The sequence below is a fragment of the Sciurus vulgaris genome, assembly GCF_902686455.1.
Source record: "Sciurus vulgaris genome assembly, chromosome: 5".
Taxonomy (NCBI): Eukaryota; Metazoa; Chordata; class Mammalia; order Rodentia; family Sciuridae; genus Sciurus; species Sciurus vulgaris.
The window spans coordinates 42200793-42272881 of NC_136465.1; positions in this window are offsets into that span (position 1 = coordinate 42200793).

The following is a 72089-nucleotide window of genomic DNA, read 5'->3' on the forward strand; positions in this document are numbered from 1 at the left end:
TTTTTTAATGTGTGAACTCAGTACTATAAACGTTCCTCTTAGAACTGCTTTCATACTGTTCCAGAGTTTTTGAATCCAAGAATGTTTTATTTCTACCCTGATTTCTTCTGCTATCCATTCCTCATTCAAAAGTGTGTTATCTAGTCTCCTGTTGTTAGAGTGGTTTATTTTTTATCTTGTCATTGATTTCCTTTTTTTTTTTTTTTTTTTCAGGGCCAAAGACCAAATTTAGGGCCTTGGGCATGCTAAGTAAGCACTCTGTCACTAAGCTAAATCCCCAACACTGTCACTGATTTCTAATTTCACTCTATTATGATCTACTAGGATGCAAGAAATTATCTCTACGTTTTTTGTATTTGCTAAGATTTGTTTTGTGACCTAAAATCTGACCTGTTTTAGAAAATATTCCATGAGGTTCTGAGAAGAAGGTGAGTTCAGTCATTGATGGATAAAATATTTTATAGATGTCTAGTAGGTTCATTTGGTTAATAGTACTTTTTAGATCTGAAGAATTTTTACTTAGTTTATGTCTGGATGATCTATCCAGTGGTGAGAGAGATGTACTGAAGCCACCCAGTATTGTTATATTGTGTTCTGCTTTCTTCTTGGTATTGAGAAGAGTTTTTTTATATACATAGATACACCATTGTTTGGGGCATAAATATTTATAATCATTATATTGTTGGATGTTTCTTCTAATCAGTATGAAGTGGCCTTCTATGTCTCTTTTGATTAATTTTGGCTTGAAGTCTACATGGTCTAATATGAATATAACTGCCCCTGCTTGTTTATGAGTAAAATTTGCATGGTATATCATTTCCCATCCTTTGACCTTCAATCTGTAGATATCTTTGTTTGTAAAGTGTGTCTTTTGCAAACAACATTATTATTGGGTCTTGTTTTTTAAACCTATCTGCTACTCTGTCTTTTGATTTCCTGCCATTTTAATTTATTTCTTGATGTTTAGTTCAGATTTTTTTCACCTTTAGTTGACTATTCTTCTAGTGTCATGCATCCTTATACTGGTTTTCATTTTCATTTTTCTTTTATTCTTCATGAAATATTTCATTGAAACTTATTTTTTTAGTGCAGGATTTGTAGTTATTTCTGTTTTTCATGGAAGATTTTTATTTCATTTTTAATTCTGAAGGATAATTTTGCTGGGTATAGTATATCTTGGTATGGTATATCTTGGTTGGCAGCAATTCTCTTTCAGAGATTGGTATATATTATTCCGAGCCCTCCTAGCTTTTAGAGTCTAGGTTGAGAAATCAGTTGAAATCCTGATTGGTTTACCCCTAAAAATGATTATTTTTCTCTTGCAGACTTTAAAATTCTATCCTTGTGCTGCATATTAGGTATTTTCATTACAATGTGTCTTTGAATAGATCTATTGTGATTCTATGTATTTGGAGTTGTATATTCCCCTTGTATTTGAATTTCTATCTCCTTCATAAAAATTAGAATTTTTTCTAATATTATTTCATTGAAAAGAATTTGTATCCCTTTAGTTTGTATTTTGGATTCTTCATCTACCCCAATGATTCTTACATTTGTTCTTTCGATGTTATTCCAGATTTCTTAAATATTCTGGTTATGGTCTTTTAACATCTTTTCTTTATGGTCAGTTTATTTTCAAGATTATATACTCTGTCTTCAATGCCTGAAAATCTATCTTTAAACTTTTCTAACCTATTGGTGATGTTTTCTATTGAACTTTTAATTTGATTAACTGAGTCCTTCCTTTTGAGGATTTCTTCTTGGTTCTTTTTCAAATCTCTCTTTATTGAAGTGATCTTTCTCTTCCTGAATTTACACTCTAATGTCACTCCTTCTGTCTTCTTTAGCTCATTAAACGTCTTTACTATGAACTTTATAAATTCTTCCTCTGACATTTCCTCCAATGCAGTGTTGATGAACTCAGTTGTTAAAGTGTTATGGAATGTTCCCTTGTTTTTTCCTATTGTTTGTGTGTCTACCCATCAATTGGGATGATTATTGCTTCTTCTCTTAAGCAAGGGACAATTTTGTGAGCTTACTTCTCCTTAGGGCCCTGGGTTGGGCAAATATCCAGATATTGATACTTTAACTCAATGTGTGCCCTCTGATGATCCCAATATCGGCACCACTTTAAGGGAAGCCACTGAGCCCTGTTTACTGCAGTCACTTCAGAGCTAAACCATGTACTATTCAACCTTATTAAAAATGAAAAACTTGTTGATAATTGTTCTCTGCAGTCCCTCAAATCCAAATATAAACTTGTAATAAATAAATAGTAAAATAATAGTCATTAAATATAGCAAAATTATCACAACATTTTATGAGGGGTGAAAAGGAGAAGAGATTTGGAAAAAGAGAAAAAAAGAAAAGATAGAAAAGAATAATAACATATCCAAGATGAAAAGGTGGATGGGGGGGAGATAATAGAAAATGTGAGAAGGAGAATATGGTAAGAGGAACAAGTATAAACTAGGGCTAAGGAAACAAAGGGAGAATTATTCCAAGTAATACTTTAAATGAGTAAAAGGAATATATTCAAATGGGTTGAGTGTATAATGTTGACTATTAGGATAACAACTCATTTTCAAGGTAAAGAGTAATATATTTGGTCAAAGTTGATGTTAGAATTGCTTATAGTAAACCATGCCAAGGTGAAGAAATTTCTTGTTGAATCTTGGTTTGGATTTCATTAGGATCTGTGATGTTTAGAAGACGTCTGTCATTCTTCGATTTTAGATGTCCCAAAGATGCTCTGGACATGAGCTACTCCCCTAGTTGCCATGAACCTCCCACCAGCTGGTTCTGGTTTGACAGCTCAAGGGTTGGTGGTTGACTGCTCAGAGATGTGGTGTTGTGCCTGTTGGTTATTTCTGTGATGTACAGGAGTTCAGGATGCAGGACTGTGGACTGTCGCTGCGACTGCTGTGGGTCACCATGTACCCAATGCCTTCTTCAGGATCCTTATGGTGGTGTACAGTCTGGTGGCTATCTGTAAGCACAGGTCCTGTGGTTGTGGATTCTCCATGGTCATCTGTGGTGCAGAAACATTTCCCTTGGTCTACACAGCTTCCTAAGGTACTGTTCTTACTACTGAGTAAAGGGGCTCAGCTGGTTCACCTGGATACTAGTTTCCACTACCCCAGGTTGTGAATAGCATGTGCCAATTCCTCCTACTGAATGCAACTTAGGCATGGTCCAAACAGTGTCCAAATAGTACCCTATCAGTTGGCAGTTTGGGCCTACATTCATGTGGGGAGCCAAGTCAGGCGGGGGGCTTTTCTTTGTCTTAGGCCCACAAAAATTTACACCTTGAATGATATCCTACTGGCTATCTTAATGATCTGAGCACCTTCTCTTTTAGCTTCCTGGGAACTCAGGCACCTTCTCATTCCAACCTTCTGTCAGCTGCTGCCACTATCTGGAGAATCATTATTCTGTGCCACTGTATATTCAGGCAGCATCCTTCCAGATCAGCTCTCATGAAGACTATAGGCTGTTCTCAGGAGAACCCTCTAGGTTTCTTAGTACTCAGGCAACTTCCTGCCATGCCTCCCCACAGTGTCAGCATGTGGTAGCTGCAGCTCTAATAGCTCCCCTTTCCCTTTTCCTTTCCTCTGTGCCAAAACTGGTTTGCCACTCAGATCTGAGCTCTGACTTCCACCACCCTGAATTGTGGATATCTGCTCCATCTCTGTCCAGGCTTTCCCTACAGCTATGTGGAATTCTGAGTTGAGCAAGCACTTCCTGGTCAGGTTGATGCACCCCATTCCCCTCGTTCACTGTGAAGGGGAGGGGTTCCATTGACTTGGGACTAGTAGAAATCTTTCTACATCTTTTTTCCTAGCTGAATTCTTAGGAGATCCCATTGCAGGGGTGTTCCCTCTTATTTAATTTGCTGTGGTCTGGAAGTAGAAAGTGCCATAATGATTTAAGAAGGTGACTACTCAGTTATGAGCTCTGCAAAATGACCATAGAGCCCCATAGAGTTTTCTGTTCTTTATACATTTTTTATTTGTTCTTTTTAGCGACACATGACAGTATATTTTGACATATATACATACATGGAGTATAATTTATTCTAATTAGGATCCCATTCTTGTGGTTTTACATGATGTGGAATTTCACCGGACATGTATTCATAAATGAACATAGGTAAGTTATGTCCAACTAATTCTACTGTCTTCCCTAAACCCACTTCCCTCTCCCTTTCCTTCATTCCCCTTTGTCTAATCCAATGAACTTCTTGACTTCCCACCCACTCCCCTTATAATGTGTGTGCATCCACATATTAGAGAGAACATTCAGGCTTTGGATTTTGGGAACTAGCTTATTTCATTTGACATGATAGTCTCCAGTTCCATCCATTTACTGGCAAGTGTCATAATTTCATTCTTCTTTATGGATAGTAATATTCCATTGTGTATATAAACCACATTTTCTTTATCCATTTATCTGTTGAAGGGCACCTAGGTTGGTTGCATAGTTTTCTATTGTGAATTGAGCTTCTATAACTATTAATGTGACTGGGACACTGTAGTATGCTGACTTTAAGTTCTTTGGCTATATACCATGGAGTGAGATAACTGGGTCAAATGGTGATTCCATTCCAAGTTTTCTGAGTAAGCGCCATACTGCTTTTCAGAATGGTGGCATCAATTTGCAGTTCATCAACAATGTATGAGTGAACCTTTTACCCCATGTCCTAGCCAACATTTATTATTACTTGTTTTCTTGATAATTTCCATTCTGACCAGAGTGAAATGAAATCTCAACATAATTTTAATTTGCATTTCTCTAATTGCTACAAATGTTGGACACTTTTAATGTATTTGTTGACCATTTGTATTGCTTCTTCAGTGAAGTGCCTGTTCAGTTTCTTTGCCCATTTATTGATTGGGTAATTTGGATTTTTTGGCGTTAAGTGTTTTGAGTTTTTTATTTACACTGGAGGTTAATGCTCTCTCTGAAGTGCAGGTGGCAAAGATTTTCTCCCATTCCATAGGCTCCCTCTTCACATTATAGTTGCTATAAAGAACTTTTTAGTTTGATACCATCCCATTTATTCTTTTTACTTCTTGTGCTTTAGGAGTCTTGTTGAGGAAGTTGGTTCCTAAGCCAACATGATGAAGAGTTGGGCCTATTTTTTCTTCTAGTAGGCACAGAGCCCCTGGTCTTATGCCTAGGTCCTTGATCCACTTCGAGTTGAGTTTTGTGCGGTGTAAGAGATAGAGGTTCAGTTTTATTCTACTATATATAAGCATTTCCAGTTTTCCAGCATCATTTGTTGAAGAATCTATCATTTCTCCAATGTATGTTTATGGTGCCTTTGTCTAGTAAGAGATAACTGTATATATGTGAGTTTATTTCTGTCTTCTATTCTGTTCCATTGGTCTTCATGTCTGTTTTGGTCTCTCCTTTGTTAGATCAATTCCCAAGAATTTTATTTTAAAGAGGCTATTGTGAATGAGATGGTTTTCCTAATTTCTCTTTCCCCTGATTCATCATTAATGTATAGCAATGCAATTGATTTAAGTATGTTAATTTTATATCCTGCTACATTGCTCAATTAATTTATGAGTTCTAGAAGTTTTCTGGTGGAGTCTTTTTGGGGGCTCTTCTAAATATAGAATCATGTCATCAGCAAATAGGGAAAGTTTGAGCTCCTTTCCTATTTGTGTCCATTTAATTTCTTTCTTTTGTCTAATTGCTCTCACTAGGGTCTCAAGAACTATGTTAACTAGAAGTGGTGAAAAACCACATATTTTTCCTATTTTTAGCACATATTTTTCCATTTTTTCCATTTAAAATGATGTTGGCCTTAGGTTTAGCATATATATTTTTTTTTCTTTTTACGTCATTGAGGTATGTTACTACTATCTCTAGTTTTTCTAGTGTCTTGAGCATGAATAGATGCTGAATTTTGTCAAATGTTTTCTGCATCTATTGAGATGATCATGTGATTATTGTCTTTAAGTCTATTGATATGATGAATTATGTTTATTGTTTTCCATATGTTGAACCAACTTTGCACCCCTGAAATGAACCGCACTTGATCATGGTGTACTATCTTTTTAATGTGTTTTTGTATGTGATTTGCCAGAATTTTATTAAGAATTTTTCCATCTATGTTCATCAGGGATATTGGTCTGACGTTTTCTTTCTTTTCTTGATGTGCCTTTGTCTGGTTTGGGTAGCAGAACCATGGAATCATGAAAGGGTCCCCTCCTTTTCTATTTCATAGAATAATTTGAGAATTGGTGTTAATTCTTCATTGATGGTTTGGTGGAATTGACTGAGAATCCATCTGGTCCTGAACTTTTTTTGTTGGTAGACTTTTGATTGTATCTTCAATTTCAATGCTTGAAATTTATCTGTTTAAATTTTCTATATCCTCCTGATTCAATTTGCTTAAGTCATATGTCTCTAGAAAAGTGTCGATGTTTTTATGATTTTCTATTTTATTGGCATATAGATTTTCAAAAGTTTCTGATTATCCTCTGTATTTCAGTAGTGTCTGTTGTGATATTTTCTTTTTTACCTCAAATTTTAGTAATTTGAGTTTTCCCTCTTCATTAGCATGACTAAGTGTTTATAAATTTATTTATTAAGAACCAAATTTTTTCATTGATTTTTTGGAATTGTTATTTTTTGTTGTTTCAGTTTTACTAATTTCTGCTCTGATTTTAATTATTTTCTGTCTTTTACTACTTTTGGTGTTGATGTGTTCTTTTTCTAGGGATTTGAGATGTAACATTCGATTATTTATTTGGTGATTTTCTATTCTTTTAGTGAATGAGCTCAATTCAATGAACTTTCCTCTTAGAACTGCCTTCATAGTGTCCCAGAGACTTCAATATGTTGTATCACTATTCTTATTTAGTCACTATTCTTATTTACTTTTAAGTATTTTTGTTTGTTTTATCCCATATTTCTTCCACCATCCATCAGTCATTCTACAGAATATTATTTAGTGTCTATTTTTATTTTATCATTGATTTTAATTTCATTCCATTATGATCTGATAGAATGCAAGGTATTAGCTCTATTTTTTGTATTTGTCAGGAGTTTCTTTGTGGCCTAAGATATGATCTATTTTACAGTAGGAACCAAGTGCTTCTTGGGATACACTTTTCTTGGAAAATAAAAGTGTATTCAGTCATTGATGGATGAAATAGTTTTATATGTCTGTTAAGTCTAAATTATTAATTGTATTTTTTAGATCCATAGCTTCTTTATTTAGTTTTTGTTTGGAGAATCTATCCAGTGATGAGAGAGGTGAGTTAAATCACCCAGTATTGTTGTGTTGTAGTCCATAAGGGTCTGTTTTATGTATGTAGATGCTCCATTGTTTAAGGCATAAATATTTACAATTTTTAGGTCTTGCTGTCATATCATTCTCTTAAGCAGTAAGAAGTGACATCCTTTATCCCTTTTGAATAACTTTGGCTTAAAATCTGATATATGGATAGAAACCCCTACTTGTTTACAAGTTCCCTGTGAATGATTTGTTTTTGCCCATCCTTTTATCTTCAGTCTGTGGATGTCTTTGTCAATGAGGTGAACCTCTTGAAGACAGCATATTGTTGGGTCTTGTTTTTTAATCCAATCTGCTAGTCTGTCTTTTGACAAGCCATTTACATCCAATGTTATTATTTGGAAATGATTTTTATTCCCTATCATTTTGATTAATATCTGATTTTTAATTTGAATTAGTTTCTTCTTCAATTGTCTATTCTTCTAATATAGTTCCTCCCTTTGCTGGTTTTCACTTCTATTTTTTATGTCCTCTTCATGAAATATTTTATTGAGTATGTTTCTTTTTATTTGTTTATTTTTTTATTGTAAACAAATGGGATACATGTTGTTTCTCTGTTTGTACATGGCATAAAGGCATACCATTTGTGTAATCATAAATTTACATAGGGTAATGTTGTTTGATTCATTCTGTTTTTTTCCCCTTCCCCCCACCCCTCCCACCCCTCTTTTCCCTCTATACAGTACTTCCTTCCTTCATTCTTGCCGCCCTCCCTAACCCTAACTCTAACCCTAACACTTACCCCTCCCTCCCCGCATTATGTGTCGTCATCATCCGCTTATCAGCAAGATCATTCGTCCTTTGGTTTTTAGAGATTGGCTTATCTCATTTAGCATGATATTCTCCAATTTCATCCATTTGCCTGCAAAGGCCATAATTTTATCATTCTTCATGGTGGAGTAATATTCCATTGTATATATATGCCACAGTCTCTTTATCCATTCATCAACTGAAGGGCACCTAGGTTGGTTCCACAATCTGGCTATGGTGAATTGAGCAGCTATGAACATTGATGTGGCGGTATCTCTGTAGTATGCTGATTTTAAATCCTTTAGGTATAGGCCAAGGAGTGGGAGAGCTGGGTCAAATGGTTGTTCCATTCCAAGCTTTCTGAGGAATCTCCATACTGCTTTCCAGAGTGGCTGCACTAGTTTGCAACCCCACCAGCAATGTATGAGTGTACCTTTTTCCCCACATCCTCGCCAACACCTATTGTTGCTTGTGTTCTTGATAATCGCCATCCTAATTAGGGTAGATTTGATTTGCATTTCTCTTATTACTAGAGATGTTGAACATTTTTTCATATATCTGTTGATTGCTTGTACATCTTCTTCTGTGAAGTGTCTGTTCATTTCCTTAGCCCATTTGTTGATCGGATTATTTGTATTCTTGGTGTAGAGATTTTTAGTTCTTTATAGATTCTGAAAATTAGTGCTTTACCTGAAGTATGAGTGGCAAAAATATTCTCCCACTCTGTAGGCTCTCTCTTCACATTACTGATAGTTTCCTTTGCTGAGAGAAAGCTTTTTAGTTTGAATCTATCCCAGTTGTTGATTCTTGCTTTTATTTCTTGTGCTATGGGAGTCCTGTAAGGAAGTCTGATCCTAAGCCAACAAGTTGAAGGTTTGGACCTACTTTTTCTTCTATAAGATGCAGGGTCTCTGGTCTGATTCCAAGGTCCTTGATCCATTGTGAGTTGAGTTTTGTGCAGGGTGAGAGATAGGGGTTTAGTTTCATTCTGTTGCATATGGTTTTCCAGTTTTCCCAGTACCATTTGTTGAAGAGGCTATCTTTTCTCCATTGCATATTTTTGGCCCCTTTGTCTAATATGAGAAAATTGTATTTATTTGGGTTTGTATCCATGTCCTCTATTCTGTACCATTGATCTACCTGTCTATTTTGGTACCAATACCATGCCATTTATGTTACTATTGCTTTATAATAGAATTGAAGATCTGGTATTGCGATGCCCCCTGCTTCGCTCTTTCTACTGAGGATTGCTTTAGCTATTCTGGGTTTCTTATTCTTCCAGATGAATTTCATAATTGCTTGCTCTACTTCTTTAAGGTACATCATTGGGATTTTAATTGGAATTGCATTGAATCTGTATAGCACTTTTGGTAGTATGGCCATTTTGACAAAATTAATTCTGCCTATCCAAGAACATGGGAGATCTTTCCATCTTCTAAGGTTTTCTTCAATTTCTTTCTTTAGTGTTCTGTAGTTCTCATTGTAGAGGTCTTTCACCTCTTTTGTGACATTGATTCCCAAGTATTTTATTCTTTTCAATGATATTGAGAATGAGGTAGTTTTCCTAATTTCTCTTTCTGAAGATTCATCATTTAGGTATAAAAATCCATTGGATTTATGAGCATTGATCTTGTAACCTGCTACTTTACTGAATTCACTTATGAGTTCTAAGAGTTTTCTGGTGGAATTTCCAGGTTCCTCTAAATATATAATCATGTCATCAGCCAACAGGGATAGTTTGAGTTCTTCTTTTCCAATTCGTATCGCTTTAATTTCTTTGGTTTGTCTAATTGCTCTAGTTAGAGTCTCAAGAATGATGTTGAATAGAAGTGGTGAAAGAGGGCATCCCTGTCTTCTTCCAGTTTTTAGGGGGAATGCTTTCAGTTTTTCAACATTTAGAATGATATTGGCCATGGGCTTAGCATAGATGGCCTTTACAATGTTAAGGAATGTTCCCACTACCCCAATTTTCTCTAGTGTTTTGAGCATGAAGGGGTGCTGTATTTTATCAAATGCTTTTTCTGCATCTATTGAAATAATCATGTGATTCTTAACTTTTAGTCTGTTGATATGGTGAATGACATTTATTGATTTCTGGATGTTGAACCAACCTTGCATCCCTGGGATAAAACCCACTTGATCGTGGTGCACTATCTTTTTAATATATTTTTGTATGCGATTTGCTAAAATTTTGCTGAGAATTTTTGCATCAACTTTCATTAAGGATATAGGTTTGAAATTTTCTTTCCTTGATGTGTCTTGTCTGGTTTAGGTATCAGGGTGATATTAGCTTCATAGAATCAGTTTGGGAGGGTTCCCTCCTCTTCTATTTCATGGAATACTTTGAGAAGTATTGGAATGAGCTCTTCTTTAAAGGTTTTGTAGAACTCAGCTGAGAACCCATCTGGTCCTGGACTTTTCTTTGTTGGTAGGCTTTTGATGACCTCTTCTATTTCATTGCTTGAAATTGATTTATTTAAGTTGTGTATGTCCTCCCTGATCAGTTTAGGTAATTCATATGTCTCTAGAAACTTGTTGATGTCTTTGAGGTTTTCTGTTTTGTTGGAGTATAGATTTTCAAAATAGCTTCTAATTATATTTTGTATTTCACTTGTGTCTGTTGTGATATTTCCTTGTTCATTCCGAATTTTAGTAATTTGAGTTTTCTCCCTCTTTCTCTTTGTTAGTGTGGCTAAGGGTTTATCAATTTTGTTAATTTTATCAAAGAACCAACTATTTATTTTGTTAATTTTTCCAATTGTTTCTTTTGTTTCAATTTCATTGATTTCGGCTCTGATTTTAACTATTTCCTGTCTTCTACTATTTTGGTGTTGGTCGCCTCTTCTTTTCTAGGGATTTGAGCTGTAGTGTTAAGTCATTTATTTGTTGATTTCTACTTCTTTTGTTCAATGCGCCCCATGAAATAAATTTTCCTCTAAGTACTGCTTTCATAGTGTCCCAGTGATTTTGATATCATGTGTCTTTGTTCTCATTTACTTCTAAGAATTTTTTTTATTTCACTCCTGATGTCTTCTGTTATCCATTCATCATATAATAGTGTGTTAATTAATCGCCAAGTATTGGAGAAGTTTCTGTTTTTTATTCTGTCATTATTTCTAATTTCAATCCATTATGATATGATAGAGTACCAGGTAGTCTCTATCTTCTTGTATTTGCTAACAGTAGCTTTGTGGCATAAAACATGGTCTATTTTAGAGAAGGATCCATGTGCTGCTGAGAAGAAAGTGTATTCGTTCTTTGTTGGATGGTATATTCTATATAAAAGTCGGTTAAGTCTAAATTGTTGATTGTGTTATTGAGATCTATGGTTTCCTTATTCAATTTTTGTTTGGACGATCTATCCAGTGGTGAGAGAGGTGTGATATAATCGCCTAGTATTATTGTGTTGTGTTCTATTTGATTTCTGGAATTGAGAAGGATTTGTTTGACGTACATGGAATAGCCACTGTTTGGAGTATAGATATTTATCATTGTTATGTCTTGCTGATTGATGCTTCCCTTAAGCAGTATGTAATGTCCTTCTTTATCCCTTCTGACTAGTTTTGGCTTGAAGTCCACATTATCTGAAATGAGGATGGATACTCCAGCTTTTTGCTGTGTCCGTGTGCATGGTATGTTTTTTCCCCATCCTATCACCTTTAGTCTATGGGTATCTCTTTCTATGAGATGACTCTCTTCAGACAGCATATTGTTGGATTTTTCTTTTTAATCCAATCTGCCAGTCTATGTCTTTTGATTGATGAGTTCAGGCCATTATCATTCAGGGTTATTATTGTGATATGATTTGTATTCCCAGTCATTTGACTCATTTTTGTTTTTTGACATGATTTGGTTTCTCCTTTATTTGGCTATTCCTTTAGGCTAGTTCCTCCCATTGCTGATTTGCATCATTGTTTTTCATCTTTCCTCATGGAATATTTTGCGGAGAATGTTCTGTAATGCTGGCTTTCTTTTTGTAAATTCCTTTAGCTTTTGTTTATCATGGAAGGATCTCATCTCATCGTCAAATCTGAAAGTAAGTTTTGCTAGGTATAAGATTCTTGGTTGGCATCCATTTTCTTTCAGGGCTTGGTAAATGTTGTTCCAGGCCCTTCTAGCTTTTAGGGTATGGATTGAAAAATCTGCTGATATTCTTATTGGTTTCCCCCTGAATGTAATCTGATTCTTTTCTCTCGTGGCCTTTAAAATTCTGTCTTAATTTTGTATGTTAGGTATTTTCATAATAATATGCCTTGGTGTGGGTCTGTTGTAATTTTATATATTTGGAGTCTTATAAGCCTCTTGTACTTGGTTTTCCATTTCATTCTTCAGATTTGGGAAATTTTCTCATATTATTTCATTGAATAGATTGTTCATTCCTTTGGTTTGTTTCTCTGTGCCTTCCTCAATCTCAATAATTCTTAAATTTGGCCTTTTCATGATATCCCATAATTCCTGTAGATTCTGTTCATGATTTCTTACCATCTTTTCTGTTTGGTTAACTTTGTTTTCATGATTAAATATTTTGTCTTCAATATCTGAGGTTCTGTCTTCCAGGTGTTCTATCCTATTGGTTATGCTTTCTATGGAGGTTTAAACTTGGTTTAATGTTTCCTTCATTTCAAGCATTTATGTTTGTTTTTTTTTCAGTATGTCTAACTCTTTATTGAAATCATCTCTTGCTTCCCATTTTTGCTCTTTTAACTGTTGTTTGGTGCAATCATAATGCCTGCATTTGCTCTTTCATCTCCTCCTTCAATGCCTGCATTTGCTCTTTCATCTCCTCGTTTGCTTCCCTGATTATTTTAATTCTGAACTCCCTTTCTGACATTTCTTCTGCTGTGCTGTCATTGGGTGTTATTGATATAGTATCTAGGTTTGTTTGAGACATTTTCTTGCCTTGTTTTCTCATATTGGTCAGATGTCAGTGGGACTCTGTGATATTGCAGATTTCCTCTATTGGCTTATAGTGTTCCTGTAGATTTCCAGTGTATCACCTCCCAGCCTTCAGTAGCCTGAAGTCTTGGAGTAACTTGATAATGCAGTGCTTCCGAAGAAAGCTGCCCCTAGCCCGCTACTGGTTCCAGGGTTTGGAGCTGGCTCTGTGTGGAAAGGCTCTCACTGGGGGGTCTGCTCCGAGAAGCTGGCTGTGTGGGAGGTGCCCACCGTCAGAGTGCCCAGGACTGCCTGGAAGAGACTCTAGCTGCCCTGCCCTACCCTAAGCCACCCGAATCTGGGCCTGCCGCCTGGGCCGAGCTTCACCAAGTGGGGGAGCCTCACCCCATGGTTCTGTTTTAGTCCGAGTTTCTCAATGCCTCCCCTTCTTGAATCCTGGGTTCTGGGGCGACTAGAGATGCAGTCACCCTCTAGCCCGCCATCTTGGATTGCCCCATGGAAAAAGTCTGTGCCCGAAGGGGGCAGGGCTGCCTGGAGAGGTCTCTGGTGCCCTGCCCTGGTCCCAGAGGCTGCTTGTGGGTCTGAAGTCTCCGCTGGCTTGGGGACTTGTGGCTCGTTCTGTGTAGAAAGGCTCTCACTGGGCGGTTTGCTCTGAGAAGCTAGCTTAGAAAGGTGCTTCCCGCCAGAGGGAGCCGGGTTGCTTGGGGATGTCCCTGGCTGACTTGTCCTGGTCTCTGAAGCAACCTGCAGGCAGGCCAGAGCTCGCTGCATGCTGGCTCAGGGAGTTGAAGCTGATTCTGTGCAGAAAGGCTCTCACTGGGGGGCCTGCTCAGAGAAGCTGGAGAATCTGGCCCTGTGGGAGGAGCCCACCACCAGAGTGCTCAGGGATGCCTGGGGGAGATTCTAGCTGCCCTGCCCTACTCTAAGAAGCTGCCCGAATCCGGGCCTGCCACCCAGGCCGAGCTTCACCAGGTGGGGGAGACTCACCCCATGGTTCTATTTTAGTCCAAGTCTCTCAATGCCTCCCCTTCTTGAATCCTGGGTTCTGGAGCAATTGTAGATGCAGTCACCCACTAGACCACCATCTTGGATCACCTTGAGTATGTTTTATAGTTGAGATTTCTATTGTGAATTCTTTCATCCCTTGTTTATCATGAAAGGTTTTTATTTCATCATCAATTCTGAAACTTTATTTTGCTGGGTATAGTATTCTTCACTGACAAACTTTTCCTTTCAGAGCTTGGTACATATTAATCCAAGAACTTCTAGCTCTGACGGTCTGAGTTGAGAAATCAGCTGAGGTCTGGATTTACTTCCCTCTAAATGTAGCCTGTAATTTTTCTCTGGCAGCCTTTAAAATTCTAACCTTATATTAGATGTTAGCTATTTTTATTATAATGTGCCTTGGAGTGGATCTGTTGTAATTTTGTATATCTAAAATCCTGTATGCCTCTCATATTTGGTTTTAAATTTCATTCTTAAGGTTTTGAAATTTCAGATATTATTTCATTGAGATTTCATATTCCTTTGCTTTGTATCCCTGAGTCTTCATCCATCCTGACAAATCTTAAGTTTGGTCTTTTCATGCTATCTCATATTTCTTGGAAGTTCTGTTCATGGTCTCTTAAAATCTTTCTCTTCAGTAAACTTTATTTTCCAGATTGTTTTTTCATTTCCTGAAACTCTGTCTTCCAAGTGGTCTAGTCTGCTGGTAATGCTTCCCAATGAATTTTTAATTTGATTTATTGAGTCTTTTATTTTGAGGATTTCTGACTGATTCTTCTTCAGGGTCTCTATCCATATATTGAAGTGATCTTTCACTTCTTGTATTTTCTCTGATTTCATTTCGTATGTCAACTTTTACCTCACAGATCAGTTTAACCTTGAATTTTCTGAATTCTATCACTGACACTTCCTCCACTGTGGTGTCAATGAAGTCTATTGTTGACTGTGTTGTTTGGGATCATTTGTTACCTTGCTTTTTCATATTGTTTGTGTTTCTACCCATCTTTCTCGATGGATCTGAAGCTGTAGAGTTTCTATGTTAAGTATTTACAGTGTCCCTCTATATTACTAGTACCTCGCAAATTGGCAGAGTGGGGTGCTCAATGATAGCAATAATCTATGCAAACAATATATAGCAGTAGACTAGATACTTAGTTCTTTTTATATCTATAGAGTTAATTAGTACAATATGCCGAAATAGTAGGATCAGCAATCTCCCATCAGAAAAACAGTAAATAATCATGAATTATGTTTCCCTTAAAACCAAACAATAGGCATTATCTATGACTTCTGCCATATTAATTATTGCTGTGACATTAGTGGTAGAGGCAGACATTATATATGTCAATTAGTATTAAGAGGTGTTAAGGATAGAGTTGAGTATGAGGAAAGAAGAAGAGATAGGAACATAGATATGTGTCGGCAATTTCAAAGGGTGAACATGGCAGATGCAGTGGTAACTTAGGAAATGTTGTTAATGAGAAAGGGGAAGAAAAATAGAAGGCTACAAAGAAGAGAGAGCTGGAATTTTGCTGCCAGCAATAGAAAAGAGAGGGAAAGAAGGGAGATAAAGTAGTGGCAAAATCTATACAAAACAAAACAAAATCAAAATATTCTAATCAAAAGCCCTAACCCTCAAGATACAGAGCATGGGAAAATAATACCTTCAAAGAAAAAAAGGGGGGGGGCAAGAAATAAGGAGATGGAGATATATATATATATATATATATATATCAATACATATTCAAATGAAACAAAAACCCAATGTAGAAAACCAAAAACAAAAGGAAAACAACAGAAAAAAAGAAAAAAGAAAAATCTTGGTGAAATGTAAAAAAATTAAGGAATCTTTTCTACTATGATGGAAAAAATAGTTGGTGGGCATATGTGTTCTTGCCCAACTGATTATCTTTTCCTTTTTTCTTAAGGTATAAACTGAGCATGAGAGTACAACTTTGAAGGTTGAGGCTTAAGACTTCCCAGTTTCCCTTGTCAGGAAATTAGTGTGCATGAGCCAGGCCATGGGTCTGGTGGTCGGGGCAGCAAATTGGTATGTCAGGCAGGCTGGGCTGCAGTCAGGGTGAGGAAGTGGCTAGCTGGGCCAGGCAGTGCAGCAGCCTGTTGAGCAGGCCCAACTGGCGTAGGCAGGGTGGACCAGGTGGCAAACCAGCAAGTTGGGTCTCACCGGCCCAGCCACAAAATGTTGGACTAGTCAGGCTGTGTTGCAGCTGAGTGGCAAAGCAGCTGGCCACATCCAGTGGGCGTAGCTGGCCTGGACCAGGTGCATCAGGTTCAGATGAGGGTCCTGCTTTGTGGTAAAGCTGTGTTCTGGGCTGGACTGGCGTGTCAGTGAAGAGGCTACCAAGAAGACTGGGCTATGGGCCAGAAATGAAGCTGCAGGCTTAGTAGGTAGAGCAGTTCACTGGGTCAGGGGTCAAGTGCTGAACCTAGTTGGCCCTGGGGACCAAAGAACCAGGTGGATGCCAGACTGGGCAGAGAGTTAGGGCCAGAGCTGGTGCCAGGACCTGGCAAGTGCCAACCCAGGAGGGCCTGGTAACCTGGTGGGTGCTGGCTTGCTGTCCGGGCACAACATGAGTCAAGTGCCCTCACACCCACCTTTCCAAACTCCTGACCTACTGCAGATCTCACAGGGTGGAGAGAGCTGCAGTCTCCAGCCTCTCCAACCTGTGTTTCCTGGGGGCAAAATGCTCAGTTTCTGACTGACCCTGGGTTGGCTAGACCCAGTCAAGTCCTTGCTAGACAGATAGGCCCATGGGGACCTAGCCTCAAACTCACATATCTGGATTTCTCCAGTTCCCATTGGCTCCCCTGCCGATGAATCAGTCTCTGGTTCCACTAGGGCATACTGGCCCCTCCAGTCTCAGGATTTTTCACTCTAATCCTCAGAGAGAAGCAATATTCCCAGTGCTTGAGTTCTGGGTAGCTGAGCTAGGAGAAGCACTGCCTCACTCTAATCTGCCATCTAGCCCTCTCCCTGGTAGGGTTTTCTATTCACAATTCGGTTTTATACTGCTTGGTCTACTTCAAGGACTCCACTGTTCCTGTCATGTTTTAATTTTTTCTGGTTTTCTTTTTAAATGTTGTTAAGGGGAGTGAGCTTATGTGCTTTTTGCTCCCTCTTTCTCTCTCTCCATTGTCCTACCCTTCCCCCACCCAGGCTCAAGTTCAGGGTTAGGGAACTCTATACTTATTTCTATCCCTGTAACCAATCTTCGAGTCTCTCTGGATCTTGGACTTTGTAATATTGAGTCTTAGAACAGTTATTCTGTCACCTGCCTCTCAGATTGTTGCTTCCTCACTGCCTCCTTTGGAATCACCGCCTAGCTCCCTTCTGCCACCTTCAGTCCTCAGCCCAATGTATTCTTCAATCCCAACTACAACGTGTAAGTCTGTTGAAGTTTCCATCAATTGAGGAAATATTTAAGGCTGAACATTAATTACACTGAACCTAAAAAGACTAATATTAAAAAATAAAATAAAATTTAGGATACAATAGAAGTACTGATATGAATAAAATGTCTCAAAATACCTGCCTTTGGAGTATTCAAACCTAAGCTGGAAAATACATCAAGAGGTGTACAAGGAGGACTCTTTTGCATCTTCTAAGCATGTGAAACAAACACTATTCCCTCTGTACCCTTCCAAGAGGAACAAAATAAATCACCTTACAGGTGTTAGCTTTATGCTTTTCTTCCTGGTCTAGCCAGTGTTCATCCACAGAAGCAGAGCCAGAGATAAAGACCTGGATGCAGGTAGTTTCTTTTGTGATGAATCCCTGAGAAAAGGAGTGTGATTCTTAGACAAGTGAAATGGAGAAAATCAAGTTAAAGGTGCATAATCTAAGTGATGACTTGTACTGAAGTTGATCCCACTGAGATATCCTGAGGAGTTGTATAGACTCCATCTGGGAATTTTCCACCCAAGAGATGTATTTACCCAGCAGCTCCACCCACCATTAGTGAAGGGTTGCCCAGCTGTGTAATGATACTCAAACTTGGCTATTCATCAGAGTCAGTGGGGGAGTTTTAGAAAACCTAATTTAATTCAGGCAGCAAAATACACAAATTAAGTTGGAATATTTGCAGGTGGAAGCCAGGAATCTGTATTTTTCATCATCCCTCAGTGATGCCAACGTTTAGTCATTCTTGGGAGTCACTCCCCAGGAGGATAACACTCTTGCAGGAGGAAACTCTTGTTTCCTATGTGTGTATATGTGAGTGCCAGGAAGGTTCCCTCAGGTTCCCTCTGGTTCCACCAGAGCATTGGGAATTCTCAGGAAACACAGGGACAGAGTGCCAACCTATAAAATGTAGGCAGAGAGGCAGGGTACAAGAGACGTTTGACATGCTGCCCCATTGTGGCTACTGCCCACCTCTAACTCCAAATGTAACAGATGGTAGGCTGAGGTAGAAAGTAAGATACATTCATTGCTCCTGAGGAAGGCCAAGCTAACTGAGAGCCACAAGAATTCTCAGTTGTCCTTGATCACCTGAGACTCTATTAGTCATGTGCATTGCACATAGCTCATGCTACATAAACATTTGTCCAGCAGAGCTAAAGCACTTTCAAGGACACCTGTAATGTGACCTAAAGACAGAAGAGAACACACTGTGGGGGAGGAGGGTCTTGACATTCTTTCCACCTACCCAACACCAACATATCTGTAAGATTTATATCATACATAATATCCTATAAAAAATATCTTGTAATGCCAAACATATCCCAATATTTTAAATATGTCTTGGGTTAAATTAAAAGAAACTCCATGTCATAATAATATTTTGTGGGAAGACTTTAACTTAGCATCTGCAGGACTGGAATCTACAAAGATAGGAATTTTCCTTCTGCCTTAAAGAGGCACCTCCACTTCCAACTCTGTTTATTTCTAAAAATGTCACTGTTGTGTCTACGTATGAGGTATCCCCTAAAAGCTCATGTGTGAAACAATGCAAGAAAGTTTTAAGGTGAAATTATTGTATTATGAGAGCCTTAACCCAATCAGTTCATTAATCTGCTAGTTTGGATTAACTGGGTGGTCACTGTGGTAAGTAAGGTGTGGTTATAGGAGGGTCCCTGGGGGCCTGCTTTTGGGGTAAGTATTTTGTCCTTGTTGAGTAGAGTGCCATCTCTGCTTCCTTGGTGCCATGTTCCTAGCTTCTTTTCTCTGCTACACACTTCTGCCCTGATGTTCTGCCTCATCTTGGGTCCAGAGCAATGGAGTTGGCCACCTATGGACTGAGACCTCTGAAACTGTGAGCCCCAAAATCAATTTTTCCTCCTCTAATTGTTTCTTGTCAGCAGTGAAAACAAGCTGACTAAAACCAGACACAAAGCGGACACTGAAGAAATTTCCTGCAATACCTCTGATATGCTATATGACTTTGGGACCTTTATGAATCTTCTCTGTGTGTGATTTTTAATCTTCATATCAAAGTACTGGACTTGAATTTCAGTAGATTACTAACCTCTGAAGATTCTATCCAAGCTGATTTTATTATGAATTTCCTTGAAGCGTATCTATTAAGGAAAGAGTTATTATTGCTCTTATCACCTCAATTAATGAACTCTTCTCAAAATGCTGGCAGGGTGTCAGTTTGACAAATATGCACATATCATTGTCATGAATTTTAAATTTACTCCCCACTGAGATTCCATAGATTTTATGGATTTATGGTCTGTGCCAAGTCTAGTTCATGTTTTATATAAATTCTTTTTCACCAATTAGTCTGGAAGGTACTAGAGTATAGAGCTAAGTATGAACGTCTTTACAGTCCTCTCTAATGCATAGAAACTCCTCTCTACACTGGAGCAGCTTAATATTAATTATTAAATTGTATAGGATTTAAAGTTACTTTCCCAAAAGATATAGTAAGTTAACGGAAAATTAAAACAACAGTAAGAATAATAAGTTTGCCAAGTTTTTCCAAGTTTTCTTCTTTCCCCCACTCAATCCCACACTCTATTCAATATATTTATTAGATAATGTGGGATACTGGTCATCGATAAAATGTTTACTGTACTGGCAGAGTTTTCATGATAAAATATGTGAAAGAAACATAACAAGTGCAGTATTAAAACTGAAAGCCTCAATATTTTGAATATGTATTGAGGTAAAAGATTACACGTGGCAATGATGTGCGAGGAGAAGACTTAAAAGGAAATAATCATGTTAACCATAATTACTTTGAGACTTCCCCATGTTGTGAGAATTATAATTCTCAGCAAGATAAAAGAAAGAAGAGTGAGCCTATTTATATTCTGGTAATGGAAGACAACCAACTACTGAAGATCAACTAGAGCAGAATTCATTCAACTTTAAAACTGTACGTGCTCTATTTTTTTTATCTTAATTACAGTTCTCCTTATGTTTCTTTCATTTGAGAAGAAATGCGTTGCTTGCTTTGTTGTTGTTACTGTTGTTCTGTCCTTTTTTTGTTGTTTTTTATTTTCTTTTTTATTTTTGTTTCTGTTTTTGTTTTACTCTCCCGGGTAAGCAGGAAAGTAATGCAGAACCATGAGGCTCAGTCCCAAGTGATATACTCCATGATAACCACTGAGTTTAGAAAAGATGTTTGTCAAAGGAAACAGGATGTGTTCATCAGGCCATAGGATATGTGTTTAACAAGAAATGGAATTTTCTCCCTTAACCTATAAATCAATTTGTCAGTTTCATTATGACTTTCCCTTTGTAAACAAACTAACCAAGAACATTCATTTGAGTTCTAATTAATTCACCCAATCTTTATACATAAGAAACTTTTTTTTGGTCAAATTGTATCCCTACAGAGCCACTTGTCATAAAGGTTACTTTAGCAAATTATGATGCAAACAAAATAGAAAACTTTTTTTTATATATAAGATGGAGATACTTAAATTTTTGATGAGATCCATGTTTGAAAGTACAGTATTCTCATAAAGCAAATAAAAGTATCAGTCACCTACTTTAGGTGATTTTACTAATAACAATATTCTTATCTTGAATTCTTCAAGGTGCTGTCAAATTTGCCATCTCACTTGACTTTCATAATCATATTGTGAAATAATAATAATATTACAGTTTTACAGATGTGTAAACAGGGACAGAAAGAGGTTAGAAACACACTGAAGTCTATTCAACGTGCAACTGAGGGGTTAATAGTCAAACCTTCCTGTTCAAAAGCTCAGTCTGAAACTGACCCCAGAATTCAGAGTCAATGCTGCAAACTGAAAATCAATGCCATCAGTGCTGCCCACCCTACCATGTTAAATCCCCTGATTCCATCTCCAACCTTGGACTTTCCTTTCATCCTTTTACCTGATTACTCCCTCAGGCTACCAAGCAAAATGGAAGAAAATTATATAAATACGCACAATTATTCTCCATTTACTGACCCTCACATCCACTCAGCAAATACTTACTGACCATCTAGTATATCAGACCCATTTATCTAGGTGCTGCTGATATACCTGTTAACAACATAGAAAAAATTCTTCTAACACGGCCAGAGTAATATTTGATGCTTATTTCTCTACCATTTATAAGATTTTATTTTGTTTCTATCTTGCATCATGTTGTATTGTATTGCATTCCCCTTAAATCCTTCCTGAAGGACATAGAGTTGAAATAGAAGTTCAATTGAGACTATGATCATATATTGAATTTATTTTTCTTGCAAATTCATACTAATCATGGTGAATATGTGTCTTGTTTTTATTGTTCAGGAACTAAGAGATAGTTTTTGTTTTGCTACTTTTCTTTCTTCCTAAAAGTGGGCTGGTTTAAGTTCCCTTATTCACTGTGTGAGTTCCTTGGAGAGCAAATCAGAAAAGTGTTTCACACTAGAATCAAAAGCAGTTCTTCTTCCTGCTATGATGCAGCCCAAGAAAGTCATAAGACCTAACATTGGCAGTCAACTAACTTCTCTTCCTCAAGGAGTGGAATCTTCATCCTGGGATAAAATGATGCAGAGACGCAACCTGCTTATCACAGGAACAGGATGTGATCAGACTCTTCCTCTTCAGAAATAAATGCAAGGATCTCTGCCTCCTGAGTCCTTTTGATTTCTTTTTTTTTAATTTATCTTTTAATTTTTTACAGACTGCATTTTGATTCATTGTACACAAATGGGGTACATCATTTCCTTTCTATGGTTGTGCACAATGTAGATTCATACCATTCGTGTAATCATACATGTACATAGGGTAATGATGTCTGTCTCATTCCACCATTTTTCATACCCCCTCTCTCTCATTTCCTTCTACATAATCTAAAGTTCCTCCAGTCTTCTCTCACTCCCCACCCCCCAACCCCCATTGTATATCATTCTCCACTTATCAGGGAAAACATTCAGCCTTTGGTTTTTTTGGGATTGGCTTATTTCACTTAGCATGATATTCTCCAATTCCATCCATTTATTTTCAAATGCCATATTATTATTCTTCCTTATGGATGAATAATATTTCATTGTGTATATATACCACAGTTTCTTTATCCATTCATCTGTTGAAGGGCATCTGGGTTGGTTCCACAATCTAGCTATTGTGAACTGGGCTGCTATAAACATTGATGTGGCTGTGTTACTATAGTATGCTGAATTTAAGTCCTTTGGGAATAAACCAAGGAGTGGAATAACTGGGTCAAAGGTGGGTCCATTCCAAGTTTTCTTAGGATTCTTCATACTGCTTTCCAGAATGGCTGCACCAATTTGCAACTCCACCAGCAATGTAAAAATGTGCCTTTTTCCCCACATCCATGCCAACATCTATTATTGTTTGTGTTCTTGATAGTAGCCATTTCTAATTGGAGTAAGGTGAAATCTTAGATTTGTTTTAATTTGCATTTCTCTAATTACTAGAGATGTTGAACACTTTTTCATATATTTATTAATTGCCTACATGTCTTCTTCTATAAAGTGTCTGTCCAGTTCCTGGGCCCATTTATTGATTGGGTTCTTTGTATTTTTGGTGTAAAGTTTTGTAAGTTCTTTATAAATTTTGGAGATAAGTGCACTGTCTGAAGTGCATGTGGAAAAGATTTTCTCCCCCTCTGTAGGCTCTCTCTTCACATTATTGATTGCATCCTTTGCTGAGAAAAAGCTTTTTAGTTTGAGTTCATCCCATTTATTGATTCTTGCTTTGATTTTTGAGCTTTGGGAGTCTTGTTGAGGAAATATGATCCTAAGCCAACATGATGAAGATTCAGGCCTACTTTGTCTTCTTTTTGGTGCAGGGTCTCTGGTCTAATTTCTATGTCCTCCATTCATTTTGAGTTGAGTTTTGTGCAGGATGAGAGATAGAGGTTTAATTTCATTTTACTGCATATGGATTTCCAGTTTTGCCAGCACCATTTGTGAAACAGGCTATCTTTTCTCCATTGTATGTTTTTGGCTCCTTTGTCTAGTATGAGGTGACTATATTTATGGTTTTTGTCTCTTTGTCTTCTATTCTGTACCATTGGTCTGCCTGTCTATTTTGGTGCCAATACCATGCTGTTTTTGTTACTGTTGCTTTTGTAGTATAGTTTAATGTCTGCTATAGTGATACCTCCTGTTTCACTTTTTCTACCCAGGACTGTTTTGGCTCTTCGAGGTCTCTTGTCCTTCCAGATGAAGTTCATGATTGCTTTTTCTATTTCTTTGAGGAATATAATTGGGATTTTAATTGGAATTGCATTGAATCCGTATAGTACCTTTGGTAGAATGGCCATTTTGACAATGTTAATTCTGCCTATCCAAGAACATGGGAGATCTTCCCATCTTCGAAGGTTTTCATCAATTTCTTTCTTTAATGTTCTGTAGTTTTCATTGTAGAGGTCTTTCACCTCTTTTGTTAAATTAATTCCCAAGTTTTTTTTTTTTTTTTTCTTTTGAGGCTACTGTGAATGGAGTGGTTTTCCTAATTTCTCTTTCAGAGGATTCATCACTTATGAATAGAAATGCATTAGATTAACATGTATTGATTTTATATCCTGCTACTTTGCTGAATTCATTTATTAGTTCTGGAAGTTTTCTAGTGGAGTTTTTTGGATCTTCTAAATATAGGATCATGTCATCAGCAAATAGTGACAACTTGAGTTCTTCTTTTCCTATTTGTATCCCTTTAATTTCTTTGGTCTGTCTAATTGCTCTGGCAAGTGTTTCAAGGATGATGTTGAATAGAAGTGGTGAAAGAGGGCATCCCTGTCTTGTTCCAGTTTTTAAAGGGAATGCTTTCAGCTTTTCTCCATTAAAAATGATTTGGCCGCGGGTTTAGCATAGCCTTTACAATGTTACAATGTTAAGGTAGGTTCCTACTATTCCTATTTTTTCTAGTGTTTTAAACATAAAGGGGTGTTGTATTTATCAAACACTTTCTCAACATCTATTGAAATAATCATGTGATTCTCAACTTTAAGCCTATTGATGTGATGAATTACATTTATTGATTTCTAGATGTTGAACCAACCTTGCATCCCTGGGGTAAACCCCACTTGATCATGGTGCACTATCTTTTTAATATATTTTTGTAAGCTATTTGCCAGTATTTTGTTAAGGATTTTTTGCATCTATATTCATCAGGGATATTGGTTTTGATGTGTCTTTGTGTGGTTTTGGCATCAGAGTGATACTAGCCTCATAGAATGAATTTGGAAGGGTTCCCTCCTTTTCTATTTCCTGGAATACTTTGAGGAGCATTGGTATCAGTTTTTCTTTAAAGGTCTTGTAGAATTCAGCTGAGAATCCATCTGTTCCTGGGTTTTTCTTGGTTGGTAGGCTTTTGATGGCTTCTTCTATTTCGGTGCTTGAAATTGATCTGTTTAGTTTGTGTTTAGTTTGGGAGGATCACATGTCTCTAAAAATTTGTCAATGTCTTTGATATTTTCTATATTGTTAGAATATATATTTTCAAAGTAGCTTCTAATTATTTTATGTACTTCAGTGGTGTCTGTCGTGATCTTTCTTTTTTCATCACAAATTCTAGTAATTTGAGTTTTTGCTCTCCTTCTCTTCATTAGTGTGGCTAGGGGTTTATCAATTTTGTTTACTCTTTCAAAGAACCAACTTTTTGTTTTGTCAATATTTTGAACTGTTTTTCTTGTTTCAATTTCATTGATTTCAGCTCTAATTTTAATTATTTCCTGTCTTCTACTATTTTTGGTGTTGATCTGTTCTTTTTCTAGGGCTTTGAGATGTAATGTTAGGTCATTTAGTTGTTGACTTTTAATTTTTTTAATGTATGAGTTCAATGCAATGAACTTTCCTCTTAGTACTGGTTTTAGAGTGTCCCAGAGATTTTGATATGTTGTGTCATTGTTCTCTAAGAATTTTTTATTTCTTCCCTGATGTCTTCTGTTATCATTGCATCATTCAATAGCATATTATTTAGTCTCCAAGTGTATGAGTAGTTTTTGTTTGTTATTTTATCATTCATTTCTAATTGCATTCCATTATGGTCTGATAGGATAAAGGGTAGAATCTCTATTGTTTTGTATTTACTAATGACTTCTTTGTGGCATAGCATATGGTCTATTTTGGAGAAGGATCCATGAGCTGCTGAGAAGAAAGTATATTCACTCAATGATGGATGAAACACTCGATAAATATCCATTAAGTCTGTATCATTGATTGTATTATTTAGTTCTATCGTTTCTTTGTTCAGTTTTTGTTTGGAAGATCTATCCAGTGGTGATAGTGGTGTTAAAGTCCCCCACTATTAATGTGTTTTAGTCTATTTGATTCTTAAAATTGAGAAGGGTTTGTTTGATATACATAGATGCTCCATTGTTTGGGGCATAAATATTTTAAGTTGTTATATCTTGCTGTTTTATGCTTCCCTTAAGCTGTATGAAATGTCCTTCTTTATCCCTTCTGACTAACTTTGGTTTGAAGTCCACTTTATCTGATATGAGGATGGAGACCCCTGTTTTTTTACTGGGTCCACGTGCATGGTATGTTTTTCCCCATCCTTTCACCTTTAGTCTGTGGATGTCTTTTTCTATGAGATGAGTCTCTTGAAAGCAGCATATTGTTGGGTCCTTCTTTTTAATCCATTCTGCCAGTCTATGTCTTTTGATTATTGAATTTAGGCCACTGACATTCAGGGTTATTATTGTGATATGATTTGTATTCTTGGTCATTTTGACTTATTTTTGGTTTTTAACTTGACTTGGTTTCTCCTTTGATTGGCTTTTCCTTTAGGGTAGTTCCTCCCTTTGCTGACTTGTATTGTTGCTTTTCACTTTCTCCTCACAAAATATTTTGCTGAAACTGTTCTGTAGGGTAGGCTTTCTAGGTTCATTTTGCTGGGTATAGGATTCTTGGTTGGCATCCATGTTCTTTCAGAGCTTTAAATGTATTGTTCTAGGCCCTTCTTACTTTTAGAGTCTGGGATGAGAAATTTGCTGATATCTGTATTGTTTTCCCCTTATATGTAATCTGACGCTTTTCTCTCGCACCCTTTAAAATCCTATCTTTATTTTGTATGTGAGGTATTTTCATTATAATGTATCTTGGTGTGGATCTGTTGTAATTTTGTGCACCTGGTGTTCTGTAAGCCTCTTCTATTTGATTTTCCATTTCATTTTTCAGGTTTGGAAATGTTTCTGGTATTATTTAATTGAACAGGTTGTTCATGCCTTTGGTTTGCATCTCTGTGCCTTCCTCAATCCCAATAATTCTTAAATTCAGTCTTTTCATGATATCTCATAATTCTTGGAGGTTCCACTCATGACTTCTTAACATCTCAGTTTGTTCAACTTTATTTTCAAGATTAAATATTTTGTCTTCATTGTCTGAGATTCTTTCTTCCCCGAGATCTATTCTGTTGGTGTTGCTTTCTATTGAGGTTTTTAATTTGGTTTATCATTTCTTTCATTTCAAGTATTTCTGTTTGTTTGTTTGTTTGTTTTTTTCAGAATCTCTATCTCTTCATTGAACTGTTATTTTGCTTCCTGCATTTACCCTTTTAACTGTTTACTGGAATGGTCATGCATTGCCTGCATTTGCTCTCTTATCTCCTTTTTGCTTCACAGATATTTTAAGTATGCAGATTCTAAACTCTTTTTCTGTCATTTCTACTGCCATGCTGTCACTGGATTCTATTGCAATAGCATCTTGGTTTGTTAGGGACACTTTCTACCCCTGTTTTTTTATATCGTTTATATTCCCCTCTAGTTGTGAAGATCAGAGATACTGAAGTTCCCCCCTTGCAGGCTTATTATGACCCTGCAGTTTTCCACTACCTCTCCTTTGAAGGGGAGATCAATACCAGTAGCACCTAATACAGAGAAAATGCAGCCCTGAAACAGAGAGCCCCTATAAAGATTTTAATGTTATTGTAATGAACAGGATCAGTTCGATTACTATTTACAGTATTTCTAGTTGTGAACAAGAAGATGGGGAAAGGGTATAGGATGGAAGTGAGTAAATAGAGGTACCTGTCAAAGGGCCTACAGTCTCCTGTAGGTGTCTCAGGAAGGGAGCAGCCCCTAAAATGATGATGGCCACACCCTCAGAAATAATTCAAAATGCCTGCACCAGTCCCCAAGGAGCTGGGGAGACCCAGAAAGGGTATGCTGAGTCAGCAAGAAGGCAGGTGCAGAGTCCCTCAGCAGTAGGGGGCAGGCGGGCAGGCTCACCCACTGTCCTCTGTCCTCAGTGTGGGGGCAGGCTGGGAGGCTCAGCACAGGGTCCGGCCTCAGTTCTTTTGATTTCTTTCTATTCACTTTTCAACTTTTAGTTGATTCTTTGATACTTGCCTCCATTGTTACCACCAATTTTCCAATAAATCCCCCTTTCCTTTCATGTTATTTTCAAATATTTGCAACTGAAAAACACTACGGGGCACACCAGCCAAACCTAACTGAGCCCTCCTGTCACTCATGGTCCCCACTAGAAAGCAAGCTTCAAACTCTGTAAATGGCAGGGTCAGGTCTCCCTTAACCAGTGTTGAACACTCAGATTCTACTTTGTAATAAGTGATCAATAAATGTTTGTGAAAGAAAGGAAAGAGGGTGGGATGGATGGAAGAAAGAAAGAAGGGAGGGAAAGAGGGAAACAGAAGGAAGGAGGGATAAATATAAGGACTTGTGAAGAAAATTCAGAGAAAATGTATGGTAAGGCAAAAATAGATACCTAAATTCAGAAAAGCTATTAAATATTAATAAACTGAAAAACTGAGCAAGGAAATTGGGTTGGAAGTGTGATTTAATATGCAGACCTGAAAAATATATTTAAATGTTATTTTAAATGTGACTGAATGACATAGGTAGGGGGTGGAAATCCAGAGGATTTTTGCTTTTCTATTTACAATACATTGGTTGGCAGTATCATGCATGAAAGAGGTAGGAGGACTGAGAAAATCATGGATGATCTTTCAACTTAAATGAAATTTTATCCAAAACCAAAAAAAAAAAAAGTGGGGGGTGGGGGAGAAAAAGAAAGAAAGGAAAAGTAAAATGAACTTTCTCTTTGGGTCTCCTACTATGGAAATCCTTCTTTATTTCATTTGTCCTTTGAATATTTGCAGGTTAGATCTCCATTACTTAAAATGATTTTTTTTCCTCCATTTTTGCTACTTTGTAACTGAGGTCTCCAAAAAAGGCAATGTTCATTCCCTCATTAACAACACCTGGGTAGTAGAAGGATTCCCCTCTCTCAACATTGCAACCTCCGGATTTTATTGATGCCACTTTTAGCATGCATCAGTTATGTAATCCAGGGCCCCTGATTTGCACATCTGTTTTCATTTTGTGATGTAGAAACTTTACATGTCCAGCCACTGCCAAGCAGAAACATGGATAAGTAATTATGTGTTAAATCAATATTTCCCAGATGCAAGTTTTTTTTAATGTTTTTTTAACCCTTCTAAAGGCACCATATTCAATCTCTGCATGAAGCAACTATTCAGTAGGAAATCCAACTACTCTAAACATATGATCATTTAAAACTAAAGGGAAAAATCAAAATAACTTTTCAGACAAATAAGCCCCCATTTAACATTTCTATATGTTGTATAATATAAATGTGAAACAATTTTAGGTCATTTACAGAGAAGAGTGTCACTCTAAATTTTGGTATTTAAAATGAATGATTAGAGGTAAATCTACCCAAAATGAAATACCAGGGGAATTATGCATGATTAGTGCCTAAAGAAAATCCTTACCTTACTCCATAAAAGAAGAAAATATAAATATTGAATAGGGGAGATAATCAATATACCCTTTCTCATCTCTTTTTAAAAACACTGTTAAACTCTTCATCTTTCTTGTCACTTCAGGCACAAACCAAAATGCACACAAAAATCTTGCTAATCACATGACTAAGAATAAATTTTAAATCTTCACTCCAAAAGTCACTTGCCTATACTGGTTGAAGAGAAAAAGACAGCCTCTTCTGTCTTTTGCCACTGCACATTTAGGGTACAATTATTGAAGTGTTATACCAGCTCCTAGTACAGCCCAAGGAAGCAATGAATAGATATTTGTCAGACAGATTATTCCAGTCCAAACTTGTGCAAAATGCAATGCTATCAAACGCAGATCCCCTTCCACTATTGTTTGATACAATCATGTTCTTCATTTTATTTCTCCCTCCTTTTCCATTGACTTGCCCCTACTGCTCACATGAAACCTTCCCAGGTCAAAAATCATAATTTCTAGTCCAGTAAGTGCCTTAATCTGAAAAGGGTCAGGGCAGGGGCAACATGAACAGACAGAGGGTTCAGGTCGTAACAGGAACCAAAGGTCATATGGCAAGGGCTGCAGTTTAAAGACTTTGGAAAATGAGACTCCTGACCATATAGAGAAAATTTAGCACCTACCTAAACCCTGTGCACACAGGATAAAGCACAGCCACCAAGTTTTGGGAATGATCCATCACCAGTTCACTGCATGTCATCTCTCACCCAAACACCACACACACCATGTCATCTCAGGTCCTTCTTCATCATTTCCCACCTCTTTCCATTATCTTCAACCTCTTTCATCATCCCTTCTTCTTAGTTCTCAAGAATGAGGTCTTTCCAAACTAAAAAGGGGCAGGGGGCGGTATTCCTCAGCCCTGCATCTCCCTCTTTAGTACTGGTTTCTGAACTGGGGCAAAGTTACACTCACCACAGGACATTTAGTTATGTCTGGAGACATTTCTGTTTGACACAACTAGATGAGGCCTTGCTATTGACATCTAGTACATACAAGTCAATGATGCTACTAAACATCCAGCAATGCACAGGACAGTCCCCCACAACAAAGAACCATATGACCCAAAATGTCAGTGGTGCTGAAGTTGAGAAATGTTGCTTTAGACATTGCTTTCTAAAGTTCACAGCTAAACTGCATGTTGTCTACAATTTTTGACTTCCACCTTTTCCCTTCAAACTGACTGCTGAACCCATAGGATTTCCAGTTGCCTTCTCTGATTCACTCACGCTGATCACATTTCTCAAAGGGAAATTTTCAATAGATATCTGAGTTCTCCCCTCTCTGCTTTTGCACAAAGGTAATCTTTTCAAGACCGTGTTCTCAGAGTAATTGCAGAAAGATGGCAGTATAGGAGCTCTGTGGTTTCACTCCCAAGAGCAGGAATCCAACAAGCAAGTATTCACAGGCAAGAATACCACTGTGAATACCCTGAAACTTGGGACCCTTGAACCACAGGGCTGAGAGAGGTTTCCTTCAAATGGTAAAAGGAATGACTCTTTTTAACCCCCATCATCACACCTCTCCTAAGCTGGCACAATACAACACACAGAGGATTCCCCTGGACCTATGGTTTCTACAATGGGAAGTGAGAGTTGGAGGTAGACATCTGCCTTCCAACATTCTAGACCCTTCACAAAAGGCTACTTTCTGTCTTGTTCCACAAGAAACACTGGGAGTGCTAGCAGGACTAGATAAACTAGAGTAGGTTAGAAACAAAGAACAGAGATAGGGTTTACAGCAACCAATGGGTGTGGATTGGTGGTTGTTCTGCCTTCTGACCAATGGAGGTACCACACAAAAGAAACTAAGTCAGTAGTGTCATGCTGCAGGAAACATGATCCAAAGGTCTTCAGGCTCAAAGCCCTAGCCAGCTTCCTTACCCAATCAGGATGCCTTGTTATGCCTTCTTCAGGTTAACTGGAAGTCAGCAATTAACCACAGAGAAAGCATCAGTCCTCAGTGCTGTTAAGGGATGCAAATTACAAGAACAAATGTAAATTTTGAAATCAAAATCATAAAAGGTGTGGGACAGGGTAAGAGTGAAAGTATAGTTTTCCTACAGTATTAAGCTTTCTAGCCAACAGCATCATAACACACGGAATATTTTCCAGGATAGACTATATGTTAGGCAACAAAACAAGTCTTAACAAATGTAAGAGGACTGACTTCATATCAAGTATCTTTTGGAGTTACAGTAGCTTGCAACTAGAGATAACAACAGAAGAAATCTTGGAAAATACAGCCATCTATAAGAATTAAACAATATACTCCTAAAAAGGCAGGGGGTCATCAAAAAACTCAAAATGGAAATAAAGCTACAGACTGACATAGACAAAAATGGAATTTCAACATGCCAAAACTTCTGGAATGTAGCAAAAGCAATCCTAAAAGAAATATTTATAGTGGTAAATGACTATTTCTAATACAGAGTAGGAAAAAAACCCTAATAGTTGATTTTTTGAAAAGATAAAATTTACAAACCCTTAGCTAGGAAAAAATATGAGAACAAAATAAAATTAGAAGTTAAAAAAGAGAAATTACAACTAATATAACCAAAATGCAAAGGATTACAAGAAATTCTATGAGCAATTACATACCAAAAAAGGGATAATCTAGAAGAAATGAATAAATTCTAGACACATACAACCTACAAAGACTGAATCATGAACAAACAGAAAATCTGAACAGACTGAGAATGAATAAGGAAATTGAATCAATAATGTGAAGAGAGAGCCTACAGAGTGGGAGAAAATCTTTGCCACACATACTTCAGATAAAGCACTAATCTCCAGAATCTATAAAGAACTCAAAAAACTCTACACCAAGAATACAAATAATCCAATCAACAAATGGGCTAAGGAAATGAACAGACACTTCATAGAAAAAGATCTACAAGAAATCAACAGATATATGAAAAAACGTTCAACTTCTCTAGTAATAAGAGAAATGCAAATCAAAACTACCCTAAGATTCCATCTCACCCCAATTAGAATAGCAATTATCAAGAATACAGGCAACAATAGGTGTTGGCAAGGATGTGGGGAAAAAGGTACACTCATGCATTGTTGGTGGGGTTGCAAATTAGTGCAGCCAATCTGGAAAGCAGTGTGGAGATTCCTTAGAAAACCTGGAATGGAAGCACCATTTGACCCAGCTATCCCACTCCTTGGCCTATACCCAAAGGACTTAAAATCAGAATACTACAGTGATGCAGCCATATCAATGTTCATAGCTGCTCAATTCACAATAGCCAGATTGTGGAACCAAACTATATGCCCTTCAATTGATGAATGGATAAAGAAACTGTGCTATATATACACAGTGGAATATTAATGAGCCATAAAGAAGTATAAAATTATGGCATTTGCAGGCAAATGGATGAAGTTGAAAAATATCATGCCAAGTGAGATAACCCAATCCCAAAAAAACAAAGGACAACTGATCTCTCTGATAAGCAAATGATGATACATAATGGGGGGTGGGAGGGAGGCAAGAAGGGAGGAAGGATGGATTGTATAGAGGAAAAAGAGAGGTGGGAGAGGTGGGGGGAAGGAAAAATAACAGAATGAGGCAACATCATTACCCTATATACATGTATGATTACACAAATGGTGTGACTCTACTTCATGTACAACCAGAGAAACAAGTTGTAACCCATTTGTTTACAATGAATCAAAATAAATACATTATGTTTTATAAAAATAATGAAAAGTATCCTATCAAAGAAAAGTACAGAAGTAGATGGTTTCTCTACTGATTTCTACCAAACATTTAAAGAAGAACTAATACCAATCCTTCTCAAAGTCTTACCAAAAAATTAAAATGGATATTTGCATACTCATTTTACAAGGCTAGCATGATTACCTAATACCAGAGATAATACAAAAAAAGAAAACTAGAGGCCATCATCCCTGGTGAACATAGGTGTCATAATCTTCAACAAAATATTAACAAATGAATTCAAGGACATATTAAAGAACCATTTATCAAAATCAAGGATGAAAGAATGGTACAACATATGCAGATTATAATGTGATGTATCATGTTAACGAAATGAAAAATAAAAGTCATATGGTCATCTCAGTAGATGCAGAAAAAATATTTAACAAAATCCAACACACTTTCATAATAAAAACTCTCAATAGATTAGGTAGAGAGGAAATGTACCTCAACACAATGAAGGCCACCTATAACAAACACAGAATCAACATCATTCTCAATGGTGAAAAGTTAAAAGTTTTTTCTCTAAGATCAGAGACAGGACAAGACTAGGATGCCCATTCTCACCACTTCTATTCAACACAGTATTGAGAGTCTTCACTGGGGAAATTGGCAAGAAAAAATTCTATGAAGGATTCCAAATAGAAAAAGAAGTAAACTTGTCACCACTTGCTAATTAAAAAATTTTAAACATGGAATTTCCTAAAGAAGTCACCAAAAAACTCTTAGAACTGATAAATAAATTCAGTAAAGTTGTAAGATACAAATTCAATGTACAAAAATTTCCTAAAAAGGAAATTAAGAAAGCAATCCCAAGCAATCCCATTTTCTTTCTTTCTTTCTTTCTTTTTTTTTTTTTTAGTTGTAGATGGACACAATGCCTTTATTTTTTATTTATTTATTTTTATGTGGTGCTGAGGACCAAACACAGTGCCTCACATGTGCTAGGTAAGTGCTCTCCCACTGAGCCACAATCCCAGTCCAGGAATCGCATTTTCAATAACAAAACAATTAAATACTTAAGACATAAATTTAACCAAGGTGGTAAAAGTACTGAAAACTATAAAACACTGATTAAAGAAACTGAAGAAAACACAAATTAAATGGAAATATTTCTCATGTTCATCAATTGGAAGAATTAATAATGTGAAATTTTTCTTATTATCTGAAGGCATCTACAGATTCAATGCTGTCCTTATCAAAATTCAAATGCCATTTTTCCCAGATATAGAAAAAATAATACTTAAATTTATAGAAAACCACAAAAGACCCCAAGTAACCATAAATTTGTGAGCAAAAATCGAAGGTTTAAGTATATCATACTACCTGATTTCAAAACATATTATAAAATAATTTCAATCAAAACAGTATGCTACTGGCATTAAAAACAGACATGTCAACCAAATGAAACAAACAGAAAACTCAGAAATAAACCCAGATATTTATGGTCAATTGATTTTCAACAAAGGTGCCAAGAACACACAATGAGGAAAAGATAGTCTATTCAATAAGTGGAGTTGGGAAACTGGATATCCACATGCAGAGAATGAGAGTAGACCTTTGTCATATACCATATTCAAAAACCAAGGAAAATGGATTAAAGACTTAACTAAAAGACCTGAAACTAAAAATACTAAATGAAAACATAGGGGGAAACTTCCCAACATCAGTCTGGGCAATGTTTCCTGGAAACGAACCTGAAGGCAAAAGCAACAAGAGTAAAAATAGACAAATGGATTACATCAAACTCAAAGCTTCTGGACAAGAAAAGGAGTAGTTAAGGAAAGACACAATCCACGGAATGGTAGAAAATTTTTCAAACTATACATCTAATAAGGGTTAATAACCTACATACATAAGGAACTCAACTCAATAGGAAGAAAATGAGTAATCCAATTGAAAAATTTGCCAAGGAACTGAACATACATTTCTTAAAATAGAAGAGAGAAGAAAGGAAGAGGAGGAGGAAGCAGAAGAGGAGGAGGAGGAAGAAAAAGAAGGTAAAGTAATGGCCAATAGGTACAAGAAAAAAGGTTCAGCATTACTTATAAAAGAAATGCAAATTAACACTACAATGAGTTATCACCTCAGAAGAACATTAGAAAGATTTTTATCAAAAATATGAATTATAACAAATGTTAGAGAGAATATAGGGGAAAAGAAATTCTTATATATTGTTGGTAGAAATATTAATTAGTAAAGCCACTGTAGAAAATGAAATGAAGTTCCTCTAAAAGCTAAAAATAGAACAATCATATGATCTATTAATCTCATTATTGGATATATAATCAAAGGAACTGAAGTAAATATGTCAAAGTGGTATCTCTAACTGACATGTTCACTAGTATTCATGAGAGCCAAGATATGGAATCATCCTGAGTTTCAATGGTTGAAGAAAATGTGATATACATATGCAGTGGAATAGTATTCAATCTTTTTAAAATGTGGGGGAGGTATCCTACAATTTTTGACAACCTTGATAAATCTGGAGGGCATTATGCTCAGTAAAGCAAACCAAACACAGAAAGATAAATTACCACATGATCTCACTTATGTGTGAAATCTAATAAAGTTGAACTCATAATAATAGAAGAACAATGTCGCAGGGACTGGGAAAATGGGAAGGGAGGGAATAGGGATTTGTTGATCAAAGGGTATAAGCTTTTAGATGGGAGAAATAGATTTTGAAATATATCAAGGTACTATAGTCAATAATAATGTATATTTCAAAATAACAGAGTAAATTTCAAATGTCTCACCATAAAAAGCTATAGGAAAATGAAGTGATGGATGTATTAGGTTGATTTAGTCATTCCACATTGTATACATATGTCAAAACATCACATACTACCCCATAAATATAAACAATTATGATCTGTCAATCAAAAATAATATTGATAATATTTTTTAAATAATGTTTTCTCTTGGTTTTTTATCACATCATTGTCATGGTCAATGAACTATTGAAGGATGAAACCCAAATGATACTGACTGGTCCTGAGACCTTTGTCTACATGCCCACCATTGAATACCAAAGGTCCTTCCCTCATGCCTAACTTTCCAATCACCAAAAATTAATTATTGGTTCCCAGAGATGCTGGGCACACTGTGAGCTCTTTTCTGCACTGCTATTTACTCTGCCCAGAAGTCCTTCCCACTAACCCACCTAATGAACCTTTACCCGACTTTCAAAATTCAGAGAAACTGTCTTTCCTCTCTGACAGAATTCTATGCCACATCCAGTAACTCCCCTTGTCTGAAATAGAACTCAAAACAGTTTAGTTTACAATCATGCTATACCTATTTTTTCATATATCTATTGCAACCCATTCCCCATTTATATAGCCTCTGAAACTGGGTTTCCCATTTTTGTATTCCCAGACCCCAGCTCAGTACATGGAAAAATAGTTGGTACTAAATAATAAAAGTTTCTAATATGTATGAATAAAAGACATTATTTCAAAACAGACAACATAATTGTCAACTAAAAAAAGTCCCCTAACCTTCTCCCACTATCTTTAAATTCTGTGTTTCCCTCTTTTCCCCATCATTTTCAAATAAAAGCATTCATGTTCTGTAACCTTTCCTATCAGGGCTTGGAGTTTTAATGAGTTAATATAATAGATTAACCTCTTTTGGGGATGAAAGAGCTGAGACACAAAGAGGTTAAATAACTTACCTAGTAGAAATTGTGCTCTAAAGTCTGTACATTAATACTGCCCTAATACCTATCTAGCACTGGACAGTCAAGGAAAATAGAATGGGAAACATTGGACCATGTAGGTCAATGGGAAAGCAATTTAGGGAAGACACTAGAACCTAGTGTCCTGGGCAGACTCTTATGTTATCCCTGCAAGGTGGCATGTGAGCAGGCCAGCACCACAAAGCAGAAGTGAAGAAGGCATTGTGACGTTTACACGTAACGGACCAGACTGCCATGTCAGCATGTTCCAGGTGGGAACCTGCTTGTCAGGTAGGTGTAGCAGATATTTTGCATGTCTCTGGTGTACTGTTTCTAATTTTTTTTTTAACTGAAGTTGTTGACTCGTAGTCAAGTATTACTAGATGACCCTGGCTCTGGACTACCACAGTTGCACTAGTCAAATGTTCCCTAGAGAGAAATGGCACATTTTACTGAGCAACCTCCCCAAGTACAACCCTGTTTCTTATCCTTGCAGAAACATTTGCTTCTTTTCCAATCAGACAAGGTCATTCTTGGGGCTTAATTCCCTTACCCCAAAAAAGAACAGACAAAAATAATAACCTTAGCTTGGTCAAAATAAAAATGTATTCAAAAATATCTATGCTGGTTGTTATGGTTTAGATTAGTTGTCCCCCAAAGCTCATATGTAAGACAATGCAGGAAGGTTTAGAGGTAAAATGATTGTGTTCTAACAGCCTTAACCCAATCAGTGAATTAATCCCCCATAGGGATTAACCGAGTGGTAACTGTAGGGTATGAAGGAGGTGGGACCCTAGGGGCATGCCTTTAGGGTATACATTTTGTCCTTGTTGAGCAGAGCTCTCTCTATGCTTCCTGGGTGCCATGCTCCCAACTGCTTTCCTTCACCACACTGTTCCACCATGATGTTCTGCCACACTTTGGACCCAGAGCAATGGAGTCAGCCATCTATGGACTCAGATCTCTGAAACCATGAGCCCCCAAATAAACTTTTTCCTCCTCTAATTGTTCTTGACAGGTATTTTGGACACAGCAGAGAAAAAGCTGACTAAAACACTGGTTTAAAACACTGAAGATTTTTCAGCTAAGTCAACTCAATGGAAAACAAAGTAAAAATTCTATTTGTCTAAATTTATTTTGGTCAAAGGGCCATGTCCTTTCTTAAAGATAAATATTAATTAAAAAGTAGCATTTATATAGAATCTCAACCAAACAAGTGGCATTCTGCTGGAAAAAGCAAGTCCTATAAAATAGTATGTGTAATGACATGTGAAATACTACATAATATATGCTATTTTGTATACCATAACTTATATATAATATATATGTGCACTTTATAAATATATGTATAAATATTTGTGTATATAAACTTATAAATATATACATATCTTTCTAAGAGTTATGTTGATGGGACATAATTTTGTTATAATTATAAAAATCACAAGTAGGATCTAGCAACTGTGGTATATATATACACAATGGACTATTATTCAGTCATAAAGAAGAAGAATATTATGACATTTGCAGATAAATGGATGGAATTGGAGAATATCATGCTGAGAGAAATAAACCAATCCCAAAAAAACAAAGACCGAATTTTTTCCCTGATAAGTGGATGATGATTTATAATGGGGGTTGGGGGTGGGGATGAGAGAAGAATGGAGGAAATTTAGATTATATAGAGAGAAATGAGAAGGAGGGGGGATATGAAAAATGGCAGAATGAGACAGACATTATCACCCTATGTACATGTATGATTATACGAATGGTATGGATCTACATCATGCACAACCATAGAAATGAAAAGATATACCACATTTGTGTACAATGAACCAAAATGCAGTCTGTAAAATTTTTTTTTTTAAGTTTTAATTTAAAAAAATGTTGAATCAATGCATCAATGGCATTTTTATCTTTCCACAACAAAGATTTAACATTTGGCACTTCTACATATCCCCAAGTAAATGAACTTTCCCATTTTTCAGCAGTTTGTTGGAAACACAACTTTAAAAGAAACAACTTCTGTTTAGGGATATTCCATAAACTTCAACTTATCTAATGTACACCAAGTCCCATAATTTCTAAAGGTAACTGGTATGTGGATTTTAAATTCTATTTTATTTTAATGCCTATTAAAAATGAAGAAATGTCTTAACTCTATTTTGTAACCTAAAAACAATTAACTTATAATGGTTAATAATGTGACGAGAGCTTGGGTGTACCCAGAGGACTATTCAAATTCTCTTTAACAGAGTTGTGAAAGCCAAGTAAAAAACTGTTCTGAAAAATAATTAGGACTTTGAAACTTAGATGATTATTATATTAGGTCAGAGAGATCCACAGTTAAATTTATCATTTTCATATGTCTCTTTTCATCTGCCAAATATAATTACCTTGTTATTTGCCTTTTTTTAACCATAAAATAAAGTTCAGTGCACAAATAAAAATTCAGTTCAGCTCAATACATAAAAGTTATTTTTACAGTGGTTCAAAATCAAAGCCATCCTGTCCCATCTTGGTCTCATTTAGAATGGTGTTAGTTGGAGCAGAAAAGTGGCATGGGTAATAACTAATTTGCAGTGAAATAAATACAAGGCTGTGAGCAGAAGGCTCCAGTGTGCACAGTCCTAATTACTCAGATGTCAGAAAAACATGACTACACGCTTTTATAATGTCAGGATAATTAAGATAGTTCACAAAACTTTGCCCAGTGAGTTTTAAATCTGGATGATCCCAATGGTGTGTTAAAGAAAGGTAGAGGCCCTCACTAGTCTCCTGCATTTCAGTAGTATTTTCCTTGTAATGCACACTGGGATTTCATACTACACCTACAGAGGTGGACAAGACTGCACAATAGTATGTGAACTTAGACCAAAGAAAAGAAAAATACAAGCCTACATTCTCCACTGCTGTGACAGATGCTTTCTTGGACAATGAACTTCACTTCGACCCATTTTGTAGCAGGAGAATATGGATAGACACAGAGGCTAAATAAGTTTGCCCAATTCGATAGTAAAGCTGGGAGGTTTGTTACATCATCTGTTGATCTGGAAGACTTACTAAATGGCTTCACTAGCACAGGCATGATTGATTAAAAACTAACGACATGGAATGGACATAAGTGAGAACATCAACAACCCCTCTTAACTAAGTGCTTAAATACATAATTCAAATGAAAGGGGGCAATCTATTAATAACTGTTACATTGCAATAGTTGTCTTAGAAGAAGCTCTTTATTTTCCTTATGTAGACCTGATGTTAAATGGTTTCAGGCATTTATTCAAAATGAACAAAATGCCACTATTCAAAGCATGTTCTGAGATGGTAATGATAACCCTCTCCCATCAACTCCCACCCAGATGGGATGGCCCAGCCTACAAGATGCATTTTCACCAGCTATAAATAAAACAGCCATCAGAACTAGCAGGAAGTTATAACAGCAAAGTGTCAATCATTCCCTGTCATGATTTGAAGTTTAATTTTTTAAAGTAAAGGACTACAAAGGTAAAAAGGTGTCTTACTGAGTCCCTTGTCTTTCAGATTCAAAAGTCTCTTAAAAGAAATCCAGGTTGAACTTAGCACCTAATATCAGATACCTGATCATATAATCTTTATTTTTATTGGTTCTTTTTAGTTGTACATGACTAGTTATACATGACAGTAGAATACACTCTGATATAATTATACAAGCATAGAATGTATCTTATTCTAATCAGGGCCTCAGTTTTGTGGGTGTGCATGACAGTGAGATTCACTGAGGTATGTTCATATACATACATAGGAAAGTTACACCAGATTCATTCCACTGTCTTTCCTTTTCCCATCCTCCTCCCTTCCCTGCATCCCCTTTGTCTACTCCACTGAACTTCAATTCCCTCCCTGCCCCACACGCACACCCTTATTGTGGGTTAGCATCCACATGTTAGAGAGAACTTTTGACCTTTGATTTTGGGGGATTAGCTTATTTCACTCAGCATGATAGTCTCTAAGTCCGTCTATTTACCAACAAATTTCATAAAGTCATTCATCTTTATGGCTGAGTATCTGAGCTGGGTCCAATCACATAATCTGTACACTGAATCAAATCAGATAGACGTAGCAGTAAGGTGGAAGTCTTTGCTGAGAGCTTTTGTGTCTAGATATATCTTGAGGAACGAAAGAAAGGGAGAACAAATAACCTGAAGTTCAGTATCAGTTATCATGATGTATTCATAATATCCCAAGCACTTCAGTAGTTAGAGATGTGCTGTCCAATACAGCATACTTACCCATGTGGATCTTGACCACTTGAACGAGGCTGGTAGAAAACACACTCTGGAATTCAAAACTTAGAACAAAAAAATTTCAAAATATCTCATTAATATTTTTAATCATATGTTTAAATGATATTTTGGGTACACTAAGTTAAGTAATACATAAAAATAAAATTAATTCCAACTGTATGTTTTACTTTTTTAATGTGGCTACTAAAAAAATTAAATGTTTTGAAGTCCTAATTGCTCTTATCCAGGAATTGAAAGCAGAATCTAGAAGAGATTTTTGCACAGGCATGCACTTAGCCTCAATAGTCACAACAGCCAAAAGGGGAAACTACCCAAATGTTCATCAACCAATGAGCGAATAGAGAAAATGTGACATATTCATATAATAGAATCTCATTCAGTCACCAAAAAGAATTAAATACTATGAATACATGCCAAAACATGGTCAAAACTCAAGGGCATTATGCTAAGTGAAAGAAGTCAGTCACAGTAGGACATATGATCCCATTCGTATAAAAGTTCAGAATAGAGAGATCTATAGAAACAGAAAGTGGATTCACAGTCACTTAGCTCTGATGGTGTGGGGATAACTCAAGAAAGGGGTGATAACTAAAGGGTATGAGATTTCTTTTTGAGGTGTTGAAAATATTCTAAAATTAACTGTGATAATGACTGGGAATATCTGTAAGTAGAAGTAAGAACATTGAATTGCACACTTTACGTGGGAAAGTTGCACATATATGAATTTTATCTCAATAAACCTGGTTATTTTTAAAGCAATAAAAGGAAGGAAGGAAGGAAGGAAGGAAGGAAGGAAGGAAGGAAGGAAGGAAGGAAGGAAGGAAGGAAGGAAGGAGGAAGGAAGGAAGGAAGGAGAGAAACAAGTTAAATGAAGGGAAAAGAGAATTCCAGGCAAGAAGAGGGAGTGGCACTTGCAAACAGAGGAAACTATGAAAGGGCAGATTTGTCCTGTCCCTTGGATGGTTGCTCCCCCATCATCCTTTGTCCTTTAAGACCTGGTCTGGATTTCTATTGCCCCCATGGACAGGAACCCAGTCCTTACCAAGTGAAGCCCTCCAGGTTCCCTCTGCCCTGCCTGCAGGAATGCTGACTACTCTAAATGTGCCTCCAATGCAACCTCATTAAAAATTGTACTCCCTCATCTAAGAAACTGTTAGGGAACGAAACTACACATCAGAGAAAGAAGAAATTAAAAAGTCCCTCATGGAATGCATTACCTTGTTAGCAAAGCTGTATAATTATACTGTTGCTAAGAGCCACAGAATTTGCTAGACAAAAATAATATAACCTCTCAAAGTAACAAAGCAAATGGACATATTTATAAAAAGGGAAATTGTGCAAGTATTTTTTTTCCTTACTGAATTTCATAGAATATGTTGTATTTGAAACAAAGGAAGATGTTTCCATCCAACAGCACTTCAAAGAAAGCCAAAAATATAACTAATGTCATTCCATTTAACAACTGAGACACTGCATTGTTGTTTTTTATAGTCCTAAGTGTGCAGATTCACAAATGGAATAAAAAGAGACTGCTAAAGGGCTACAATGAAAGGAAATTTTTGACCTCTGATTCATTTAACTGGCAGAATGATGGGAAAACTGACCTTCTTAGCCTGCAGGTGATCAAAGGAAATCTATGCCCCTGGCTGAGGGAGGAAAGGGGGAATCCAAGCCCCCAGCAGAGAGAGGAAAGGCATGTGGTTATGTGGCCCATTTTCTCTATGAGCTTGCAACAGGAGGAAGACAGCAGATTCACCCCCAAATTAGGGAAATGCTAAAATACTGTTCCCCCAAACAGAAGCAAAAGAATATGTGATATAAATAGCACTTGCCGTATAACTCTCAAAAACAGGAAGAGAATTACATGACACTTTATGGTCTTGTCTTAATTCAGATATCTGCAAATTCATCTGAGCTTTGTTGACTAAGTCCTCAGGCAATATAGAATTCATGAAACACTGAAATTCATAGTATAGCCTTTTCTACATTTTCAAAATATATCCTACTATTGGTCAGAAATATTTTAAGGTCCTAAATGGTAATTCATGTGGTCCTATGAAGTGACATAATGAGACTAGCATACAATTAGAGTAGGTTCAAAATCAAAACTTAAGTCTCATAGTGTAGTATTTAGGACTCAAATAGGGTGGAATTTATTTCTCTTTCACATCACCTTCTAGAAGTAGGCAGGTGATTTACATTACGTTAGTGGCTCTATTCCATGAAGTCATCCAGGGTCTCTGACTTCTTATATATCTAGCAGTAAGTATTGGAAAAAGCAAGCAGCTAAATGAGAATATTTTAGAAAAATATCCAGTTTATACCTCGGATAAGCACCCTTCAAACCATCCTTAAAATATGATTATGCAATTCAAAGATTTACTGTTTCTTTGAATAATATATTTGTGAAATCCCTGGAAGAAACAGGTGGTTCTGCCAAATAGAAGCCTCCCCATTTTTTGCAGCTGGTTTTTCTCCTACAATATTCCAACGTGACTATACAGGGCATCCAAGAAGTAGTGTCCTCCTCAGAAACAGGGACCATTTGTCTTTGTCTTCCTGTGGCCCTGCATCCTTCTAGGCATATCATAGGCTTTCAACAGCCCTGTAATCAACCAATCAATCAATCTTTTTTTCTCCAATGTCAAGCTAACCCTGTTCCTACACATAGGAGGCACTAAATCAATAAGTTGAATTAATAAGTTACAAAGATATCATTCACCTAAATCTCTGACATTGGGAGGCAGTAAAATCAAAAGAATAGCAGCTTTGGAGCCAGACAAGGCTGGAATCAAGGGAATCCCAGCCTCCCTCTTTGGTATCTGTTTGAACTTAGGTTAAGCAGCTTGCTGGTCATCAGACACTTCATCTGCTAGAAAAGGGTAATAACTTGCAAGGTGCTACAGGGATTTAAAAGACAATGTGTGGGGTTGGGGGTGTGGCTCAGTGGTAGAGTGTCTGCCTGACGCATGAAGCCCTGGGTTCAATCCCTAGCACCACAAATAAATAAAGATATACATCAGTGCTTCCTGCTTTGTGTAGGTACCTATGAGTAAATAAGCAAAATGATTTTTTAAAAAAGACAATGCGTGGATTTCCAATCAGGGTATGCGTCCTTGAACAGTGAAAGTGGATGTAATAATGATCTGATTCTTGTACATATTTATGCTTTAGATCCCCATAAATACAACCAATAATGATTGTTTTGATCATTGTAGGCACCAAAATGCTTTCTGAGGTTTCTCTCAAAGCAAAGCAGAACCAAGAAGTAATTCTAATACTCCAAACTCCTCTTCTCATCCTCAAAACAAAGCAGTATGAGGCTTAAGAAACAGAGCCATCTATTTGATCATGTGCCTCTAAGAGAAGCAAGCTGACAGGACATGCATAAAAGCGAGGCCTTGTACCAGAGAACCATAACTTGCAGATAGATTTTGTGTGAGGCTATTAGCCTAAGACAAGAAGGGATGTTCTTCTGGCATTTTCCAATAAGAGTATGAAATTGCAGTACAAACACAGGGATTGTTGTTATATCAGTTGCTATATCATTTTTACCTTCTCTTTTATTTGTGTGTATAAGGAATTTGTATTAATCCATGACTTAGGTCCAAAACCTGATCTTCATCCTTGACTCTCCTCTTTCTCTCACAATCTACATCCAATCCCGAAGAAAATTCTGCTTTCAAAATCTTACTGGATAGTTTGGGATGCAGTTCAGTGGTAAAGCACGTGGTGTGCAAGACTCTGGGTTCAATCTCCAACATCACTGAAACTCAAAAAAAAAAAAAAAATCTTACTTTTCTAAACCCTTACCTCCAACAAGGTTGGAGTCACCATCTTCTTCACCTCTAACGGTATCACTGTCCCCACCACAGCCACCTAGAGTCTATTCTAAGCACAGCAGACAGAAGTATCCTTTTAATCGTCTTCTCATGGCACTCTTCTGATCAACACCCTACAATGGCTCTCTAGTCCCTTGAGAGTAAAAGCCAATGTCCTTGAAATGGGTTTAGTGACCACCTGTCATCTGGCCCCAGCACTGGCCCAAGCACCTCGCCTACAGCTCCACCCTCACCCACTGCTGCAGCCACTTGGATTCCTTTCTTGTCTGGGAATGCAAAGAACAAGAATCTGCCTGTGGTCTGGGCTCGGCCTGAAAGTGTTTCATTCATTCTTTCACCTCCCTCAAGTTTTCTCAAGCCTCATCTTCTCAATGAGGCCCGACCTACAGCCCTGAAAACCCTACTTAACACTAAAACCTCTTTGCCCCAAACACACACACACACACACACACACACACACACACACACACACACCACACACACACACACAGTACCACTCTCCATTCCTCATGACTCCTTTTCTCCATGATTCTTCTAACACTCTACACAAACTACTTTACTACATAAATTTTTTATTACCTATCCATTCCTGCTAAAAGCAAGCTCCTTGAGGACAGAGATCTGCTTTGTTCATTGACTTACCCAAGCACCTAAAATTTACTCACAAGCAGTGCTTGGCTCACAGCAGGTATGCAATAATATTGAATCAATGAATATAAACCAAGAGGGTAAAAATGCCCTACCATTAGCAGAGAGATACCTGTTGTGTGAAAAGCAAGAGAATTTTTGTATATGCAAAGTTACCTGGTTTGAGCCACCACTCCTGCCTCTGTTTACAGGCATCAATGGGACATGGGTTGGTATTTAGTAGAGAGGATAATCAGTTTAGTTCTCAGGGAAGACACATAACACTTGGGTTATGAGATGTTGAACCTAAGGGCTTGGGAATTTAGACAAAATTAGATTTTTAAAAAGTAACAAAGCAGCAACTAGTGTCTACTAATGTCACTTTTTCCACCTGAAAAACATAGGTATAAGAATTTTTTTATTTTAACATTATGAAAGATGTTACATTATTGTCCATAATTTTTATATTCTATATGATTTTCACTATACTGGACACTTGGTTATCTGTTGTTATATCTACTTATTTTACATGTGCATTCTGAGAATAAATTGCTTAATATATTTTTCCTTAAATTTCTTCCTCAGTTTAAGAAACTTTTCCTAGACAGCTGCACTCAGATCTCGCCAGGGCAGCTGTGCACTTGAGGCTGAACTCAGGATTCAGGAAGAGGAGGTCTTGAGAGACTTGGGACCAACTCAGAGCCACCGGGTGAGTCTCTCCCACTAGGCTAGGCTCCCCAGCCAGGGCAGAGTCCAGGAACATAAGGAACTTCTCAGAGAACAGTTCCCGAGCAAGACACCCCCCCTGAGGCGGTGAAACCGGACAAATGGGAGGTCTTAAAGGAGGACTGCCCAGCGAGAGACTTCTGTGCGGAGCTGGGATTCCCCGGCCCAAGCGGCAGGCCGGACCACAGGCAGCTTCTCGGAGGAGGGCTGCCCAGCGGGAGATTCCCTCGCAGGGCCAGACTCCCTGGCCCAGGTGATAGTTCTGGACTGAAGGGAACTTCTCAGAGGAGAGCTGCCCAGTGAGACTTCCCCACTGGGTAAGTCTTCTCCACTGTGTGAGGCATTCCCACCAGGGTGGTAGAACCAGAGACCCAGGCCCAGACAAGCCGTGCCCCAGCCTGCAGTATACTCCCCTTTTGGTTGACCATTGGTCAACAAGTGGAGGTACCTCTGCCCACTAACAAGGAATATACCACACCTGAATGCGACCACCCCTATGGGGGCAGCTTCCTCATGGATCACTGCATTATCAAGTTCCTACAACACTTCAGGCTACTGAAGGCTAGGAGGTGAGTTATTGGAAATCTACAGGGACACTATAAATCAGTAGGGAAAATCTGCAATATCTCAGTTTCACTAATAGAGGTGTAGATACCTGACCAATATGAGAAAACAAGGGAAGAAAATATCCCAAACAAACCTAGATCCTACATCAATAAAATCCAATCACAGCATGGCAGAAGAAATGTCAGAAAGGGAATTCAGAATGTACATAATTAAAATGATCAGAGAAGCAAACGATGAGATGAAAGAGCAAATGCAGGCTTTGAATGATCGCACCAATCAACAGTTAAAAGAGCAAATGTGGGAAGCAAAAGATCATTTCCATAAAGACTTAGAGATACTGAAAAAAAAACAGACAGAAATCCTTGAAATGAAGGAAATAATAAACCAAATTCAGAACTCCATAGACAGCATAACCAATAGGAACACCTGGAAGACAACCTCAGACATTGAAGACAAAATATTTAATCTTGAAAACAAAGTTGAACAGAGAAGACGGTAAAAAATCATGAACAGAATCTACAAGAATTGTGGAAAATCATGAAAAGGCCAAATTTAAGAATTATTGGGATTGAGGAAGGCACAGAGAAACAAACCAAAGGAATGAACAATCTACTTAATAAAAAAAAAATCAGAAAATTTCCTAAATCTGAAGAATGAAATGGAAAATCAAGTACGAGAGGCTTATAGGACTCCAAATATACAAAATTACAACTGACCCACACCAAGGCACATTATAATGAAAATACCTACCATACAAAATAAAGACAGAAATTAAAAGGCTGCAAGAGAAAAAAAATCAAATTACATTCAGGGGGAAACCAATACAGATATCAGCAGATTTTTTAATTCAAACCCTAAAAACTCAAAGGGCCTGGAACAGCAGTTTTCAAGCTCTGAAAAAAAAAAGGTTGGCAACCAAGAATCTTATACCCAGCAAAACTTACCTTCGGATTTGACAATGAAATAAAATCCTTCCATGATAAACAAAAGCTAAAGGAATTTACAAAAAAAAAAAAAAAAAGCCAGCATTACAGAACATTCTCAGCAAAATATTCCATGAGAAGAGATGAAAAACAACGGTGTAAATCAGCAAAGAGAGGAACTACCCTAAAGGAACAGCCAAATAAAGGAGAAACCAAGTCATGTTAAAAAGCAAAAATGAACCAAATGACCAGGGGATTCAAATCATATCTCAATAATAACCCTGAATGGCCTGAACTCATCAATCAAAAGACATAGACTGGCAGATTGGATTAAAAAGAAAGATCCAACAATTTGCTGCCTGGAAGAGACTCATCTCATAGAAAGAGATACACACAGACTAAAGGTGAAAGGATGGGGAAAAAAAATACCATGCACATGAACTCAGCAAAAAAGCCAGATTATCCATCCTCATATCAGATAATGTGGACTTCAAGCCAAAGTTAGTCAGAAGGGATAAAGAAGGAAATTTCATACTGCTTAAGGGAAGCATAAATCAGCAAGACATAACAATCATAAATATCTGTGCCCCGAACAGTGGCTCATCCATGTATGTTAAACAAATCCTTCTCAATTCCAGGAATCAAATAGACCACAACACAATACTAGGCGATTTTAACACACCTGTCTCACCACTGGACAGATCTTCTAAACAAAAACTGAATAAAGAAACCATAGATCTCAATAACACAATCAATAATTTAAACTTAACAGACATATATAGAATATACCATCCAAGGAAGAGCAAATACACTTTCTTCTCAGCAGCACATGGATCTTTCTCTAAAATAGACCATATTTTATGCCACAAAGCTAATGTTAGCAAACACAAGAGGATAGAGATACTACCTTATATTCTATCAGATCATAATGGATTGAAATTAGAAATAAATGACAGAATAAAAAACAGAAACTACTCCAACACCTGGAGATTAAACAATGCACTATTGAATGATGAATGGATAACAGAAGACATCAGGGGGGAAATTTAAAAATTCTTAGAGGTAAATGAGAACAAAGATAAATCATATCAAAATCTCCGGGACACTATGAAAGCAGTACTTAGAGGAAAATTTATTTCATGGAGCTCATTCAATAAAAGAAGAAAAAATCAACAAATAAAAGACCAAAGTACAGTTCAAAGCTCTAGAAAAAGAAGAAAAGAGCAACGCCAAAAGTAGTAAAAATCAGAACCGAAACCAACAAAATTGAAACAAAAGAAATGATAGAAAAAATTGACAAAATAAAAACTTGGTTCTTTGAAAAAATAAACAAACCCTTAGCCTCACTAAAAAGAAGGAGAAAGAAAACTCAATTACTAAAATTCGGAATGAACAAGGAGATATCACGACAGACACGAGTGAAATACAAAACATAATTAGAAGCTATTTTGAAAATCTATACTCCAACAAAATAGAAAATCTCAAAGATATCAACAGGTTTCTAGAGACATATGAATTACCTAAACTGAATGAGGAGGACGTATACAATTTAAATAGATCAATTTCAAGTAATGAAATAGAAGAAGTCATCAAAAGCCTACCAACAAAGAAATGTCCAGGACCAGATGGATTCTCAGCCGAGTTCTACAAAATCTTTAAAGAATAGCTCATTCCCATATTCCTCAAAGTATTCCATAAAATCGAAGAGGAGGAAACCCTTCCAAACTCATTCTATGAAGCCAATATCACCCTGATACCTAAACCAGATGAAGACACATCAAGGAAAGAAAATTTCAGACCAAAATCCTTAATGAACATCAATGCAAAAATTCTTAACAAAATTTTAGCAAATCGCATACAAAAATATATTAAAAGGATAGTGCACCACGATCCAGTGGGTTTTACCCCAGGGATGCAAGGTTGGTTCAACATCCAGAAATCAATAAGTGTAATTCACCATATCAACAGACTTAAAGTCAAGAATCACAGGATTATTTCAATAGATGCAGAAAAAGCATTTGATAAAATACAGCATCCCTTCATGCTCAAAACACTAGAGAAAATTGGGGTAGTGGGAACATTCCTTAACATTGTAAAGGCCATCTACGCTAAGCCCATGGCCAATATCATTCTAAATGGTGAAAAACTGAAAGCATTCCCCCTAAAAACTGGAACAAGACAGGGATGCCCTCTTTCACCACTTCTATCCAACATTGTCCTTGAAACTCTAGCCAGAGCAATTAGACAGACCAAAGAAATTAAAGGGATACGGATAGGAAAAGAAGAATTCAAACTATTCCTATTTCCTGATGACATGATTATATATTTAGAGGAACTGGGAAATTCCACCAGAAAACTTTTAGAACTCATAAGTGAATTCAGTAAAGTAGCAGGATATAAGATCAATGCTCATAAATCTATTGCATTTTTATACATAAGTGATGAATCCTCAGAAAGAGAAGTTAGGAAAACTAACCCATTCACAATAGCCTCAAAAAAAAAAAAATACTTGGGAATCAATCTAACAAAAGAGGTGAAAGAACTCTACAATGAGAACTGTAGAACACTAAGGAAATTAAAGAAAACCTTAGAAGACAGAAAGATCTCCCATGTTCTTGGATAGGCAGAATTAGTATTATCAGAATGGCCATACTTTAAGTACTTTTGGTATAGGCCAAGGAGTGGGAGAGCTGGGTCAAATGGTGGTTCCATTCCAAGCTTTCTGAGGAATCTCGACATTGCTTTCCAGATTGGCTGCACTAATTTGCAATGCATGAGTGTACCTTTTTCCCCACATCCTCTCCAACACCTATTGTTGCTTGTGTTCTTGATAATCACCATTCTAATTGGGGTGAGATGGAATCTTAGGATAGTTTTGATTTGCATTTCTCGTGACCTCCCTGACACATAATTGGGGGAGGGGGCAAGAATGGAGGAAGGAGGGACTGTATATAGGGAAAAGAGGGGTGGGAGGGATGGGGGAAGGGAAAAATATCAGAATGAATCAAACACCCTTACACTATTTAAATGTATGATTACACAAATGGTACACCTCTACTTCAGGTACAATAAGAGAAGCAAGTTATACCCCATTTGTTTACAATAAATAAAAAAAACCCTGAGTACCCAAACTTAAACATGCAGAAAAAAGAAAGAAAGAAGGAAAGAAAGAAAGAAAGAAAGAAAGAAAGAAAGAAAGAAAGAAAGAAAGAACCTTTTCCTAGATAACCATGAACTCTAAGCTTAAACAAAGGGAGATTAGCTTTTAAAAAGGTTGTATTAGGCTGGAAACCCACAGCTTGAAAGCCAAAGTTAGCCCAGTTCTGTTGTTATGAAGAAAGATAACTGAAAGAATTATGCTCATTCATTTATCCCTTATTTATGGCTGATTTTGCACCTCAACAGAGTCAAATAGATGTGACAGAGAAGATATGGCTCAAGACCAAAAATATTTACTATCTTGCCCTTTGCAGAAAACCTTTGCTAATCCTATATGAGGTGATCAAAATTCCTATTGATTTTTTTCACAGATGGCTGTTTAATGCCAGAGGAACTTATTTATTAAGAACCAGTTGTGTGGCATGACTACATTAAATAAATAATGGTAGCACTCACAAACATCAATGATAGTTGCCAAAGGTGGCCATGACAAGTATCATTTCCTCCTTCCCCTTTTAGAGAGAAGACAGAAAAGTGAAAGTAAGACGAAATTGTTCATATCCAAAGGGTAGATGTCCTTCACTAATAAGCACAGCTTAGCCCTTAAGTGTTAAGAAAGTAAAAACAAAGAAAGATTAAGAACATAGGAAACAGGGATAAGGAATAGTTCCTTACTTTGCTAATCATTCATGGTATTACAAGTGTCCAGAAGTGAACTGCATCATTCTATCATAACAGAGGAGGACAAAATCTAAACTCTGAAGACATCACAAGGCAGTTTGATTCTAGCTGATGGCCAGCGGCAGCCAGCAAATGCTGGGACTGCCTTCAGGCCCTCCTGCTGGTAGGAGCCAACAGCGACACCAACTCCATGTCACCTGCCACTGCTCTTACCAGTAATGTCAAGATGGGGCCTAAAGGATCTGAATGCTGACTATACCCCAGGATTCAGTTTGCTCTACACCTTGGCATGCCAGGAGCTACATCTCACCAGCAAAAGCTACATGGAAATTGTGAGCATCTCAGGCACCTGTTTATATCTAGGTGTTCTCTGATATTCTCTTCAACAGACATCTGAACAATAGCTAGTTAGGAAAAGATCCCTTAAGCTGAGTTCAATCATAATCCATTAACTGAGAATGTGGACTCTACCACAAGAAAAATTTTACAAAGCACTGATCCTCGGAATTTCTATTTGGGGTGGTTCATAACACACTGTGAGTTATAAGGAGAACAGATATATTCGATCTATGAATAAAATTCTTTTAAATCTATTTTTATTGTGGTAAAATATAAATAACTAAAAGAATTAATTTGCTAGGTCATGGAATAAATAATAGGGTCAATTTTCCTGTACAATATTTACTGTTCTGCAATATGTATAAGTAGTTCAATCATTTTTAAATGTACAGTTCAATGGAATTAAATGTTCTCACATGGTGTGACCATCACCATTATCCATCTCCAGACCCTGTCCAGCATCCACACTGAAACTCTGTATTTTTTAAACAGTATTCTCTATCCCCTCTTCCTGCAACTCCTGGCAACACCATTCTGCTGTCTATGAATTTGACTGTCCAAAGTACCTTGCATGAATGGAATCACAGAGTATTTGTAACTTTGCAATGGATTTATTTCACTTATCATTTTCAGGTTCATCCATGCTGTGGCATGAGTCAGAATTTCACTGCCTCTTGATTCTAAATAATACCTCCTTATATGTATGCATCACATTTTGCTTATCCTTGCATCTACCACTGGATACTTGCATTGCACCCATGTTTTAGCTATTGAAAATAGTACTGCTGTGAACATGAATATACAGATTTCTCTTGGCATTCCCAATTTCCATTCTTCTGGATATTCACCCAAAAGTGGAATTGCTAAATGATAGGGTAATTTTATTTTTAATTCCTTAAGGAAAATCTACACTGTTTTTCAGAGCAACTATACCGTTTTACATTCCTAACAGCAGTGCACAAAGGTTCCCATTGATGGGGTGCTGAGAACTGAATCCGGTGCCTCACACATGCTAGGCAAGTGCTCTACCACTGAGCCATGACCCCAGCTCCTCTATGTTTTCACAAACATTTATTTTCAGTTTTGTTTTCAGTAATAACCAAAAACTGATGAATATGAAATGGTGTCTCATTGTGGTTTTTCATCTCCCTTATAATTAGTGATATCGAGCACATCCATATTTTTTAAAGTGTCCAAAGAATGAATTTGCTAGGTCATGGGAATAAATAATAAGGTTAATTTTCCTGTATAAATATTTACTGTGCTACAATATTTATAAGTATTTTGAACATATAAGCATCTAGTAAATATTTGAAGAAAGGAAGTCCATGTTTTCTCTCAGTACTGAGGATTGAACCCAGGGATGCTCTACCACTGAGCTCTGGACCCAGTCCTGTTTATTTTTTATTTTGAGACAGGGTCTCCATAAGTTGCTGAGGCTAGCCTCAAATTTTCAATTCTCCTGCCTTGACCAGCCTGCCATATCACTGGGATTATAGATATATGCCACCACACCCAAAGAAAGGACTTTTTACATTTTCTATTTTCTGCTTCACTATGAAATAATATTAGATTTACAGAAAAGTTGTAAAGATAGTATAAAGAGTTCCCCTATACCCTTTACTCAGTCTCTCCCAATGTTACCATCTTATATAAGCATGCACACTTATCAAAATGAAGAAATTAACATTGATATAACAACACAAATGAACTACCAACTATATTTGCATTTCACCTTATATTCCAATAATGTCCCTTTTCTTTTCAAAGATCCCATCTAGAGTACCACATTATATTTCTTGCCGTGTCTCCTTAGACTCTGCCAACCCATGAGTTTCTCCCTTTCCTTGTTAGGCATGAACCAGACAGTTCTGTAGAGTACTAATCAATTATTTTATAAAATGTTACCAAATTTAGGTTTGCTTATGTTTTCTCATGATTTGACTGACATTATGGATCGGGGGTAGGGATGTAACTTGGAGGTGAATTGCCTTTCCAATTGCATCCTACCTGGGGTTGCCTGGCATGAACGTGACTTGTCATGGGTGATGCCAACCTTCCTCACATGAGTTTCTGCCAGGTGTTTTGATCCTCAAGTCATTATTTTTCCCTTTACAACTATATTCATTACAAGAAAGTCACTAAATTTTAGCCCACCCTCACTAGAAGAAAATTCAAGCTCCTGCAGGTAAAAGGAGTATTAAAGAATCTACAGACTTATGTTAAATTCACCACAATAATTAAAAAATATTTGGGAGGAGATAGTTGAAGCTAGGCAAATATCCTGTTGTTCCTTTGTGTTTCAGCCACCCACTGATCTTAGCATTCATCCATGAACCTTGCCTGCAACAATTATCACTGTGGTATTTTCATAGTCTTTTCCCAATTCCCTCGTTCTTTCTATATTTACTATTCGGAAGTCCTCTGTAAGATTTGTCACTTACCCCCACTTTTATTTATTTGATCATTTATTTGTGTTACTGCAAACTCATGAATATTTATTTTATTCTTCGGGTTTTAATTCCGTAGTATTTGTATTTATTTTATTGCCGAAATGGTTCCAGCCTTGGCCACTGGGAGTTCTTTTAGGTTGGTTCTTGTGTTCTTTTTTTTTTTTTTTTTTCCAAAGAGGATTAAGCTTTAATATCAATTTCTATTTCTTAATCTGATGTCCTCATACTTCACTAATGTGTTTTTAGTGTTGCACTCAATGTTGCAACAATAGTGGGGTTTTTTTATTGTAAACAAATGGGATACATGTTTCTTGTGTTCTTTTGACATATTCTATTCCTCTATTTTCTTTTTCCCCCTGACTTTCCAGCACCACAGGATTCACCCGGCTCATCATGTATTTTACCTACCCCAGTTCTAAATTCAGACATTTCTCCAAGGAGCCCTAGTGCAACAGAGAATTTTTAAAGTCAACTTCCTTGTATTATTATATGTAATTCACAGATTATTTTTATGCTATAATTAGTGCTATAATTAACTATAGATTTTCTATAATTAAACTATATGTACTACAGTACTCTGGCTAATAGGCTGTATTAAGAAGAAACACAAATCCATCAACAGTGCCTCCCTTTTCTCTCTCTAGCACTCACTTACTACTTGCTATGGGCCCTAAAGCCTTTAAGTTCCATGGTTTTATAATGAAAAGGCAAAAGATGTTCCCAAGAGAAACTTTCCTTGAAACAGAGTATTGTTTCATTTTACCAAAAATAAATTTAAACCTTATCTTACCTTTATTTTATCATTTCTAACCCTTTTATTATTGAATCTGTCCCTTCCATTTATTTATTAATTTTAAAATTAAACTTCAGTATTTTGCTATAGCAAATTATATTAGGTAATAAAAACAAAGAATAAATTTTGCTTATGTAAAGTCTATAACATCTTGAAATAAATCTGTTATCATCTACTGCCTAAAGCATTAGTCACAAAACAGTTTGAACACTAAAGCAGTGCTTCCTGACAGAGAGAGGTTTGCCCCCCAGTGATAATTAGCAATTTCTAGAGACATTTTTGGTTGTGGTAACTGGTAAGGATGCTACTGGAATCAGCTACTGGTGGCTGAAACACAAAGGAATTTAGTAGGTAGAGTCCTGGGATGCTGCTGAACATCTTGCAATGCATAGGCATCCACTATCACAACAAATCACCTACCTCCAAATCCAGTAGCATCAAGGCAGACAAATCTTGCTCTAAAGAAAACTTTCAATTTTCAAATTGGCTAAATGGTTAAGTAACAGATAATTGAATAAAATAAACTTGAATACAAAAAAGATTTTTTTCTACCTAGGAAAGCACCAGAGATGCTGTTTCTGGCCTGACTTATTTTGAATACTCAAGCTCAAGTACACTTGAAACTGAACTCATTCCATAAGAGAGGGGAGGGGCATGGGGCCAGGCATGACATAGCATATGCTGAAAACTCCTAAAGTATTGAACTAAAATGCTCGTTCCATCACATTTACTTCCCACTCCCAAGGCAGCTAGATTAATACAAATGACATATCATAAATATGTGTGTGTGTGTGTGTGTGTGTATTAAAACAGTCAACACTCAATCTATGGTGCTAATTGCTCATCTCTCCATGGCCCACATTCAATTTCCTTTCTTTGGAGCATCACTATCTTCTCTTCAACGTCCAATGATATAAAAAGGACTTTTGTGTCTCTACAGTCCATGGGGATGGCATCTTAGGAGCACAGGGGATGATGGGAGAGGAACCTTGGATGCCAGGAGCACACTGAGGCCATAGGCACATTCTGCAATCTGATCCTGACATCAGGTTATTGCAACCAATGATGGAAAACCCACACTGAGTCATTCAGTTCTCTCCTTTGATAATGCTGACAGTATATTATTGTGATAATGCTGGACAGTATATTGTTTAACACTTTGTCCAGTTCTATTTTAAACAGTTATTCCTTGGAGTCCTATTAACAAAAACCTGGCAAGAGTTTCATTACAAATGGAGAGTTTTATACGGATTGGTCATTTCTTCCACAAATACACATTCTCCTGCTGAGATATTAGAAAGCAAAACTTACCAGAAAACATGAAAACAGTGCATTCATGTAGAAAGACTGTGAAGCAATAAGCAAATTGTCCCAGAGTGGCTCATGTACTCAATATTCAGTACTCTATCCCCCTTGAAAGAAGGAGCTATTATCCAAGTTCAGCTTCCCACAGGACTGATGGCCATACACTCCTTTACCGCAGAGTAATACCTCATAGGCCCCAGGATTCTGGGAAATTCTCATAAACAGCTGATACCCACATCCAGACTGGTTGGCACTATGGTAGTCTGATTAAACATCTACAGGTTTGCTCTCAGGCTCATCTAGTAGAAGGGCAGACTGCAAGTCCACACTACTTGTCAGCGAAGCACCTCAGCCTTTATATTTTCTCCATGAGGAAAAATGGAAGGGTAAAAGACATTTGCCTTTTCTCCTTCCTGGCTTATGAGTTTCTGCTTTTCCTAATAAGCCTGATTCTATAACCCATGGTGTTCCCTAATCTGATATATGGCAGTGCCCTTGAGCCTCAGTTTCTCCGCCTATCAATTAAAAATAACACCTCAGCCAGACTGTTAAGGGCTGGTGATAATGTACCACAAGTACCTAGTGAAGGTCAACATTGAAGAAACTCAATAAGTGGTAGCTTTTACTGGTGGTGTAATTATTAAAAGGAGTTAAAATGAACAGGTATCCCCTTGAAACAAGGATGTTATTTTTAAAACAAATATAACCTAAAAACAAAAAGACCCAGTTTGGTACTTTATACAGAAATAGTTTTAAAATCATGGGAGTTGCTGATAATGAGAAAGCACTGCTTGCTAGTGACATAGATAAGGAATGAAATCACCAAGGAAAGTGCCCCTCTCCATCCAGGCACACTAGTGCATCCACCTCTCTACTTCTTGATGAAAACCCCAGATGTGCACAACATTTACGAGCTCCAAAATCACCTCTCAACTTCTCTCTGTATCTGGGATCTTTTGACCTGATGCAGTCTCTCAATGTCGCTCAGCGTGTTGCACAGGGGGCTTCAGTCACCCCTAAAGGCGAATTTTTAAACATGGTGGAGCCAGAAAATGTTCAGTACATGAGAGGACATGAGGTGTGAAGGTGTGAAAGCGAGCGAGTGTGAAATTACAAGGGTGTGGACATTAAAAAAATGTGTGAATGTGTGTGATAATCTCAGACCAAGCAAGGGAGGACCTGAGTGCTGGGTGGTCACCATAAGGCTCCAGGTGAAACCCAAAGGTACCCTGACTCCTGTCCTTAGCCTCTCAGCTGCTCCTATGTCTGCCTCAACAAAGATGCCAGAGAAGAAAGACAGCTGAAGAGTGTGAATTAAAACAGCATGAATGCTATCACTGCTTCTCAGAAGACCGTGGATGGCCCCTCTGGGAAACTGTGACATGATGGCGTGGGGCTGCCCAGAACATCATCCCTGCATCCACTGGAGCTGCCAAGGCAGTGGGCAAGGTCATCCCTGAACTGAGTAGGAAGCTCACTGGCATGGCTTTCCGTGTGCCCACCCCCAACATGTCAGTGGAGAATCTGAGTTGTCACCTGATGAACACTGCCAAATACAATGACACCAAGAAGGTGGTGGAACAGGCATCAGAAGGCCCCCTCAAGGGCATCCTGGGCTACACAGAGGACCAGGTCGTCTCCTGCGACTTTAACAGTGATACCCACTCTTCCACCTTTGAGGTTGGGGCCAGCATTGCCCTCAACGACCACTTTGTCAAGCTCATTTCCTGGTATGACAATGAATTTGGCTATAGTAACAGGATGGTGGACTTTATGGTTTACATGGCCTCCAAGGAGTAAGACCCCCCAGGCCACCTGCCCCAGCCAGAACACAGAGGAAGAGAGAGGCCCTCAGCTGCTGGGGAATCCCTGCCCCTAACTCAGTTCCTCAGCACAGTTCCTCAGTTCCTCCTCCCAATTTCCATCCCAGACCCCCTGAAGAAGGGGACAGGCTTAGGGAAACTTGCTGTCACGTACCATCAATAAAGTGCACAGCACTGCCCCCTCGAAAAATAAAATAAAACAGCTTGAAATAAACTGTCATTGCCTCTTAAAGACCTAACTCCTCTGTTCGTGTTTTCAGTACCTTAAATTGAATTAAAATAAAACCCAACAATTCAATACAACAAAATGCCAATTACTAAGAAATATAACCAAAAGCTGAAATAGAAGTTTGTGATTTAAGGGCTGGGTACATTTTAGCTAATCAAACATGCATAAAAGGAAAGCAGATTTGGCAATATTACTTCGGGCAACATAGTATTTAAAGCCGTTTGTTAACTTAAAAGAGAACTGTATTGTGTTAAATTGGTACACTAATAATAAAGACACATCAAGAATAAACTTTAATATGCCAAATAAAAAAGCCTCAAAATGTACATAACACAAACATACAGACATACAGCAGAAGCTGACAAATTTTAAAACACCATTATCATTAAGCTGTTCCCATATTCAAAAATGAAATAAGGACTGAAAAAAGAATAATTAATATAAATAATGAAATAGCACTAATAAAAAGTGCCAAATTATTTCAGAAGTAGAAATTGAAGCCTCTTTCATACCTTCAGTCCATATACAATCACGAGTATAAAATGAAATTATCAGCCTATTTCAGGGAATTCCGTAAGTCAAAGAGCTAACAAAAGTACTTACCCCAATGAGTATTAGGATGCTAACTGATAGTAATGTGCATCGTGACTCAATTGCTCATTGCACACTTTGCTAGGTAGATATTTTATGTTCAACTTCACAGCCTTCTGGGCTGCAATAATAATTTTATAGTTTGCTATGGAACTATCCCAAATCTACACAATCTGCTAAAGTCCTCAGAATTCCACATATGTGGCTTGTCACTGGCCCTAATATTTGTTCTCCACATTTTGCACCAAATTCTTCAACAAAGAGAAAGCAAATCTACCACGTGCTACAGAGCAATGGATGAAAAGTACCTATCAGGAGATTTCTGAGCTCACACTCAGCACCTTCTATAAGTCTGCATTTGAGTCTTTTGTAGACAGCTCTACCTTTCAATCCCCCAATCAACACATTATATACACATCCTTTTCAGAAATTATTGTCTGTATGCCTTATGAATCTAAATACCAAACCCATTTCACCAGAAGGGTGGGAATTTTTTCAGTGCTTGCTGTGAATGACAAAACCATATAGCTCAACTGAACCATGGATGTGCAAATCTAGTGAACACCAGGCGTGGCAGAAACACTGGGTGTGCAGACAGGGACCGTAAAACTTACCCAGCTGTTAACTTTTCCCAGGAAGCAAACTCAGGACCTTAGTAACTGTTTTTTCTTTCTTTTTCTTCTCCCTTTTCTTTTCTTGTTGACATTTGAAACATATGTCCCTCCTCCTGCTATTGCTGCCACCACCCCACCTCGCCAATGAATCAGTTCATTGCATAAGTTGGTTTATCCAGATGTGATTTGCCAGAGTAGCAGAACTCAGTAATTTACAAAGGTTATTTCATGGCTTGTTATTGTCTGAGGTACAGAGGAATTAAAAGTGTGTGTGTGTGTGTGTGTGTGTGTGTGTGTGTGTGTGTGTGCAAATTAAGAATCTTAGTGGAACTGGAGTTGTGACTCAGTGGTAAAGTGCTTGCCTGGCCTGTGTGAGGCCCTGTGTTTGATACTGAGCACCACATATAAATAAATAAAATATAAGATCTATTGACAACTAAAAAAAAATATTTAAAAATGTTAAAAAAAAGAAACTTTGTGGTTCATAGGCTTGTCTAGAAACAAAGCATTGCTCCACAGGACACCAAAAAAGTTAAGAAATCATTCAGAAAATGAGGATTGTTTTCATTTCATTTGCTATGTAGAAAAGATTTTCGAGGAAACATAAAAATCTCTTCTCTACAAAGCTGTTACATATGAGCTCCCACAAATACAAGCCTGTGTATAATTGCAATAGCAACAAGCAAATAAATTTTTTTGCCCTTTGCACCTCCAAGTTTCTTTCTCTGAAAATCATTCCAAAAGTAGTAAAATATAATAATCTCCTACAAAATCAATCTCCAAAGTTTAGAAATAGACACCAGAACATCCTATGTTCCTTTAACTCATTATGAAATGATTCCTCCAATAAGATATTTACATAAATACTTTCATAACCTTGAAGCTTTCTAATTCTTGTAGTTCTCTTTATTACCTTGCAAGAAATATCATTGAATTTCTCTTAAATTTCAAGGTACATGAATTAAATGTGCATATAAATATAAAATAATAATAATTTATTCTTGTTATAAATCCCTTTCTTCTCAATCCCAGAATGACAGAATGAAAATGGGAAACCCAGTGGACTGGAGTCAGTAGACCCAGTTCTTTGTCCTGAGTATGAATTGCTCCAGAGATTAGGAACAAGTCAGAACCTGCATTTTCTTTGCTACCTGGAGGTTAAGCTAGGCATTATCTAAGAAGGCTTGCAGAGTTAATATAATTTTCAACTTGATATCAAATAGATTCTAGATTCCATCTGTAGATTGCCCAGTGGATAGAAGAATAGACTAAAACCCCACAAAATGTAGTGGTCACAGGACCAAGGGATCCAAGATCTCCTTTACTGATTGTCTTTACCATCCTCCCTTCCTTCATTGCAGGATGATTGAAAGAATTAGAAGCACTGATAGAGAAAACGTGTTCATGGTCTACTTCTCTTCTTCAAAAAACAAAGAGCTCTAAGTTGTCTTTCATCACATTCAGGGTTCAAAAATTTATGTTCTGACATTGAGGGGCTGTGTAAAGAAGCATAACCCACTGAATTCACTGATAGCCCACACCTGTTATGCTGACCACCCATTCACTCACCCCAGGTCCCAGCCATTAACTTGACACCATAATTTATTGAACTGTGAGGGTATCTCCAGCATCCAAACCATGGACATGAAGTATACTGCAAATAGTACAATGGCCTTGAACTCCCCAGGCGTCTCAGAGACGTAATAGATAGGCTGGTCTGTTATGATTGCCATAAATAAAGGGCTTGGTTGGCTCTCGGAAACTGGGCAGGAGATGTACCTGCCAGCTGGCATCATCTGCTTCATCACAGACTGTCCCAAAGAGGGAAAGTTTGATAGCATCTTCCTTTGTTCTAAAGCTTAGCTGTTAAGCTTCCCCAAGGAGTCCCAGGAGAGTTTTATCCTGTGGGAAAAAGACATGAAGTGATTTCTTTTTCAGAAACTCGACCTTAGCACAAGAGAAGAGTTCATTGAGCATTCCTCAGGGGCAAGGGAAGGTGTCACTTGAGATAATAACTGTGACCTCACTGCCATTTCCACTTGGACTGCCAATTCTTGAATTTCCATCTATGAGTGGGAAGCATGTCTCACCTTTATATAAAAGATTGGGTTTCAGCATAGAACAGGTTGGGCCCTTCCCCACAGATGAGAGATGGTTTCCAAGGGGACCTAACTTCCAAGATCATCTTCCAGCTTCATACCTTTGCTTTATTTATTTATTTATTTACTTACTTATTTATTTATACCAGGGATTGAGCCCAGGGGTGCCTGACCTCTGAGCCACACCCCTAGTCCCTCCCCACACACACACTTTTTTGAGACAGGGTTGCTGAGAACCTTGCTAAATTGCTGAGACTGGCCTCCAACTTGGGATCCTCCTGCCTCAGTCTCCTGAGTTACTGGGATTTTAGGTGTGCACCACCATGCCCTTTGCTTTTTCACAGAATCATAAATCCTCAAAAAGCAAGGCCTCTGAAGTGCCATCTCAAACAGGAAACTGCCTGGCCAAAAGTAACATAATCATGATTTTTTTTTACATATTTGCAATTCATCTTCACATTATTATTACTATTATTACTGTTATTATTTAAATGTTTGATAATGCAAGCATGTTTTCACTTACAATTCACAAATATATTCTTTCAAGTGAATATAATTCCTAGCTTTATTGCAATTCATGTGAATATATGTTTTTAAAGCGAAAATAAAATAAATTGCATCAAGTACCCACTAAGACCATTCTTGGGGCTGACGTGATCAAATTTTCAACTTAAAATACATCTTCTTAGTCCATATAAACACTTTATTTTATCATACTTTCAAATACCTTTCCTTAAAGATAAATGCACCATTATATTAAGGTGGGATTGCATGTGAGTTTTGTTTTAATCTTTATGCTTTTTGTATTTTCCCAGATTTCTAGAATACTGAGTTTGTTGTTAAAATTTGAAAGTACATACATTTAGTAATGTGGAACATTTGTAATTATATGAAACATTTTCAAAAAAGATGAAAGTTCCAGTTTGCATGGTGTTTCTATTCAATATATCAAAAGCACTCACAAGGTACCCAGTACATAGCAGGTGCTAAGAGACCTCCTCAGGCAGCAATTAAGTAAGGGACTTTTATTCACTAATTACAACAAGAAAAAATGAATTTAGAACAATTGATAATTTGCCTGAAATGACCATGTAACCTCAAGCACTCCTGGGAAAAGGAGGCCCTTGACCACTCCAGATTTTGCTCCGAGACCTTAGTTAGGCCTTTAGTACCCACGTTCCATGAAATATGGAAATGTACTAAAAAATCATAACTTCCCCATCAGTTTTCCTTACTTTTTCTTCTTAATAAATTGAAGTTTGCCTTCAACATGCAACCCACTGAAAGACTTTTAAATAGCTATATATTCTACAAAAAGAGTTGTTGCTTTTGTTCCTCAGGATACCAAATAATGAGTCTAATATTTTCACTGAATTAACAATTGACTTCACTACTTTCCAAATTGACTGCCTTGTCCTTTGGCATCACAGAGACATGACCTCAATCAAAATGTCATTAGCAACTAAATGCAAGATTATTGATTTAACTGCAAAGGAAATCAAAAAACATGACATTCTGATGAAAGTTTCATACACTTTTAAAATAGAAGTACCTCACATGTAGCAAGCATTTAGTATATACCAGGTGGTCTAAACGCTGTACATATATTAATTCATTTAACACATGTGATAACCCCAGGAGAAAGGCAACAGTATTATTCTCATTTTAGAAAGGAAAGTCAAGACATAGAGCAATCAAACAATCTCACTAATAAGTACAGGAGAAAATAATTAATCAGAGGAGCTCTTGATCTGAGGTCTACACACTTAACCACTGAGCTGGAATTTTATCATTGCCCTGCAAGTGAGGCTGTGGTGGATTAAAATTGTCAGGCTTTACAAGGTAGTGATTGAGACCATTGGTTTTGATATCACACAAACAGGTCTTCATGCTATCTGTCACTTCCTACCTGACTATCCTTAGACAAATTATTAAGCCAGTTGCTTTGCCTCAGTTTCCTTAATAAAGTATCTAACTTACAGGGTTGTTACAAGGATTAAATCAGATAATGTGTACAAAGAGTTTAAGGCTTATTTCCTAACGTCAGTTTTATCCTCCATGAAAATAGAACACATTTGGAATGTTTATGTCAAATGAGAAATTCTTCCTTCTTGTAAGAAGGAAGGCAGATTCCCTTGTTTCAGAACTGAAGAAGAGTCAAAAGCCAAGATTTAGCTATAGTTGGAAAGTTTTATAGATCTCAAGTGAGCAGAACTTTCATCTACTTTTTTTTTTTTTTAATTTAAGGGCACGGGAAATATCCTTATTGGAGTGTTTTGAAACTCTTTTTTGCTGCCAAAAGGCAGAAATTCAAACAATGCACTGCTTGTAATCCTTGCCTCAAGAGAACAAAATGAAGAAACAAAGAGCTGGCAAGAATGCTGTGCTGGACCAGTTCAATACTACTCTGCTTTTTTGGAGTGGATGGAAAAAAAAGGGAGCAAGTAATTTCTTCCATGAGAACAGCCAATGCATATTATTCTAGTGAAAGTACTTAAACATACAGAATAGAGACAGAACATAAAAACAGCAAATTGCTTTAAGAAAAAAGTCAATTCCTGGGGGAAAAAGATGCTCTGGTTTAGTTTTGTAGAGCAGAGATGAATGCTGAGAGGGAATGTCTAACATAAAGTCCAGTGCGTAAGTAAGGAAGTCGATTAGCATTCACTAAGTGAGCACTAGAAGAACATCTGAAGAATTTTCTACACAACAACCAAAACCCACTTTCAGGAAAGACCACTCTTATCCTTGATTCACTCTTGTGCACCACCCAACTATAGTTACAAAAAACAAGTTTCTTTATGGAAAACTAATGTCAACATATTTAAACTTTTTCTATTAATGTATTGTAAAACTACATTTTTGAGAAAGAAATGATGTTGACCTTTAGAATGAGTAAACTTTGCAAGCTTTCACTGAAAATATTTTAAGACTCCTGGGTCTACAGTTAAGAGGTCAGGAGGTCATGGTTATAAAGAGATCAAGGGCTGGGGATGTGGCTCAGTGGTAGGGCATGTGCCTAGCATGTGCAAGACCCTGGGAGTCAATCCCTAGTACTGCAAAAATAAAAAAAAAATAAATAAATAAAAAAGCAAAAAAAAAAAATATCAAATAGTTTTTGTTTCATAAGAAACCGTACTAAGCTTGGTGACTGTGATAATTTTATGTCAACTTGGCTGTGCCATGGACCCAGATATTAGGTCAAACACTAGTCTAAATGTCACTATAAAGGCATTTTTTAGATGAGACTAATATTTAAATCAGTAGTCATTGAGTAGAGAAGATTTGATTACCTTCCATAAAGTGAGTGTAACTCCTTTATCCAAAAGAAGGCCTTAAGAGAAAAAAAAAAAAAAAAAAAACTGAGGTCCCCTGAGGGAAAGGCAATTCTTCCTTCAGACTGACTTTGAACCTCAAGTTGCAACATCAACTCTTCTCTGGGTCTTCAGCCCACCAGCCTGCTCAGCAGATTGCAAATTTACCAACTCCCACAATTCCCTTAGCCATCCCTTAAAATAAATCTCCTCTCTCCCTCTTTTTTTATTCATGCTCGTGTGTGTGTGTGTGTGTGTGTGTGTGTGTGTGTCTGTGTGTGTGTGTGTGTGTGTGTGTGTATATAATCTTTTATTGGCTCTATTCCTTTCCCAGGAGAACCCTAGTGGCTTATACAACCATCTTTATTTAGCCCACAATTGTGTGGGTTGACAATTTGAGCTGCCCTCTTCAGAGTGCTTCTGATCATCTGGGCCACACTTTTAGCAGATCTGGGCCAAGCTCACTCATGCACCTGCAGTGAACTATTGTCACTATTAATCAGACATCAGAAATATTTTCAAAACTGTAAAACAATTTCTCTTTTCTTACTAGTTCTTCTGGAGTTTGGGAAAATATATTTACTTTTCATAAAACATTATTTATGTTAAAATACATATTTAATATTATTATTTTAAATGAATTAATAAATATTTTTTAAATTTCTCAGTTAAATTTTAACACCTTAAGTATAAGTAGATATAACCCACTTAAGCAAAAGCTCTTAGAAATCTTCAGTAATTCTTATTTATATAACCATGAAAGTTTGTGAATTGCTGCCCTAACATCCATCACTATCTGCAAGTAGCTAGTTTGCATCAGACCCTTTATCTCAAGGGCATAAGTCTAACTATGGCATCATACCTCTTTAGTAGTGATCAATGTCATCCACTACATAAAATGCATCCGTTACCTGCCAGAAAAGTGAGGTTTGATGTGTTGGCAGGAGTCCTGTAATGGGAATCTTCAGGTACTTGACTGGGGTTTCAACTTTAATCTGGAAGAGAAAAGAAGTGACATGTATTTTAAAGTGGAGAATGATATAGTCTGATTTATGTGTTAGAAAAATAAGTGTGGGGCTTTGTCTATGACAGAATGGTGGCAACCAAACTTCTACCTACCATCCAGGTGAGAAGAGATTAGGGTCCTCTTAATTAAAGTGGGAACAGAAGAAAGAAGTTTTTTTGAGATAATTAAAGGGATAAATCTGCACCAGTGGGTGAATAATGAATATGCAGAATGAATGGCCTATCCTTCCCTCCAAAATCTTTCTTGATATTTTGCTCCAACCAGTTCCCTGCTTAATGAAAGCATGACTCTCTTGTAACAAGTGGCCTGCTTGATGACTGATTCTGTGTTTCTGAAGTATTCAAAATTTAAAATATGAGGGAAAAGGATTACTGAAGCATCGCTGTCATGGTGCTGTGAGAATACCTCAGACATCCATTGATGTCTTTTCCTTTCTATTCTCACCTTAGAGTTAGGCTTCCAAGTGAGATCCTCTAATTCTAGGATCAAACAGACAGAGACATAGAATACTGTCCAGCTCCTGCCCAGGTAGATAAAATATTCTCCTGAAGAAATTCTTAGAATGCTTCCTTCCAAAACAGATTCACACATGTTGGAGGCCTTAGCTCATTAGTTGGTTATTTTTAAACCTCATTCCTGTGGAAGCAGACAGGACAAAGGAAGGCAGAACAGAGGAGGTGACAGAGCTCCACCCTATCAGTATTCAAATCCAGGAAGGTGTGAATATAAACATGGAAGAGCAGAATTTCCTGAATACTTTGGCTGCAACATCACTGTTACAATATTAGTAGTTTGCAAAAAAAAAAGAAAAAAAAAAAAAAAAACTAAGTTAATGGGGAATTTGAATAACTAGTTCTTTTTTACCTCCTGGGCTGCCAGCATTGACAAAAGTAAGGGAAAAACAGAGAGGATGACTGTGGGACCAGTAACTCTTAGAAATTGCTACACAAACAGTCCTGGCTGGTATAATTCAACTGAGAATTTAGTCCATTTGTTCATTAATGTTAATAGTTCTCATTATCATTTGCCATGTAAAAACTCCCTTTTCTGTGATTTCTCCCATCTCAAATTTCCTGGAATCATTTCAAACTTATTTTAAAGGTTCTCTTAGGATTTGTTTTGTTTTGTTTTAAACAATGGCTGCCTTTTTATTGATGGCTGGGGGGAAGGTGGGGGCAGGACAGTAATCTTCTGTTTACATTTTTTTTTTTTTTAACCAGAAGAGAGTTTTGTAATCTTTCCCATATCAAAAGCCATCGTTATATAATGTTTACTATGAAACAAATTATAAATATATTCAACCTTACAGTGGACACTCCAGTAAACTCATGTTAAAACTAGTCATAAACCCAAAGGTAGGCAGGGAGTGAAGATGCAGTTACTGAAAAAAAAAAAAAAAAAAAAAAAATCTCCAAAACCTGCACATTGAGTCATAGCACTATCTGTAAGGTTTACAAAAAGTAAAATTATTGTTTGATTATTTGGCTTCTGCACAAGAGAACAGAAAAGGGAACATTGAAAGCAGACGTTGTCGGAAATAAGTGACAGTAAATACACTGACAATAAACAAGAGAGCAAAAGAATTACAAGTATCAAGCAAAAGAGCTATAAAAACCAATGTTGTCCCTTCTCTTCACATTTCTCCAGAAGAGGGAATGCCTACTGCCACTCTTAAGTCTGCCCAGGGAGAGGAGAGAGCTCAGAGAGAACAAGTCCATCTTTCTCTACTCCTTGATTCATTCCTTACCAAGAGAGAAAAAAAAAATGACCCCTCAAAGTTTGGTCCCATTTTATTGGTTGATGGGTCACTGGGTCTCAGAAGCAAGGACCAAGCTGTGAAGTTGCTTTTCTTCAACATCTGTATTCAGATACAGCGTTTCCTCCAGTCAATGCCTTTATTTCCAGGGGAGCAGTGGGCAGGTTTGGTCTTTCTGTTCTCTTACAAAAGTACATAGGCAGATCCTGGACTCAGCCTCTATCATCATTTCTCTCTGTTCCCCTTGTAAACTGGAGTGTGAAGCAGGCCTACCATCTTTCTTGGCCATGCCCATAAATTTGAGTATGAATTCTAAGCATATGCTGGAAGTTTAGATTTTTTATGCAGATAGACTGAACCCTGAATCTATTAGGACTGAAGTAGGAAGTAGGTAGCCCTACCTCAGTCCTAAGTCCAATGTTATGAGCCCTTTATAGAGAAGCAAAGAGTATATGCACAAATTCAGAAAATGAATTCTATTTTTCATTTCCCATTGATTTTTGTGAGGCCAGGAGGTAAAGGGAATAAGGAAAGAAGCTTAAACTCTGTTATGGGTTGAATTGTAGCCCCTTTCAACCCCCAGAGCCTGTGAATGTGAACTTATTTGGAAAAAGGGACTTTATAGATGATCAAGTTAAAATGAGGTCATGACAGGGGCCTAATCTAATATGATTGTGTCCTTATGAAAAGGGAGAATCTAGACACAGAGACAGAGACATTCATACACCAAGAGAGCACCATGTGAAGATGGAGGATTGGGGTGATGCATCTAAAAGCCAAGCAATGCCAGAAATTTCCAGGAAATTGCCAGAAGCTAGGAAGAGGCAAGAAATCATTCCCTTGCAAGTTTCAGAGGGAGTTGGTCCTGCCAACACTCTGATTGTTAGACTTCTAGCTTCTAGAACTGTGACAATAAGTTTCTGTTGTACTAAGCTACCCAGTTTGTGATGTTTTGTTACCACAGTAGGAAACTAATGCAGGCATATAAACCCTTAACATGATCCAAAAAACATAAGCAGGTATCTTTATGAAAGAAAATATATAATCAATAGACATATTAAAATGTGTTCAAAAATGACTAGGATAAAAAATGCACATTTAAATAGCAGGATAAATTTTGCTTAACCAAATAGCAGAATTTTTTTTCTTTAGATATTCATGTTTTCAAAGGGCAGAGAAAAAGAAATCCAAGTATGGTAGAAACATGAATCAGTACAGTCTTTTGTGGAAAGGAATACACATGTCAGAAATACATGTTGAAATACATGTCAGGAAAATTCTGGGAATTTATCCTAAGGAAAAACTGTGGGGCTTCTTATCACTTTCTAAAACACCATATAACTTACTTCTTTATGTTTATTATCAGTGCGCAACTACTAGAATATAAATTCTACAAGAATTTACAAGGATTGTTCACGTTTTATTCCAAGCACCTAGAAAAGTGTCCAAGACATTGTAAATGCTTCATAAGATTTTCCTAAATAAATTAACAAATAACATCTACCAAAACTTGAGTGCAAAAGTGTTCATACAGCATTTGTTTATAATAGCTAAAGATTGGGGGGGAAATCTTTAGCTATTATAGGGATAATAGCTAAAGGGATAGGTTAAAAAAATAAATAAATAACACCACACAATTGCAATATCATGTAACCATCAGAACTTATGTCAATAAGAATATTTAAGGCCATGAGAAAACATTCAAAATATATTAATAAGTTAGAAAAGGATTAGAGCATATAGACAGTAACAGAGTAACTTTATTAGAACTAGTAGTAATGCCAAAACCTTAACCATGATCACTGCTAGCTGGTGAGCTCATAGTCATTTTTGTTCTCTTCTCTGTGCTTTCCACATTTTCTACAACCAGGTAAATAAAATTTTGAGCCATTCCCATACTCCATAAACTCTTCTGAGTTTATTTCATCACAGCTTGGTGTAACAATAATGTTCACAATAATAACATAGGGTTTTTTTATAAATATTAAATTGCACTTAATACCCTCTATTTATAAAGAAGGAAAATTTGTGTGGTGGAAACATGGGTTTCATTACTCTTTATATTTTTCTGTGCTCTTATTTCTAAATTCAGGAGGTGGGCAATGCACTTTTTAATACTTTCCATCCAACTAGTTAAAATTTTTAAATGTTACAGTTCTTTAAGGGTAACCTTCAATTACCTGAAAAAGACATTTATATGAAATATCTAGTTCCCCACTATTGCTAGTTAAATGCAATGTTATTGCACAGATTACAGGGGGAAAGTATTTATTTGACTTTTGGCAGTTTCAATAGTGCAATATAATACTGTGGGTTTCGTACCATACAAGTTGATCCTATAGTGGAAACAGAATTTTTAAAAATTTGTCCTATGTTAGTATCAATTTATTGTATCAATTAGTATCAATGGATAATGTACAATACCTAAAAGTTGCTATGGATATTTTAAATAGTTTTACAACAGGGTTCCAACATCCAAAATAAGAGGAATGGACAATTGCATGTCTGGCTCAGGCCTATGTAAGAGAACACACCTGCACTGACACATCCAAAGAGAGAATTATAGACATGGTAGTTGAGTTAAGGGTGCCTCCAAAACCATTATGGCAGACACAGAACAATTTGCAGACATGCTGAATTATATTCTCCCTTATCAATATACTCTACTAACTAGATTTTTTTAACTTATTGATAAGTGAGTATATTTAATCCTAACACTTATAGGAATAGAAACCATTTCTGCCAGTTGATCTTTTAGTTGTCATTTTAAAAAGTTGACTTGAGGACTTTCATCTTGACTCAGTTTGGCCTTCACCATGCAGATATACCTATTGGAATTTTCTTGAAATACAGAGTCCCAATATATGTTCACATTAAGCCAGAAGCTGATCTTATAAACAGCACTAAACTGCAGTGCACACTGTTAGTTCATATGGTTGTTATGTTCAGATTTTGGCCATCTGGTTCTTTTATTTTACCAGTCTGTGTATGTTTGGAAAATTATTCTACAAGGAAGTATTTTAATGAAGAAACACCAGGCTCATAGTAAATAATCCAAATAAATTATATCATAATGTTTATATTTGGTTATGTCTGCTGAGTATTGATTAATAGCACCTTAGCCTTGTTGATTCATCACCAGGGCATATTTTTTTGAATATATTCCCTGCACATCTTTCCAGGAATCATTTCCTTTGATATTTCAATGAGCATACTTTTATTTTTTTAATGAGATAATTACAAAGAACCAGTCTGAATGCTTATTTCTGCATGTATGATTGTCTAGATACACAGATTGAAAATAAAGAAAAATACTGCATACAATGATTTTTAAACCTTCAAAAAATGCATAGATGAGCTGGCAAGGAAAATAAGAAATACTAAGAATTTTAAATCTAAGTCAAACCAGAAATCTGGAAAGGAGAGCAAACACTAAAACCAACTTGTCACTTTTGGACATCTGCCAAACTCAATGAACTTTCACTACATCTACAACATGATAAGTGGGCAAGGACAGATAAAGACAAAGGCCAAGGCCACCCCAGAGGACCACCTAGCTCTGCAAAGAGTGGGAATTCTGAAGGTACACAACTTTGCTGTTTATAACATTATAGAAGTCAAATGGAGAACAGATCTGCTCTCTATTCCCAGGAAGCTGGAGTGGAGGTACAGGACCTAGGCTTGGTCAGTCAGAGCTCTAAGCAGGTTGAGGAAATTGAGAAAGTGTTGCAACGCTCTGAGGAAGGCAGAGACAATGTAAAGTCATGGTGAAAACGAAGTTAAAGCACAGCAATATAGAGGCCATAACTGTCCATTAGCAGAAGTGATCATCTAATGACTGTGTGCTCCACTGTCAAATTTTACTTGGTTCCCATAAATTTTCTGAGTTTGATTTTCCAGATTTAGGATTGATTCCTCTAAACATACTTGTAATAAATATAATTCCTTAACTTTCTACATAATGTAGCCAGAGTTGGTTTCTGTTGTTTGCAACTAAGAATCTCACTGATAGAATCTTCCTCCAAACTCAGAGATCTTCATGACCAAGCCAGAGAATTCTATCTGGAGAAGAAATCACCCAGGAAAGCCTATGTCTAAAAAAAGATGACTATCTGAAAGAAAGCTTTCTCACAAGTACAAGTGCCATAGATAGGGATCTATCCAGGGTCCTGGCCTCCATTTTAGTTCTAAACCTCAAAATCCATGACTGTGATTCTAAATTTTCTGCCTTATGTATTCTAAAATTCTCATCCCCATGACTATGACTCACGACTATTCTGATAACTTTTCTTGAATCCTCATGGTCCAGTCACATTCTAATTCACATCAAGAAGAATCAGGTCTCTCATTTTTCCAAATCATAAAACTGAAGTTAGTTTAGTAGATTCACAG